The sequence below is a fragment of the Panthera leo genome, chromosome B1 (genome assembly GCF_018350215.1).
Source record: "Panthera leo isolate Ple1 chromosome B1, P.leo_Ple1_pat1.1, whole genome shotgun sequence".
NCBI classification, from domain to species: Eukaryota; Metazoa; Chordata; class Mammalia; order Carnivora; family Felidae; genus Panthera; species Panthera leo.
This window is the reverse complement of record NC_056682.1, coordinates 176,390,459-176,462,547: the sequence shown is the minus strand read 5'-3', so window position 1 is coordinate 176,462,547 and position 72,089 is coordinate 176,390,459.

Below are 72,089 nucleotides of genomic sequence, written 5' to 3'. Positions count from 1 at the left end.
GATTCTCTAGGCCCCTTTTCTCTGTCCCTCTCCTGAGCACTATGTATCTCTTTCTCAAAATAAATAAACTTAAATTTTTTGTAAAAAGCACTGTTACCCCAAATATCCAAAGAATACTTAAAATTCAATGATAAGAAAATAAAATCCCATCAAAAACTGGTACAAAGATTTTAAAAGACACCTTACCAAAGAAGATATATAAATGGCAAACAAGCATAGAAAAGATGGTCTAGGAATGCCTGGGTGGCTCAGTCAGTTAAGTGTCAGATTATTGATCTTAGCTCAAGTCTTGATCTCAGGGTCTTCAGTTCTAGCCTTGCATTGGGTTCCACATGCTGGACATGGAACCTACTTAAAAACAAAAAAATGGTCTTCCTTATATGATCTCAGGGAAATTCAAATTAAAACAATAATGAGATACCACTCCACTCTTATTAAAATGGTCAGAATTCAGAAATGGTGCTAGGGATGTGGGGCAATAGGAACTCTCAATCATTGTTGGTGGAAATGAAAAATGGTACAACTACTTTGGAAGATAGTGACAGCTTCTTACAAAACTAAAAATACTTTAACCAATATGATCTAGCAATTGGACTCCCTGGTATTTACCTAAAGTAGTTGAAAACTTATGGCCACAGAAGTTTATAACAGCTTTACTCTTAGTTGAAAAAACTTTGAAACAATTGAGATGTCCTCCAATAGGTGAATGGATAAATAAACTGTGGTACTTCCAGACAATGAAAGATTATTAGTGCTTAAAAAACACTAAGCTAATAAATAATGAAAAACATGGAGGAAATTTAAATGCATATTGTTAAGTAAAAGATGCCAATACTTAAAGGTTACATAGTATTTGAGTCCAACATTCTGGAAAGGGCAAAACTATGAAAACAATAAAATAGTCAGTGTTAGCCATGGTTGAGGGTGAGCATAGGACGAACAGACAAAGCACAGATGATTTTTAAGGTGATGAAAATACTCTGTATGCTACTATAACTATGGATACATGGGGCTATAAATTTGTCTAAACTAATAGAATGTGCAACACCAAGAGTGAAACCTAATATAAGGTGTGGACTTTGGATAATAATGCCAATGTAGGTTCATCAATTATAACAAATGTATTCTCTGCTGGAGGTTGCTGATAATGGGGAGGCTATACATGTGTTGAGGCAGGGAGTATGTGATATTATAATTTGTAAGAAATATGTATTTAGTCATTCAGGTGACCAAAATATATTTCTTATGTATATTTAGTTTTTGTCCACAGTTCCTGGCTCGCAGTTCCCAAAGCCCTTGGAATTTCACAAGTGTTGGAAAGATAAGGGTGTCTTTTCTTATATTAATAAAGGAGATTTTTGGAACCCATGCAAGGGCAGGAGCTGGTTGCCAGGAGGACTAGCCATGTAATTAGAGGGTTGAAACTTACAGTCCCGCCCCTGGACCTCCAGAGAAGGGAAAGGGGCTAGAAGTTGAATCAGCCAAAAGCCAAGGACAGTCAATCATCACTATGCAGTGCAGCCTCAGTGAAAACCTAAGAAGACTGGGTTCAGAGAACTTCTGGGTGGGTGAACATGTGGAGATGGGTGTTGGGGGCAGGGTAGCAGTGAGTAGAGCACATGGAGGACGCCTTTCCCACAGACCTTGCCTATGCATCTCTTTCATCTGGCTGTCCCTGAGTTACATCCTTTTACATAAAACTGGTGATCTAGTAATTAAAATGTTTCTCAGTTCTGTGAGTTCCTGTAGCAAATTAATTGAACCTGAGGAGGAAGTACTGACAACCTCTGATTTATAGCCAGTTGGTCAGAAGTACAGGTACCAACCTGGATTCGCAACCGGTGTCTGAAACCCCAGGAGGGGGTCACTGAAGCCTCCGATCTATAGCTGGTTGGTCAGAAGCACGAGTACCAGCCTGGGGCTTGCTATTGGCAACTGGCAATGGGGGGGTCGGGGCCAGTCTTATGGAACCAAACCCTTAACCTGTGGAATCTAATACTATGTCTGTGAAGAAAGTGTCAGAATTGAGTTAAATTCCTGGATGTCCAAACAGTGCCCAAGAATTGCTTGGTTTCTCGTGGGCGGGAAACTCCATCCCACAGGTTGGAATTGGGAACCTTAACAGAGGGTAGGTATATGAGAAATCCGTGCACCTTCTGCTCACTATTGCCATGATCCTAGAACTGCTCTAAAAATTGTCTATTAAAAACTGCATTATATAAGTTTTTTGATGATTGTCAAAGAATGGGAACATTTCTGGATAACTGTTCTATTTCACACAGTGCCCCCCCCCCCGCCTCAGGAATTACTATTTTTAGTAATTGATTTCAGCGTTATCTCAAGTTCTTTTCATGGAACATTCAAATATACCTTGAATTTTATTTTTTAATTCATTAGCCACAAATTAATGAATATAACTTTGTATATCTCAATAACATTTTGTTCAGAAAGATAGTTTAAGTAAAATAATAATGGTATGCCATCCTTACTGTATATTTTTGAAACTTTATAGCTGCATCATTATAGATAAAAAGCTCAGAAATAGAGTGGCTGTTCTCAGAAATAGAGTTAAAATTTTAAGGAACAAACTGCCATTTTTTAAAACAATGAATCATCACTGAGATACAATCCTCTGTCAAGTAATTAGTAGTCCCTATTATATCATAGGTCTTATCAACATTTTTCTAAAGAAGAAAAAACTCACAATTGGACTTTGGAAATATCTGTCTTTAGTTCGATATATTTGAACATTAGCAGCCTGGTCTCTGCACATATCATTAGCAACTATCTCAGCAGATACAGTTAATTATCACAATTTCGTTCAGATGATGAATACTAAGTAGAATACTTGCTCTGTTATGAGTTGGGAAACTATGCTTTTGATATGAAAAAGATACCACTAAAAGTACAATGAAGTGGCATCTTTATGCTTTGCTAATGCCTGCCTGAAATTTTGCTCAATATTTTTATCTGTCTAGAGACTATGTTTCTCTCTCTTCCTCTCTCTTCCTCCCTCTCTCTCTCTCTCTCTCTGTTTCAATAATTATGGCCATACTACTAATGATTCCAAAAGACATTAGTGGAATTTTTAAATTGATGCTCTCATTTAAACAAGACAACTTTCAAATTGATCTTCTGTGACATACTGAGCTAGAACATTTTAATGGACCCTTATTGAAGGTTACCTTTCTTCTTTCTTAAATGCACTGCGGTAAAGATATTTTCAACTTGATTATCATTGAAAGTTAAAACAGGGAAATAGGATGACTAGGACATCATGGTGGAATCCATTTAATACCACCTCAGAAAAGAAAGAAAGAATTATTTCTTGTTTAAAATTAAAAAATGGATAAGCAAATTGGAATTATAATGTCAATTGGATGTGCAATCTGATTATCAGTGAAAGTTCTATATACAGAATGAGAGTTTTGGAAGACATTTCTTTCCATCAAGAGGGTTTTTGTAGGTCTGACATGACATACATATGTATATATATGTATATGTATAAGTATACTCTATGTATGTATATATATTATATATGTGTATATATATAGTTGTCATATTTTATCCAACTATATATATATACATATATACACATATATTCATATACATATGTATATATATGTATATATATAGTTGTCATATTTTATTCAACTATATATATATACATATATACATATATTCATATATACATATATATGTATATATGTATATATATGTATATATATAGTTGTCATATTTTATTCAACTATATATATATATATACATATATACATATATTCATATATACATATATATGTATATATGTATATATATGTATATATGAATATATGTATATATTCAATATATATATGAATATATGTATATATTCAACTATATATATACATATATACATATATTCATATATACATATATATGTATATATATATGAATATATACAAAGGGAACACATTTCCACATGGCAGAGTTGTGCATTCAACAAAAAGCAGTAAATATAATTTTCTTATTGTCTCATAGTCCACACACTGAGACCGAAGTACAAAAAAAGAAAAATGCATTGTAGACTAACTTGACCTCTTCTAAAGAAATAAAGGCAAAGCACACATTTTATTAAAATTAAAACTGGAAAATATTAGCAAATATCTTCAGTCCTTTTTTTTTCTCTTTATGAAAGTTACTGAGGGGTGCCTGGGTGGCTCAGTTGGTTAAGCATCTGACTCAGTTTCAGTTCAGTTCATGATCTCACGGTTTATGAGTTCAAGACCACATCGGGCTCTGTGCTGACAGTGTGGAGCCTTCTTGGGATTTTCCTCCTCCCTCTCTCTTTTCCCCTCCCCAGCTTGCAGGCTGAAAAATGCTTTCATTATCACTGACTGGCTAAAATATTAAAGAAAAAAAAAGATATAAAAATATACAGATATCCATCTGAAGCTGACCGAACATGAAATGCAATCTAAATTTTTTTTAATGTTTATTTATTTTTGACAGAGAGAGACAGAGCATGAGCAGGGAGGGGCAGAGAGAGAGGGAAACACAGAATCCCAAGCAGGCTCTAGGCCCTGAGCTATCAGCACAGAGCCTGATGCAGGGCTCAAACTCACAGAGTGGGAGATCATGACATGAGCCGAAGTCGGACACTCAACCGACTGATCCACCCAGGCACCCATGAAATTCAATATAATATAATATAGGGGGGGATGAGGTTAAGTGTTAATATCCACATTAGATTATTATTTTCTATTTATTGTACCTCTAGTTGGATCAGAGTATATAAGGAATTGTTCATAATTTCTTCTCTCTTCCTAGGAAAAAATGTTTCTCTATTTCCACTTCAAATAATTATACATGAAATGTTATTACAACTTTCCAAGTACCATTTTCCAATGTTTGTAAGTGTAATATATCACAAATGATGATAAAGGGGTTCATTTTAGACCCCTAATAAACAATAAAATTATGTTATCTTATGCTCAGATATTGCCCTAGAGTTTTCAAAGCACTCTCACTTACATTACCTCATTTGGTCCTCAAAACAACTCTGTTAAGCTAGCAGAATTGTTTTTAGGACTGTCATGATATAGGAAACAGAACAGCTTCATGAGGTTAATCTATTTTTTTAATCTTTATTTATTTTATTTTTGAGAGACAGAGAGGAAGCATGAGCAGGGGAGGGGCAGAGGCAGAGGGAGACAGAGGATTCCAAGCAGGCTCCATGCTATCAGCGCAGAGCCCAACATGTTATTAAACAGAGAATGGTATACAAATCAGACACTCACTGGAGACAATGGCAATGGAGTTATGAAGAAATGAACAATGCATGACGATAATAAAGGATAAAAGATTATGGGAAGAAAGAATGAAAATGAGAAAAGTGGGTGGAAATAGTTGACGTAACAGTGAGTAAGAGAAGTTGTGGTCCAAAGGAACGCACAAGCCTTCTAGAAAGTAGGGAATCTGGGATAATTGCTTCACATTCTTCTCACACAGATCCCTATGCATTCATCAACTCTGCACTGACAGCCCTGCTCCTCCTACAACTGAGAGGAGGCATCTGGCAGAAATCAAGCTGGCAACAAATAACAGGAGACTGAGGTTTTGTAGTCAGATTGAGAAATCAAGATTTTAATGTTGGGATTCTTTACTGAGGTATAAATAGGATTAAAGAAATCAAAAAGAGAACCAGTAAGAGATGTCAAGGTACTCAAAGACTAACAGCGGCAGAAAACTACCACCTTCTGGCTGAGGTTGTAGAGAAAAGATCATGTTACTGGAGCCCAATGAGCACTGGAGTTTTTGTAAAGGGTCCACTTCGTGGAAATGGTGTTCCTGGAAGAGTGCAGCTCCTTATACAATTGCAGAATTACAGCAGGAAGGGAGTGGGGGAAATTTCTTCACCTCTGTTTCATTTTTGCCCTTGAAACTAGCTACTGTTGTACCCTAGTGGTTGAACCTGACCAGAAGTGAAAAGCGAGAGGGTCCAGTTGATGGAGTTCTTGGGGCTAGCCTTATGGGTTACAGAACAGGGAACATACAGAGCTGGATAGATTAGGTTAGTCCTTTGTAAATTTCTTAACATGGAAAGTGAAGTTTGACATTCTTGGGCTCCCACCTCCAGACAGCTGTCTCTTTCCTTGGACACTGGGCACTCGTTACAGGTATCATAGCCCCATCCCACTCTGTGTGTCTTCACTACGGTCTGTTAACCTAAATGGACTTCCATTATCTAATTAGGTCATTCTTAGTAGAAGACAACAATGAGAATTAACTCTCTAGGGGGCACAGACAACACAAAAGAGGAATTTTTAGGGCAAACACATCTATTACTGGTAGAGTGTGTTGGAGGAGGAAGAAAGTATATTAGAGAAAAATATGATTTCTGTGTTCCTTGCCAATGTACTGCCTCTCTTTGAAGGAGATGACCCACAGCTAAGAACAGAATTAGTACTGCCATTCAAATCCATTTCCTCACTTCTGAATGCTCTGGTATTACACTCACTTTGTACATTCGAAAGTTCTGCTCTTTCTAAGACAGCTTTGGGCTTTCACAAGAAGATGTGTATTGTGAGGGCAGACAAGAAGACTTAATTTCCAGGCCACTACTTAGTACTTTTATTGTTCACTAACATGTCCTTATTTTTATAGCTTCACTATTGATTTTCATAAGTAATGGATATATGTGTCTCTGGCAGCTTTTGACGAAATTGTAGCCTGAATGGTTGTAAGTGTTGGTAGCTCTTGTAACCTGCACTATCCTCCTCGTATGGCTGTATGGATCAAACAAGATAAGGTATGTAATATGTCTCAATAATTATGAAGTAAAATATAATTTTGATGTTTCAACTTATTACTTTTCTCCGAGATGAAATGCATACGTGAAATACCTAAATGGTAACCAAAAATACGACTGTCATATAGTCATAAATATTTTTGGCTCACAAATAAAAAAAGAAAAATATTGTCATGTTCAGGTTCCCTCAAGAAATCATTTTAAAGAGATCATTTCAGGATGAATGCGCGTTAGTCCAGAATCGATGAAGATATTGCTTAATGGTTCTGAAAAGTCACTTTTGATTTATCAATCTATAAATTTTAAAATATTGCTTGTTAGATGCTTTGCTCTTATAAGTTCTGGAATCAGCAAAGCAGAAATCACACATGCAGCATCTGACAAGATTACATGTGAACTGAGTATCTCACATGAAGTAAAGAAGTCCAATAAGGCAGCTGCCATTATGAGACACCTCATAATAATGGAAAACAAAGTTATGAAGACACGGGTCCAATAATACTAAAGATTATATAATATAAAAGTGTACTCCCAACACAGAGAGTTAAAGAGGAGACATAATCATAGCTAGCTTATTGGTATGAAGGAATAGGATGGTGGAAAATTTTCTCATTAAAGATCACATTGCACTAAGCTTAGAGAGAAAATATCAATGTTCATGGCAATGCTGATTATTGGCCAAAAGGGTAAAAAGTATCAGAACTTTGGCAAAAATGGAAGGGGGGATATAAATGAAGTTCTAAAAATTCCTCCTTTTTGTTTTTGTTTTTGGTTGGTAGCTATCAGCAGTTACTCTTAATTAAAATCTATTGGTTACTGGTTATGATTGTCACAAAGGAAATTTTGTTGACCTAAGTAAAGGAGAAAAATTATGAGATCCTATGAAGAAAGTTGCACAAGAAGCCTTAACAGAAACAGACATCCTTAGCTACTCTAAGGAGTCACAAAGAAGGAAAATCCCATATGTAATAAGAGGTTTAGAAATTAAATATTCTGTACAATACTATTTCTTGACTGACTGACAGAATTCAGTGCCAGTTCTCTGTGAAGCTCACGTTCAGTGGTTTCTACGCCTTGGAAAGAGAAAAGATTTATGAAGAACCCCTTTACACAACAACTTAGAAGACAGAAAGAATAGATCCTAAACAGAGAAGAAAACACTAAGAAAAGTGAATCAGGAATTACAACACGCTCAAAATTTTAAAAGAAATTAAACTATGAATGGCTTTGGACTGGAATGTGAAAAAGATAACATGGAAGAAAAACTTCCATAATACTGAATAAATAATATCTGGTAGCTTTTTCCTCATGCGCTGATTCTAAGAGTTTTGGAAAAAAAATGCATCCAGGGACTCTCATAAACTGCTGATATGAATGTAAAACTGTATAACCTTTTGGGAAATATTTATCGGCTTCTTAAAAATTTAAACACAGACCTATTATTTGACCTAACCATTCCACTCCTAGGTTTTTCCAAAAAGAGAAAAGAAATATATGTCCATTTAAAGACTGGCACACAATTGTTAATTGCAGCCTTATTTCTGATAGCCAAAAACTGGAAACAGATCAAATGTGTATGTCAAGATAATAAATAACCAATGTATCCATTGATCATCCAATGGATATCAGAATGATGGCTATCCAAGGGCACCTACATGGCTCAGTTGGTTAAGCATCTATTGGTTTCAGCTCAGGTCATGATCTCAGTTTCATGAATTTGAGCCCCTCAACAGGCTCCACACTGGCAGTGTGAAGCCCGTTTGAGATTCTGTCTCTCCCTCTCTCTCTGCCCCTCCCCACTCATGCTATCTCTGTCTATAAATAAATAAATAAATAAATAAATAAATAAATAAAAATAATGCTTATCCAAATGATACCATGATATGCAAATTACTCAAATGATAATCAACTGTCTATGAATGGGTAAACAGTGTATACCCATAAAATAAAATACTATTAACAACAACAATAAACAAAAGATCCCTTGGCACATGCAAAAAGATGGATGAATTTCAAACTAACGCTACTATGTGAAATAAGCCAGACAAAAAAAAGAATATATACTGTTAATTAATTATATATAAATCTCAAGAAAATTAATACTAATATATAGAGATATAAAATGCATCAGTGGTTTGCTGGAGATAATGGGGTTGGCAGAAATGTGAGAGAGAGATTAGCAGAGGCATGAGCAAGCTTGTGGAGGTGATGGGTATATTCTCATAATTGTAGTATTTATATCTATTGTGTATGCATACGTCAAAGTGCGCACTTTTAACATGGCTTATATATGGGCAATTCATTGACTACCAATTATACCTTAATAATACTGATTAAGATATAATTGCGAGGCTTTTTACTCATGGGGTGATTCTGAGACATTTGGAGAGGCTGCACTATAGTATCCCATACTCTGCAACCAAAGATAAGGCAGCCACAGAAAACTATGTTTACCTTGCTAAACAATCTCATTTAATCTGTGGCCTTGACTGGCTAAAAACATCTTCCACTGAAGCATTTCACATTCATTCATTCGTTCATGTATCCTGTCACTTATTACCTCGCTAACACATATTTATTTATCTATGTCAGGCTCTGTCTCGGAGACTCCAAACTTAGTTGGTCTTACATTCAGCCTGTTATTATTTTCCCATATTCTTCACAAACCTCGTCTTCACAGCCTCTTAATCCCAGTCAATTGCACCATCACTTCACGATTTGCCATAAAATCTACTTTTTCCCCCAGCAAATCTTCATGAGGAGATATAGCATAAGGCAAGAACTGAATATAAGAAGATATCGAAATTCGACTCAGGTTCTCAAGGATGTTAAAGTCACATGGAAAATCAGTGTGCAAAGAAAATGTAGTAATATAATGTCGTGGTACTTACAGGCAATGGGATACACCAGCCTATTTTGTCAGCAGGGGTCCAAGACGTTTTAAAGAAATATAATGTTTAAAGTACAACTTAGGAAATGAATATGAACTCATTTTCCAAACAAAGGGGAAGGGATGGTATCTCAGTAAAACAACATCACGGACAAGAGTATGGGAGTCTAAAGGCCTGATGTATTTAGACAAAGGTGAATACTCTGGTTACTTTCAGGGAGACAATACAGAATGTTGCTTTGGCTCAAGTTCAGCTCAAGATTTTAAAAAGTGATAAAGTGGGAACATCCTCTGAATAGAACGCTTTAGGGAGAGGGCTCTAAATGCACCACAGTTTGAAGACTTAATGAGACCAGAGCTTTTTAGGCTCTCACGGAATATGGGGTGATGTTCATAACATGCATGAAGAATCCATTTCAACCTTCCTATCTCCCTAAGACATTGCATTTCTTCCCAGAGATTCAAGCCAGGGACATTCCGCCATCTTGTGGTAGACAGATAGATGGTGACACCCTGATTCCCCTTCTGGGCCACTCACCTTTCCCTTCAGGGAAGGAACTATTGCCATTTAAAGAGAGGTCAGAAGACAGCCCGCTGCTGCCAGCTCCTTCAGCATCTACCTTGGTTGCAGGAAGTGGTTTCTCCCAAGGCCGCATCCTTCCTGAGGCAGCTCACATTCTCTATCTAAGTAGAGAGAGTTTCAACTATTATGGGTCCCTGCAGGAAAGCTCGGGATGGAATTCTTCTAAACTTCCCACCACTGACTTGACTGAGAATTTGTCAGGACAGTATTTGTATCTTTCTTTGTATTTGTATTTTAGTCCTATCCTCTATACAATCAATTTCCTCCTTCGTTTCACAGGGATTGAACCTTAAGAAACATATTGCACCTCAAACTCCATCTCAGCTTCTGTTTCCAAGAAAACCCAACCTGCGACACGTCTCAGCCTCATTGATTATTTGACATTGGCAAGGATGGCTTTCAGTCAACCACCAAATAAACAGTATAGCCACTACAGCTGCCCGAACTGACACATTCCATTAAAATGTGTCTCCATATCAATTCATTATCTCCATCTTTGGATATATGAGGCTTCCTTGAGTTAACTTCCTCGGATCTATTCCCAAATAAATTGTATCGGTTATATACTTCTATAAATTAGCAAATCTTACGAATATTTTCATGTAAAAATTATTCATGTGGGTCTGGTTTTGCTATCTAATGCTAAAATGGGATTGTAATTGTAGAACTCAAAAAAAAAGATATAGTGAGGTTGGGTCTTGGGAGAAATGGCATCCTCTTATAAGACAACTGCCCTGAGTAATGTTATCAAGCAAGGAAAGTTTGTCTCCTCACCCACAGATAGAGGTGCTATTTCCATTGGGAAGAAAGTCTCAAAGCAAGTTGCATATTCAAGGATTTCAACTTTTATCAAGGACATGAAAATTTTCATATTCCACAATCACAATCCCACTCCTCATTTTTAGATAAATGATAGGAAGGTGGGAATTCAACTTGCATGATTAATTTGTATTCAGCACAATTAAATTTGGGATATAATTTTCATTGCTATCTGCTCAGCCATTTTAAGATATAAGTGATTATTTTTAAGACCATAGTAGTACCTCTCTGATCATCTGATTGGGATTGATCAAAGAGTTTATGGCCCTGAGCTCTTCATTTTCTTTGTGTAAACTGTTGAGGATAATCCCAAGGTGGCCTTCCACTCCTAGTTCTTAATGTCATCATTAATATGATAATGGTCAATTACTACAGTCACTTGATATTCTAAAGCTTGGTGTAAAACAGTTTTATTCAGAGGAATAACAAGTGTTAATTTAAGTAATTTTGATATCACTCCATGCCCCAGATTTTCAGTTTCCAATAAATGTTTTCATCATCCCAACCATTCCAAGGGTCCTCATTTAAGGGTATGGTCCCTGTGACCAAACCTGGTGCCTCTTATAGCATCAGTTAGGGACACAACAAGAAAATAGAAACCATCGTTGGTATTGAATTATAGAAGTTCTTTTTTTTTCATTTTCTATTAAAAAATGGACAACAATGAGAGATAACTGAGTTAGATCTTAATATATTGACAGTACTGTTCAAGTTGCAGTTGAGATGGTATAAAGTAATTCAGTGATCTATTTGTAGTATCCCGGTATATGACGTAAATGACACACTTATAGGAACTACTGAATGATGGAATTGATCATGGTGTACCCACAATTCTGGGAGCAGTATTACATGATTGTATTTATAAAATAGCTATCTGTTTACTGTTCTGATCCACTCAGTCACTGGGTTTTGATGTGGCCTATATGCCACATATACATGGAATTGTAACTTTTAATGATGGCTTGTGTAGTTGGTCCACAACTTCTCCTCTGTGACAAATAGCCTGAGCCTTAGATCAGGAGCTGGATACAAAACAGGCAGGATTAGCTCTGAGCTCACTGGAGGCACTGTTGCTTTTTACAGCCTTACAATTGGCAGTCACATCATTTAGAGTAGAGAATAGAATCCTCATCATGTCTTTACATTATGCATTTAACAAACATTTGTCAGCAAACTTTCCTATGATTAATTTGATTTCACCCCCTAGGGAAAGATTGCCTTAAAAACATTTATGGTATGATTAATTGAATTTTAGAAATTTGATTAATACTTCAACTTCAGAGCTTTTAAAATACATTATTAAAATGAATTTTACTTGAGTTTTAATAATTCCATGACTGTTCCTTTTGAGCCACTGTTACTTGCGTCAGATTGTAAAATTCAGTAAGAAGAGAATTCACATTCAGTAGAACTGGGCGGCTTTGGGTTTTTAGTCTGGCAATGAATAACAAGACTGTGTAGAGATGACAGTGATTTAAGGCTGTGAGAACAGGTCTTTATTTACCTGCTATTGAAATCAGACGCAGTCTCTGGTCTGGATGCAGTAAATATTTTGTAATTTTATTGGAAACTGTAACATCCTTGCACTCACAAAAGCCAGTTTTCTAAACAGTATTACATGACATCTCCACAGTAATGATAAATTAGATTCCACCTCCAAAATATCCAAACTTAACCATTTATAAGGAAAATGGAACTGAAGCAATCTACTTCACAATTCTGGTCTGCTGCCAGAGTAATTCTCTAAGGAATATATCGTTTGCTTGAGAGAAGAAAGAATATAACTCCATATTATTTATTGAGTCCCTACTATGTTTCAAACACTGTGCCACACTGTGGTATGCATTTTAATTGTGCTATCTCATGTGGCCTGACAATAACCCATGAGTTAGATCGTGCTATCCCCACACTGCTCCTGAAGAGATAGGCTCCATAGATATGACAGGGTCCCAAGTTCACACAACTAGTATGTGGCTTTCAACTCAGATCACATTGCTCTCCTGCCAACAAGACAAATCTTAATGAAAACACCAAAACATTTTTCCACGGGAACACAAAATCTATATAAAAATTATGTGTATACACACACATATTCAGTTGTGGTTGCATGCAGCAAGTTATATATCTCCAAAATGAGTGGAAGATTTATGCATGTCCAATGATTAAAAGCACAATGCATGCACACGCATGCGCACACACACACACACACACACACACACACCACATTGTTAATCATCTTAGACAGAAGAGAGAAACTTGTATTTTACTTAAACCTTCCTGTTCTGTTCTAGAATGTGCATGAAAACTGCCAAGATTATCTTTTTAATAAGCAATGTGCTTTGTACTACTTTTCTTTGACTACTGTAACAAAAAGTGACTTATAACAACAGAGAAGTTTTTTCTCTCACAATTCTATAGGCCAGAAATTCAAATCCAGATCGTTGGGCCAAAATCAAGGTATTGGCAAGGCTGCACCAGCTCTAGGAGAGAATGTATTCCTTGTTTCTCCCAGCCTCTAGTGGCTAATGGGCCTAATCTCCGCCTCTGTCTTCACATCATATCTTCTGTTTGTGTGTGTGTGTGTGTGTGTGCGTGTGCACATGCACATGTGTGTTTGTGTATATGTTGGCATAGATGTATTTGTATATCAAATCTCCTCGGCCTCCTACCTGTAAGGATTCATGTAATGATATTTTGAGCCCATCATATAATCCGGGATAATCTGTCTTTTTTAGATCCTGAATTTAATCACATATACAAAGATCCTTTTTCAAATAAGGTGACATTCACATGTTCCAGAGATTAGGACATGATATGTTTGAGGGTCATTATCAGCCTACTACATATATCTTGCTATTTCTGTAGTTATTTTGTTTACTACTTTGCCTTTGGCATGGGGAAAATCCAGTTATCCTTTACATTTTCATTGTTAGCTTCATCTCACTATTTCATAACTTCCTACAATGGGTCTTTGATTAGGAAATCCCCACAATGGCAAAGTATTGTAATTTGTTGGTCAGTGACACAAAGCAGTAGATTGAGATGATAGTGGCAAAGTGATAATTATATCAGTTTCTGCTAAAACAAAAACAGACAATCCTGAAAAATGCTGCACACAATTTCACTCAGATTTAATCGCCCTTAGTCCATAAAGACAAAATGGAGAACTAGTTACATTCACTTTTTCCAAATCCTGCATAAAACAGGTTGTTGTATATTTACAATTTATATTTTCATGAAAATGGTCAATAATTTTCCTTGTCCAGTTTCATTCACATATTCTTTTAGTAACTACACCAATATTTAATGTGAAATATCTAGTTCACATATTTTTTTTATTTTTCTTAAATTTTTTTTCAATATTTATTTATTTTTCAGACAGAGAGAGATAGAGCATGAACGGGGGAGGGTCAGAGACAGAGGGAGACCCAGAATCTGAAACAGGCTCCAGGCTCTGAGCTGTCAGCACAGAGCCCGACAGGGGGCTCGAACTCACAGACCGCGAGATCATGACCTGAGCCGAAGTCGGACGCTTAACCGACTGAGCCACCCAGGTGCTCCTCTAGGTCACATATTTAAAATGGCATTGAATTGACCTCTGGCCACACTGGCCATCATGCAGCATTTGTGTAATCTAAAATTATTCCAAATATAAAGTTTACTGGAAAAAATTCCAAGGAAAAGTAATACCTGTGAAAGACAAAGAGAGACAACAAATATATAACTGATTTCTTTGAAGAAGAAGAGCAATATAAAAAGAAAAAAAAAGGTAGATAAAATTTAAGAAAAATTGACAGATATAAGGGAAATTTGAATCTACAGATTTAAAGAGAACAAGATGTTCCATGAAACATTGACACAAGATAATAAAATATATGTCAAATAGATATTCCACTAAAGATGGATAAAACTTAAAGGCAAAGAAAGAATTCCCATTGGTTATCTAGACAAAAATATCAAGTAACTCTTAAAGACAAAAAATCAGTCTGTCTTCCCATACCTCCTTCATAACAGTGGAATACTGCATATAATTTTTTTTAATAAAAACCAAGCATGACTCCAAAGCTCTATATCCAGGCAAGCTGACACTCAGATCAGTTTTGAACCTGGAAGCCACTTTTAATGTGAAAAATCAACTCAAGGTTTAGATCAGCCCTTCTCAAAGAAACTACCAGAGGACAAGTTTTTGCTAAGAGATTAATGGAGAAACTTGGTAAGAGAACTATTATGGAGCAACATGCCCATTTTATTTGTATGGCTTAAACTAAAACTCATGTGCGCATTATAAATACGGACAAGAATGTGATGTAGGAAGTATGGAGGTGTGGAAATGGCGTACTATACAGAAATTTGAAAAGAATAGGGAAAAGGTGGGTATAACAGTAGTTTTCTTTTTTGTGGACAGAATCAAAATATTTAAAATTAATAGATTAGGTAAGACAGCGTAAGTAATATAAGGTTATAAAGCTGATCAATAACAAAATAATAAAACCAATGAACACCTGGGGAAGAAAAGTAGAGAAGAGCAAAAATCAGTTTCTTCATTGTTCACAGTCAAAATCAGTAGATATTGGAAAAATAAATGATTAAAAAAATTATGTAAAAACATAGTTACAAAGTAACTCCTTGAATAAAAATACAGGGATTTCTTAAAAGAACATACTCCAAAGAGCAAGGCAAACACTAAGTTAAAAAATAAAAAAAAGATAAATTTAGACCAGTACATAGAAAATGATATCGCTTATATAAAATAAATATACATGAAGATGATTATAGCTGCACAGATTGAAAAACCAGACAAAAACCATGTCAAAATGATTGCATCTAAAAGAGATAATTAGCAAGGCCAGAACAAAAAAAGTGGAAGAGAGATTTTTACTTCATTTCCTATCGTATCTTTTAAATATTTTACAAGGAATATATTTTCCCTACTAACATTTAATAAGCCCATAGTAAAAAACAACAAAGTAGCAAAGGATTTGTATGTGGAATGAGTATGTATTGGGGGAAATAGCCCATATACTTTGTCTTGGTTCGAACAATATTCCACAAACAACTCTGGATGCTCACCCTTATTTGGATGATCCTGTAAAATGTAGGTATTGGGTAACTAAACAAATGTCTTAAAATATCTGGAGTTTTGAATGCTCATCAATCTTCTGTTTACTAAAAACTTTTATTGGCCACATTAAAAAAAATATTCTCTTCTCAATCAACCTGTGCTCTAGCATTTTTAAATGGAGAAAAAGAAATAATAAGAGAGGAGCAGGAATCGTGAGGACCTGATGAGACTTCCAGAGGGTAAACAGATGATGGTAATAGAGAAAGCAGAAATGCTACTGCCACCGAGGCCAAAGGGGACAGTGTAGATTAATGAAAGGCATCCATGCTTGAAGCTGCTCTCACTTTCAACTGTTTGCTACTCTCCTAAAGAAACTCTGGTGGACCAACATAGTTATGGGTGATAAATGACATCTGGGAGCATATCAGAAAGAAATACCTAAATGCAGAAGAAATACTAATTTATTGAGAACCGATATTATAGTAAGAGATAGTCAAGTAGATCAGTTTTTACTATGAAGAATTGGGCAGTATTACTTTAAATTTGGAACTACAGATCTTCCTTGACTTACAATGGGGCAATGTCCTGGTAAAGCCATCATACGTTGAAAATATTAAAAGTTGAAAGTGCATTTAATATACCTAACCTACCGCGTATCACAGCTTAGCCCAGCCTACCTCAAACATACGGCACACTTCCATTAGCCTACAGTTGGGTAGAATCATCTAACACAAAGCCAATTTCACAATGAAATTTTCATTAGCTCATGCACTTTATTTAATGCCGTATTGACAGTCAAGCACAAAATGCCTATATGGCTACAGAGTGGTTGTTAGCCTATCAGTTTTTCCCCCTTGTGATCTCCAGGCTGACTGGGAATGGCGGTTCAGCGCCCCACCCGGCATCACAGACAAGTAGCATACCGCACGCAGCTTGTTGCTAGCCCAGGAAAAGTTCAAAATTCAAAATTCAACATATGGTTTCTATTGAATCTATATCACTTTCACACCATCGCAAAGATGAAAAATTTTAAGTCAAACCACTGGAAGTTGGGGACTATCTTAAATGTAATATCCTGACTCAAAATAATGATTATGTGAGATCCTCAAAAATTAAAGTTGCATAGACGTGGTCATCTCTCTAAAAAATTCTATGGAAAAAGCCTGTTGACCTCTTATATGGTAATGTGGTCCAGTAAGATCATTGGACCAAAGCTGAGGCTCCATTTTAGTTCCCTGATTTCCCCCATTGGTTGTACTGAGGTTGTACGGAGCTTCCATTTGGGTTTTCAACTCTGCCTCCACCATCTACAATCTGATATCTGTTTCAGTCACACAGAAGTCACTCTATGTGTTTTGAAGAGAAAATGATTGAATTCCCATAATTGTTTTTTGTATATACAAGCACTAGAAAAAGTGAGGTAATATAGGTTAAGAAACTGGTGCTAGCTAATCTCACTGTAGATTTATTCATGAGAGGAAAATTAGTTATAAGCACCAACAATCAGTTGATAAATCAAGAGCCCAGTTTACTGCTTTTAAATTCTTCCTTTGTGGGGCGCCTGGTTAAGCATTCAACTTCGGCTCAGGTCATGATCTCAGGGTTTATGGGTTTGATCTCTGCCTTGGGCTCTGTGCTCAGGAGACTGGAGCCTGCTTCAGATTCTGTGCCTCCCTCTCTCTCTCTCTGCCCCTCCCCACTTGTGTTCTCTCTCTCTCTCTCTCTCAAAAATAAATAAACATTAAAAAAAATTTAAGTAAAAATAAATTCCTTGGAGTGACTGGGTGGCTCAGTTGGTTAAGCATCTGACTTTAGCTTAGGTCATGATCTCACAGTTCGTGGATTTGAGCCCTGCATCGGGCTCTGTGCTGACAGCTCAGAGCCTGGAGCCTGCTTCGGATTCTGTGTCTTCATCCTTCTACTCCTCCCTTGCTCAACTCTGTCTATCTCTCTCTCAAAAATAAATAAGCATTTAAAAAAATTAAAAGAAATAAAGAAATAAATTCCTCATTTGTATACATGTAGGATGCCACAAGACCAGCACCACAGAAGTTTATGTTCATACTCCTGTCTCAGAGAAATTCTCTGGATGCCTCTAACTGTCTGTTGTTCTTGATATTTAGGAGCATAGTTATACGGTAGCCTTCAACGGCCTCTTATTTTGATTTTTTTTGACTCAAACAAATCCTTTAAATAAATTGATTTTAATTTGATTTCTCCTTAAATTATCTTATCTCAGATCCACCACACAGGATATGCCCTAAAACCTAAGTATCTGATTGTTCTCATCCCAGTATGCTGGTATTTTGTTTTTGCAAGGGAAACCAGACTATAGGCATTTAAAGAAACACAAGATAGTAGTTTCTTTCTTGATAGAATTTATTAATTTTATGTGACTTTATAAAAGAAATACTAAGTGAAGAGACAAAAATTATGTATTCTCTGTACCTTTTTAAAACATAATGCAGTGATTAAAAATAGAAAACCTTAAATTAGTAAATTCTTGACACTGAATTATACATGAAAAATGATTAATTAAATGTAAATTATCATCTGAAAATGGACACTAATTTGTACTAATATCCTTCAAAATGTCTGTGAGTTATACATAATACCTAGATTAATCTTATGATGATCTATCTCTCTGAAATGTTTCCACAAAGCATAAGAAATTAATTATCATAAAATTATTTTATTAGACCATTAAACCAAGGAATAGATCACTAGATCAATAACCAATCCTCACCAAATGAGTACACAAACACAGATTAAGAGGTATCTACCTATCAGTCTCTATTCTGGTAAAATCTTTTGACAAATTTAAAGCTACAGTTTGTCCTCAAAGTATTTTCTTGAAAAAGGAATTGCTATGTACCCATTCTGGCAGATCATGGACGTTATGCAATGCTTGTAGAGTTGGAATAGACATTTAAAAAAAACATTGTCTGTCTTCCATTTTTACACATATGGTGACGGTGTTAATACTCAGAGAGAATGGAAATACTAACTTAAAGTCATAAAGTTTCTTCACTATAGAAGAATTACACAAGTCTCCTGAAATCTGATCCATTTATTTTTTAACACCCAATTTTAGGAAAAGAAAATTTTACTTGTGAAATATGGCTGGAAATAGAGAATGTCCTAACCGTTACCTCCTGTTCCATGTCAATGTATATGAAAAATCTTACTTTAGATAGGTTACGTGTTAAAAATAATGCATGATCTGATAGAGATTTCAAAGGAAATGTGATTTTTATTAATTAATTGAATTACAGTTAAATATTAATCTCCATGTATAAAATAATTATGGCTAGTGATACAATCTTCTACATGAATCGCATTTTTATTTGGAACAAGTTTGGTTATTACAGTGTAGGGTGGAAATATTTGCGACTCTTTGGTCTAAAGATGTGAAGGTAATGTTTGTTACTTTGTACACAGTTTCAGAAATATCAAAGTAAATACAAAGACATGTTTATGTCAAGTTATTCACTAACAGCTCTACCTACCTACACAGAATGCTCACCAAGTACCTCCACTTGAATGCTAGTAAGATTTTAATTATACAAGAGAAAACGAAAGGTATACTTTTAGTTATAGATATGAATTGTTCTTGTACTCTAAGTAATAATGGAGTAGGATATTTTGAAGTCTAAGATATTTTATTGGCAACTGGTGCAGAAAATTTCCTTATAGGGGTAGGAATCAGAACAGAGGTCATTGCAGATAGAGGAGCCAGGGTGAACTGAGAAGAAGTATGGAGGAATGTATTTATTGTATACTAACAATTGAGTAAAAAAAATAATGCTAAAGTGTGATCCTGTTTCTTCAATAATGATACTAATAGACATCATGTTGGTAAGATGCATCAAAATTGTATCAGTGGTTTTCTCTCTTGGAATTTAGGGTAATTAAAACTTGTATCAAGTTTCCTTTAATTATTTTCTAATATTTCTATTAAATAATAATATATTACTTGGCAATGTCATCAAAGGAAAAAACAAAGGACTTGGATAAATTGCAAGATGGTCAAAATTTTCCTTTATTTTTTGTAATATCGAGCAGTACTTTAAAATATCCACAGACTTTGACAGAATATAAAACATGATTAGATTTTCACCAGCAGCTCATGTGGCTGTGAATAACACACAAGGCATAATTGACCTTCAGAGTAAAACTGAATGCCAGAAGAAATGTTCATCAAAGAAGAAATTCTATAAGGAGAAATTTCCTAGACCACTAGACAAAGAAAACTTTCGTTATCAAAATATTCTAGTCTGTTCTTATTCCAGAAGTAGAAATAATTATATCTTGAAATAAAACTGTAACCTTCATTTTCTCTTGTATAATTAAATCTTTATCAACATTGTCATTGCTTTTACATTAAATATTAAATAGGTGTAAAACATAGCCCCTAGCTTTTTATACCATTGATACCATTGTCTCTTCTCTCTCCCTCAACCCCTCTATCATCTATCTATCATCTATCTCTCTTCTAATGTCTCTCTCTTCTCGCTCTATCATCTATCAATCATCTATTCTTTTCTCCCTCTAGAGAAGAGGATTAAAGTGATAAAGAGGGATAAGTTGTGCAAAATAGGCTTTTGTTATGCATATTTACAGCCTCTATTAGACATTATCTCTGTGTGTGTGTTTGTGTGTGTGTGTGTGTGTGTGTGTGTGTGTAAGCATTCACATGTTTGTCTAAAATCCACCAATGTAAACTTTTATCCATTGCCATTGTGAGCAGTAGACCTGAGATGGTGGAACAGATCCAAAGCGGAACATATGGTGCCTGTAGTTGACCTGAATAGTGAGAGGGGTATACTGAGAATGACTGACTTTCTGCTACCAAGTGAGCTTACAGGTGCGGGAAAAGAAGTTACACAAAAAGTTGGTTGATTGTGTCAGTTAATGTTGACTGCATTTGTCAAATTACCACAGGGACTGTCTTATAATAAATAAGGATAAAACAATAAAAAACAGAATAAAAGAGTACAAAAATTTGGAGACTTGCAAGTTTGGAAGGAGTAATTGCTTCTCATCTGCAGCCAGGAAAAAAAAAAATCAAATTGAGAAGAACTTTGAGCAATAAATTCTGATTAGACTCACTCCTGCAGCAAGAATCAAGTCAGGGCACAGCTGTCACATTCCTTCTTAAAAGCTCTGACTTGATTTTGGAGTGTCAGATCAAAGACTCAATTCATGTTTGACTCCCAATAAATTCTCTCTTTGGGACATAGTGACTCAGGAAAAATAGAGTACAAATATGTTTCTCCAAAGAAACTTGATATAGTTATGATACTATCTATTAAAAAAGGAGAGCACATAGATTCAAAAAAGCAAAGATATGTCACAAATCAAAGAGATATGTATAGAAAAGAAATGTGGGTGAGGCTTGTGGCACATGTTGCTGACTGAATTGAATTGATGGAAATTCTGCTATGTTTGGAAAAGACTTGCACTATCAATAAAATCATGACTTAAAGAAATATCTGTGACTGTTCAAGACCAGACTATGCCAGAAATACCAGAACTCTGATTGTTCAAGATCTCCAGTCTTCTAAGGGTGAAAAGCAGATTAGGGAAAAGCTCTTAGGTTTCCCAAGGAGGGTATATTTTCTATTTCTCCTTTCACCTGAAACTTACTAGAAAAAAGGAGAAGAGATAATTATTCAGGAGAATGGAGCTTAGAAGCACAGGGTACAATTGACTGAACATCCCCTCACAGTAACTGTGCAGGTAGATTTCAAAATTGACATGCAAACATGCAATTTTTCCTTTTTCTGAATGCAGGTGTTTGCTGAAATTATCCAGTTCCCTGGATGTACTGTATAATTAGTCTATTCAGTTCATAAATGTCTGTATCAAGAATAAACACATAGGGTTTTTGGTTGGTTTTTTTTTGGTGTTTTTAAAAGATTTTTAAAGTTTATCTATTCTGAGAGATAAAGAGAGAATGGAGGAGAGTTAGAGAGAGAGAGGGAGAGAGAAAGAATCCCAAACAGACTTTGCATTATCAACACAGAGCCTGACAAGGGCTTAAAATCATGACTGTGAGATCATGACCTGAGTCAGAATCAAGAGTCGAGTTCTTAACCAACTAAGCCACCTAGGAGTCCCCAACTTGGGATTTTTATTAAAGGGTCTGATATAAATAATATCTTGATATAGATATCAACAATCAATATATAGATCTTGAATGTAAAACTGGATGCCAGGAGCAGATGGCAATTCAATGATAGCTCTCTTGGAAGGAGATAAGTGCCTTTTGTGTATACAGTGAAAGATGAACCAAATATTTGGTGACCAGAAGGTGGAGTGTTGAAAAAAGGATTTTGTTCACAAATCAATAGTCCCAAATCTGTTAATAGGTGGCATTATACTTCTGGGCCCAGTTGTAGTTGAGTGAAACCAAGTGACAAGTTCTTCCTAATAAGTTGTGAGCAGAAAAATGTCAGGCGTCAAAACCAGAAGACATCATTTAATTGCTAGATCAAGACTTTTCAGATTTCCCTTTCCTTTTGGCATAGTGACAAGCATTTGACATAATTGTATCAATTTGAGTCTGTAAGTACCTAAATTAAGCAGAGCACACTTCATGACAGTCCCTGATTGCTCCTTAATGTGTGAGAACTAAGCTTTGTGGGTTTGGAGTCTGTGAGTGTGTTTTTTAATGCACCTTCACTATTTCTACTGATAGGTTTATAATGGCATTATTTCCTACTTTACACACAAAAAGAACAAAGGCGACAGAGGGAAATGTGATTTGCCTAAGATCATTCAGTCATGCAGGGGCTACACATAGAGAATCGCTAGTTGCTATTTGAACTCCTAACTGCTTCTAGATGTTTTTTTGTTTTTGTTTTTGTTTTTGCTTTTAACTTCATTTTGAGAGATGTTGAATGATCTTCAATACTTAAGGGCAACAATCTGGGTGTCATACATCTATTATTCATTCTGAAGGCCCTTGTCCTGCTACAATCACATTATTGTAAAAACCGCCATTGACCACAATTCTTTTATGGATGAATAGACTTCTAATCCAAGCAAGGGAAATCATTCTTGTTTACCCTTATCCTATTGTAGTCTAGAGGTACACTCTGGAGACATTCAGTGCCTCACCACAATTTTATTTCTTACCAACTGGAATGGTTAATAAGTCATTCTTCAGAGGCAAGAGCAATGTAGACCTGTTTGCAATTTCACTTCCCTCTTGTTGAGACAACTTGACTTCAATGAGACAGGTGGAGGACACTGTGACGAGAATACCAAGTGTGACAAATGGAGGGAGAACGCTAGTGAGGCTGAAGCCTTGTCTCAGTTCTTCTTGAGGCCCAGGTATACTCTTTCTTGTAACTTGAAATTATCTTTAGCTTCTGTACATTAGTGAAATTCCTTCTCTAAGATAGTTATGGTTTTGATTAGGTCAGTAATCCCAAAGAATTACAACATTGTGCCTACAAAAGCCAAGGCAAAACACCTGGATGGTTCCGTTGGTTGAACAACAGACTCTTGATTTCAGCTCCGGTCAATATACCATGGTCGTGGGATTGAGCCCTGTGTGGGGCTCTGCACTGAAGGTGGAACCTGCTTGAGATTCTCTCTCTCCCAATGGGAACCCTCTTGCACTGTTGATGGGAATGCAAACTGGTGCAGCCGCTCTGGAAAACAGTGTGGAGGCTCCTCAAAAAATTAAAAATAGAACTGCCCTATGACCCAGCAGCAGCACTGCTAAGAATTTACCCAAGGGGTACAGGAGTGCTGATGCATAGGGGCACTTGTACCCCAATGTTTATAACAGCACTTTCAACGAGAGCCAAATTATGGAAAGAGTCTAAATGTTCATCAACTGATGAATGGATAAAGAAGATGTGGTTTATATATACAATGGAATACTACATAGCAATGAGAAAGAATGAAATCTGGCCATTTGCAGCAACATGGATGGAACTGGAGGGTGTTATGCTAAATGAAATAAGTAAATCAGAGAAAGACAGATATCATATGTTTTCACTCATATATGGATCTTGAGAAACCTAACAGAAGACCATGGGGGAAGGGAAGGGGAAAAATAGTTACAAACAGAGAGAGAAGGAGGCAAACCATAAGAGACCCTTAAATACAGAGAACAACCTAAGGGTTTCTAGGGGAGTGGGGGGAGAGGGAAAAATGGGTGATGGGCATTGAAGAGGGCACTTGTTGGGATGAGCACTGGGCATTCTGTGTAAGCAATGAGCCACACAAATCTACCCCCCCCAAAAAAAAACAAGAGCACACGTCACACACTGTATATTAGCCAATTTGATAATAAATTATATTTTAAAAAATTTTAACAGAAAAAGAAAAACAAAATTTCTCTGCCTCTGCCCCTGCCCCTGCTTGTTTTCTCTATCTAAAAAGTAAATAAATAAAATTTTTAAAAAGCCAATGCTATTACATTTCCAAAATTTTCTGTGTTTTCTATATATTTTTTATTTAACTGTTAAGTGTATAGCACTTAGTCAGCAAAATTCATGTTTTGTTATTTCCTATTAAATTTAGAATAGAGTACTAAGTGGCCACTCAGAGAAGCTACTGAAATGCTGACCTTTAAAGAGTCACATGACAAAAATAGGGGAGAATGGACAAGTTTATGAAATCATGAGTCTTTTCCGATTATGGCCAGGTCAAAAGGTTAGATCCCTACATTTTTTTTTATTGGACTATTTTATTAAAAGTGCACTATCAAATAGGGCTTTTGAAATACATATTTTCATTTATGTGCCAAATCATTTAATGTGCCATTTATAAAATTGTCATTGTCAACAGGGTGGAACAGGTTAAAAGGAAGAAGGAAAACTAACTGTATTTGTAGTTGTATTACAACTTGAGGACGCACCATTTTTTTTTAGAGAGAGCATAAAACATCACAAATTCCTTGCAGATTTCAGCTAAGATAGTATGAATAAAATAATAACTTCCAGTTTATGAGGAGTTTACTACTTAAAAATAAAAAAAAAATTCAATACTCTGAACCTGGAAAATTTGAATTCAATTGATTTCTTTTCTCCCTCACTCTCCTGTATGGTAAAATAAAACCATCCAAGAAACACTCTGACCCAAGCAGAAAAATCTTTATTTCATTTCCAGAAAGGAAAAGGGTATTATACTTCAGATATAATTGTACCTGAACTATGTTCAAACTAAGTTTTAGCTACTTTGATTTTGGAAAAGATTTTGCAAATTTCTTGTGTGTCTGAGTGTGTGCTTGTGTGTGTGTGTAAAAATGGGAATAAGTCTATTTTTGAAATAAATGTTGTGTGCCTTTTAGTTTGAAAGTTTAAACCCAGAAGAGATGTTACGTTAATTAAGCCTAAATTTATTTGACTAGTAAAATCTCTCTGGTTACAAATTTATCTATTAATATTCTTACCTTGGTTTATATTACTATCTTTTACTATCCTGTGATGGTCAGTCTTTGGAAATGTATATAAGGTATTATATATTATATATACATTATTGTTCTTATCCTTCACTGAAGAATCTCTATTAATTTTGAGATGTCTCATTCTTGATTGCATAATTACCATCATGTACTATATAATAGCTAACACATTAAATAAAACACATGAAATAAAACTTAATATTGACAGAGATTATGCTAAAAATCATATTGTAGGGGGTAATTTCTAAAACAATTATAAATGACATACTCAAGGACTATACTGAAATGGTCAGATAATCAGATATGCTAACAGTGAATAAAGTATTCTCTGAAAGAAAGACAATAAACTCAGATGTTGCATATCCTGGAAATCTGCACTCGACATTTGAGGTCGTAAAGACCGAGACATTGTATGAAGACAGTCAGATCTCAAGGAAGATAAACATGAATAAGTGAATAAAGTTTGCAAATTACATAAAGAATTTCAAAACTTAACCCAACTGTCCTTTTCTAGCAAATAATCACTGGCTAGAGGTGAGTTCACACCTCTCTTAAAGGGACATGTTATTACCCATAATGGGCACAGTGTGAGCTTCAACAAATCATTAACTACTTGTGGAATACCTTCTTTTCTCCATCTATAAATTCTCTTATCAAACCAGGCTTGTAATGAATCAAGGAGCTAATTATTAGCAGCTGCATTGCAGCTGTGATGTTACTGGTTTTGGAGGAACAAAGAGAGCAAGGACTTCTCAAGGATCCAGAAATAGAACTTTTTATCAGTTTGGCACTGAACAAGAGAGGGGCAATCAGCTCAGGATTGCTTTTATAATACTGACTGTGCAGCTTGCATTATGTGCATTTATAGATCTCAGACTACTTAGACCACGGTTGGTAATTTAGAGCATATTCTTCAACACAAAAATAGGGGAAATAAAGATAAGAGAAGTTAAGTAAATTTCCCATTATCATACAGTTAATCATTGCAGACTCCAAACTTGAACGAGCACTTTCTGAATCTGAGATCAGGAGTCATTGTCATAGATCTTGTTATCTTTGAGAGCCTTTAACATATTGATCTGCCAACCCAATCCTTTCATTCAGTATTTATTTATTCAGTGAATAATATTTGAATATCACTGTGTGTCTCTCAATTCTGCTTTATCTTTTTCAATTTACTTCAGAGCATATAGTTAAGCTATAATCAAGGAAATATGTATTTTGCTAGATTTTTCTAATTTATCAAAATCCCTGGGATGTATGCAAATGTTTGTATACAATTTATTTATATGTAGACATATATGTAATTATGAATATATAAGATACAGGTAAGTAGAGAGGTTGATAGATAGTATTAGCCTTATCATGATTGGTAATACTCTAGTCATATATTTTATGTGTCATTTATTCATTCAATATGAATGTCTAGTATGTTCCTACATCTGTGATAATTCTACAAGCATTTTATTATTGTTATTATTATGCATGCTATCTACAATTTGTAATAAAATGGCTCTTTCTTTAAGGCCTTCATAGTTTATTGATGCAATTTACCACACACACACACACACACACACACACACACACACAGAACAGTAAATGCTAGAGATGTGTACCAAGTGTGAGAATACTAAGCTGTCGAAATAAGGTGTACATAGAAAAAAATACATACTGGTCAAAAGAGATATTAAACATCACATTCTAATAGTATATTTTTTCTTATTTAATAGCCTTTTTAGAACTCATGACAGTATAGCCATTTTACTAATTAGATCAATAGGATCACATCGATTTCAGAGCTACAATAGCTAGGGGAGAAATGAAAGTGTATAAGCCAGTAGGAATTATCCATTTAAAACAGAAACTTTAAAAGGATAGCATGATTCATACACTCTTAATCTCCTCTCCCAAAATAAAGCGATGATTAGACCATTTGGGAGCGTTTGAACATGGGGGTGGAGGGGGTGGGGGAGAGACTAGACAGTTGGAGTCTGCTCACTGCACCGCTATGTAGCAGCAGGGATGCTCCCAGGCTGCTCATGGGGATAATTATCACCTCTGAGGGAGCAGTATTTCCGGAAATGATGTTCATCATCAGATAAAAGGGGAGGGCCCTTCACACACATCCTATTTCAAGCTATAAAGTACTTTTGTTTTCAGAAGAAGCGGTTATGAATTAAGGCCCACTGCTGTTCAAATAATTAGGATTTGTGGTGTTTAAGAATTACCTCCATTAAAGAAGTAAAATGGTATTAATAGTGCGGCAGCAAGCTGTGAAATATAGAAACATTACTTCCGAAGACAGCTGTTCCACTGCTGTTAAAATATGCAAACTTCCCTGGGAAAAAAATTGCTTTTTTCTAGTCAATCAGTGCCTGGCTAGCAAACAGCAATATATGAGAGAAATAATAGCCCCTTAGAATTGAGAGTTCTTTTGAGCTATTGACACAATTATGGCACAATCTGAATCACTAAAGGAGCAAAGAATCATTTTGGGATCAAGGAATCAAAGAGTGGAAATAAAGTGATCAACACACAAAGGTGTATTAAGAGAATGAAAAGAAAATAGCAATTCACAAGGTAAGTTCACCTGGGACCCAAAGGCTTCTGACTTACTGGATAAACAGCAAGTTTTAATGTGATTCATATAGGGATAATACTTGCATAAATGAAAGTAAGTTTTGCTTATTCAGCCATCAGTAACATTAATTGGGCTCCACATGTCAGGTTTTGAGCTTACAAAATTAATGTGAAGATATGGGAATCCCTTAAATTGAGAATTATGCTTTGGCATAAGTTGTGATGATGACAAATTGAGGCAACATTGGGGGAGAAATACCTACAGATTCTAACAACTTCTTTTTGCCTATCTTCCACCTTTCAAGATGCTTAATAAAATCAATACATAATTTCCGAAGAATGTTTTCTACGGCTATAGTGCTTCGTCAAGGGAATCAGAATATCAGCCGTATTATAAGATTTGAAGATTTTTATGTTACATTTCAAATCACATATAAAGATAAAATAGTATGTTTTCTTGCAAAAGGACTTCAGTGAAAGAGAGTGTAAGTTTTGCATTGTTAGTGATCAGCAAATCCCAATCTATATAAACCCCTTAGAATAAAATTCTTAAAAAAAGACTTTAAAAATATGTGTGGATAATGAAAACAGGAAAAAAGGGAGGCTGAGAGGAAATTATATAAAGAAAGAGAATGAGGGCACAGGCAGCTTAGATAAAGGCAAAGAAAATAAGAGCACAATAGAAGTTTAACACATTGAGCAAAGGGCTGTGTAAGAAAAGTCTGGATAGATCATGCTAGGCTCTGAGGAGGACATGAAGAGGCAGTAAGTAATATATATTTTGAGGAGAGCCCAGCGTCTATTTCGTGCTCTAGATGATGAACTTGGTGTTAGAGCACCGAGTATAGAAACCTCTTCCATAATTTTAAACTAACTAATGGCAGAGAGGCTGAACTTTATGTCTGAGGACACGAATGGGCTGGCATCCCTAAAATGCCAAACCTGTTCTATTTTCCTTAGGCAATTCTGTGTCCGTTTCTGCATCTGAAAATTAGAAATTTGAAGCAGATGACCAAGGAAGTGGTATGTTTGTAGGTGGATACTTTCTATTGCCATCAGAAAGTGATTTCTGACACAAAGGATAATAATTCTTTTTCCCTAAACAAGGTCTAATTTATTAATATTACTGACTTGGTGCATCTACAAATATAGTTCATACATAACTGAGTAAAATAAGCCAATCTACATGACTAGGAATATTTCCAGACACAGTAACCTTCAGCGAATATGACTTAAGTAACAGACGAGATTGAATATTTGCAGTGCTATTTGTAAAGAACTAAATGTTTATAAAGTAAATATACATTCCAAGTATCTTAAGAGAAAAAGAGGAGTATATTCTCAGTAAGACTTCGCTGGAAGGTGATATGGTATATCACCTCTAAACTACATTTTGGCATTTGAACATTCCTAAAGTACTTTTTCTGTTGATTCTAAAATTATATTTTACGTAGAATTTTGGAAAAATGCCAAAAAATTAGATTTGCCATTATTTATTCTGTTTTCTTTAGTTCCACGCCACATTACATGTGAGCGTTTACTATTTTATTTCCCATTTTATTACCCTCTTTCAGACCATAGCTACTTAAACTTTCATTTCCATAGTCCTTATAATATATTACTTAAATTGAACCCGTTTCTATGACCTGATTCTTTTGCCTCATGAAACCACTTCTTTTTTATCTATTTATTATTTTGATTTTTTAGAAATCGTTATAACTGGGACAGAAGAATCTTTGATTATAGATGTTAAGAGTCTGATCAAAAAATATTGGACCTTAAATGATTAAGTCAACATTCTTTTATGTATATCAAACTTTTGTGAATCTGATTTTGTTAATTCTACTACCTGAGCCATTTGGTAAAAAGAAAAATGTAAATAATTTCTGGACCCATAAAACCCTATATTTACAATATCAACTATACCTCTAAATTAGGTATAGAAACCTAACCAGCCTGATTGTCTTATTTTAAATATTGGAATATATTCATTTTATTTCTTTGAATGTTAATTTCTCAGATAATTTGTTTTAAGTTTTGAGTCTTTTTATTTAAATGTGCACACTGAACACACATGCAGACCTTCAATTGGACTGGTCCCCATCACTTGGCTTGTACTTGGTGCTATAACCTGTACTTTGCTAATTGAGCCAGTCTAATCTGATTGGTTAGATTAGAAAGTCTGTGCCTTTCAGGTTGCTGAAGACCATGATGATTTTCCACTTGAAGAAATTAGATTGTAAATAGGATTTCTAAAGGCATAATTCACATGGAGGGATATATTTTCTTTCTTTTATTTCTTAAAGTAACACGTGAAGTATATGGTCAGTAAGTATTTACTTAGAATAGTTTACTGCTCTTGAATATGTGAATGTGTTTATTGACATTGTTTGTATGCCAAGCTTCTTAATGGGTGAAAATAAGTCTGAGGCAGTCTTCTTCTTCTTTGTTTTTTTTTTTAAATCTTACTCTTTTTAGACCTATGTGCTGAAGCATGAGCTTAATTAAGAACGTATAATATAGAGTCTCAATTTATATTACACCTGCCAACTTTGGTCTGCAAATCAGGATATTGGATTTATTTTTGCTCTTGTTTCTCTGATGTTCTTTACTTGGTCACAAAGTTTAGATAGATCCACTCCCTCTTCATTCTCAACATGATGCACAGTACGTTGTTATATGTGGGAAAAAAATATCTTCTCAGCCATGACTTTCTACTTGCATTAGGAGAAAATATTCCTTGTTCCTGACCTTATGACCTCTTGGAAGATTGTTAAATTCCACAAAACTACAAAAATTAGTTCTAAAACACACACATTAGTCAGTTCACTTGAGGATACCCATGTTGACTCATGTATATGTTACTAAATAATCCCCTAAACATTCTTAGTAGAAGTTACCCTCTCTGTGTCTGAATGAAATCTCTTAAGCTCAAGAAAAATCATTCAAGAACTTGCAAAAGTACAAAGAGAAATAAGGAGTAATTAGAAAATAAACCGATTTCTTCCCCTAACATTTTTTAAACATCCTTGTGAATTTTTAACCAACATTTTATCTAAAGTCACAGTGTGTAAAAGCACAGTGTTTGTTTTCAGTCAGAAGCATTGGAAATAATTTTTTTTCTTAAAATAATTTTTTCTTAAAAATCGAAATCCAACATGGAAACTCTATCTGATGATATTTAAGACTTTTTAAGCCCTTTGTTTTTCTTTGTGCTTTACTCTCAAGAAGCATTAATAATTACAGAGTATTTTCATTTTAACTTTATAATTTCACTGCTTGTGCTTCTTACTATTGATTTTATTCACACTCACATGCAACAGCAACCTTACTTCAAAAATATATGAAATTCAAAATCCCAGCCTTAGTTTTTGAATCTATTTTAAAGACTTCTTAATTTCTGTTACTATTTTAAAAGATCAGATTAACTTAAAATTTTTATTTCATAAAATATCTACAGTCCTTATATTTGGCATCATAAAATTGCAGAAAAAATAGTTAAATAATTTAATATGTGAAAAAGGTCAATAAAATATTGATGAAACGAATTGCAATAACTTCAAAGTTTAAAAAGTAATTCCAGGAAATGATATGTTACTAAGAATTCCTTAAACTTGTTAATTGAAAAATCTATGATTGGTGTAGTTACTTCCTTTAGCTGCTGACTGAATCCTTCTATACCAAACATAGACTCATGAAGCATACATTTTAATTTTTAACTGATCTCTATGATTTTAAACTCTTCAAATAAAAAGGTATGTTTATAATCTCTCTTTCACCATTTAAACAGGATACTGCAGAGTTCTTCATGTAAGATTCTTAGCAAAATATTAGTATCTTACTAAACAACTATATTATTTGTTTACAAAGTAGTATTTTCATTAATTTACCTTCCTAAAATTTCTGCAAGTTTTGTCATTAATATTGTAATATACAATGTAAAGTCCTTGCTACTCATCTCCTTTCAAACCTACATGTCCCTAAAATTATCAACATGTTCTTTTCCTTTTGCTTTCTGATTATAAACTGGTCAGTCATTTTCTGAGCTCATAATTTCCTGTTACTACAAAGACATCCAACTTCATTCAGCATACCAAATTATCACTGTTTTCTGAACTCTACTTTTAGCTGGAAGTTCATTTGTTCAAGTGACTGCAAGCTCAAATTTCACTAAATATATTTTGTTATTCTCTAAAATGGTAACCATTTTGTCAGTCTCTGATAAATTTCCGTCTGGTCACCCCTGCCCATGTTGCTAGTATCTCATATTTTAGATCACACCTGTAGGTTATGGCAGGCAGCACACCAATTCTAGTACAAAATTTTATAACAGTGAGGTTAATGTAAGTTATGCTGCATTGACTCTCAACCCAAGTCACTGTGGCTAAAACAACAATATTTCATTTCCTGCTCCCTATATAACCAACATTAGCAAAGGGGCTCTGTTCATCTTAAAGAATCAAGGCTGACGTAGATATCATGTGTCAGTGATGCTTCCGTAATTATCATAGAAAAGAGAAAAGAGTGCGGTTAATGGTAAACAAATCCTGAAAGTTTCTATCTAGAAGTGCAAAATGTCACTCCTGCTACTGTTTTATTAACTAAAACCACAGAAAACATTGTCACACCTAACTACAAAGGACAGGTAAGCACAATTCAGCTCTGAGCCCATTAAGAAGGGAGAACTGGAATGTTTAAGAACATCTTTAGTGTTCATCACGGAAAATAATAAATAAATAATAATAATAATATCTTCGGAGGAGGGTCAGGGAAGTTTTCTATGAAGAAGTCATAATTAAATGAATATTTGAAAAGTATGCTAATTAAGATAAGAAAAAAGTGGGGAAAGAAAGTATTTTACAGAGGAAAACTATTGACAAAACTCTGTGGGAAGGAATATGCTGCTTTGGAACAAAAGAAACCAAGTGTGGCTATGAGGCAAAAAGAGAAATGTCCAAATGGAAGTCATGTTAAGGGTTTTTGTCTTAAGAAGAAAAGGAGGTTATTGAAGTGCAACGGTAATGACAAAAAGAATGAAATATTTAGGAATAAACTTAACCAAGGATAGAAAAGACTTGTATGCTGAAAATAACAAAATACTGCTGAAGAAAAGTAAAGAAGACACAAGAAAATAGAAAGACATCCATGTTCATGGATTGGAGAACTTAATATTGGTAAGATGCCAATATTACCCAAACTGATCTACAAATTCCACACAATCTTTATCACAATCCCAAAGGCATTTTTACAGAATAGAAAATTTTATTCTAAAATTTACATGGAACCTAAGGGATGCTGAATAGCCAAAACAATCTTGAAAAATAACAACAAAATTATATGTCTCACCCTTCCTGATTTCAAAATTTATTACAAAGTCATGGTGATCCAAATGGTACTGGCATTAAGCCAGACATATAGACCAGTAGAATAGAATAAAGAGCTCAGAAATAAACTCTTAAAATGGTCAAGGGGTTTTTGACAAGGGTATGAGACCATTCAATGGAGAAAGGATTGTCTTTTCAACAAATGGTGCTGGGAAAACCGGATATCCACATACACGAAAATGAAATTATACACCTATTGTACACCAGATAGAAAAATTAACTCAAAATGGATCAAAAACCTAATTGTCAGAGCTAAACCTATAAAACTCTTAAAAACAGAGGCAACAACTCAATTTAAAACTGAGCACAGGTCTTGAGTAGAGATTTATCTAAAGAAGATATGCAAATGGCCAATAAACACATGGAGAGATACTTAACATCAAAATCACTAAGGGGGGCGCCTGGGTGGCTCAGTTGGTTGAGCGTCCGTCTTCGGCTCAGGTCGTGATCTCGCCGTCTGTGAGTTCGAGCCCCGCATCAGGCTCTGTGCTGACAGCTCAGAGCCTGGAGCCTCCTTCTGATTCTGTGTCTCCCTCTCTCTCTGCCCCTCCCTGACTCATGCTCTCTCTCTGTCTCAGAAATAAATAAACATTAAAAAAAAATTTAAAAAAAAAAAAAAAAAAAAAAAAATCACTAAGGAAATACAAAACTAAGCCAAAATGAGATATTACTTCATGCCCATTAGAATAGTTATTAGAAAAAAAAAAAGTCAGAAAATAATAAGTATTGACACAGATGTGGAAAAATTGGAAATCTTGTACATTGCTGATATGAAATGTAGCAGTTACTGTGGAATACTATGTGGCAATTCTACAAAAAATGCAAACATAGAAATATCATATGATCCAGCAATTCCACTTCCAGGTATATACCCAAAATAATTGAAAGCAGGAACACAAACAAATATTTGTATACTCTTGATCATAGTAAGAGTATTCAAAATAGCCAAGATGTAGAAGCAACCCAAGTGTCTATTGATGGATGAATGAGTAAACAAAATATGGCATATGTACAATGGAATATTATTCAGCTTAAAAAGGAAGAAGATTTTGATACTACAACACAAACGAATCTTGAAGATATAGGTGATAGGAATAAAGCCAGACACTAAAGCACAGATATTTTGTGATTCTATGTAGGTGAGTTAAGTAGAGTCTGTACATTCATAAAGACAAAATGTGGAATGGTGGCTCCTGGAAGCTTTGGGGAGGAGAATGAAGAATTAGAATTTATTTTAATAACTTCTTTTTTTATTATTATTATTTATTTTGAGAGATAGAGAACAAGCAGGGGAGGGGCAGAGAGAGAGGGAGACAGAATCCCAAGCAGGCTCTGTGCTGACAGCGCAATGCGGGGCTTGAATTAACGAACCACAAGACCTGAGGCAAAATCAAGAGTGGGACGCTTAACTGACTGAGCCACTCAGGTGCCCTGAGGAATTGAAATTTAATGAGTACAGAGTTTCAGCTGGGAAAGATAGAAAAGTTGTGGAGATGGATGGTGGTGATAGTTGTGCAATAATGTGAATGTAATGTCACAAAACTGTATGTTTAAAAATGGTCAAAAGGATAAATTTTATGCTATGTATATGTAACCATAATTATTATTTAAAAATGAGAGCAGCATATCTTACTTTCCTACTTCTAAATAATTATTGACACTATGTTTTTAAAAACATTTTCTATGAAAATTATATTTCTTTTGTTTAATTACTTTATTGATGTATGATTGACGTACAAAAAGCTATACATATTTACTATATACAACTTGATGAGTTTGGATATAAGTGGACATCATTGAGGCCACCACCACACGTTATGCCATAAACACATCCATCACCTCTAAAAGTTTTCACCTGCCCCCTTTATCTGTTATCATTATTATTATCTGTGTGTGTGTGTGTGTGTGTGTGTGTGTGTGTGTGAAAGAGAGAGCACGGTAATGAGAGAGAGAAGTAGAGGAAGAGAGAGAGAGGAGGACACTCAACATAAGATCTACTGTCGGCAAATGTTTATATAAAATACAGCATTATTAACTACTGGCATTATGCTCTACAGTAGGTCTTTAGGGTCTATTCATCTCACATAACTGAAACCTTGTGCCCTTTGACTCCTATCTTCTTGTTTTCCCTCTCTCAGCCCCTGGAAACCACTAGGGGCTGGGAAATTCACTGCTCTTATGAATTTGACTATTTTAATTTCTTTCTCTGCCCTCAGAATTTATATATCAAAATATATGTCCAATTTTGATATTTTTATTTATTTTTAGTCATGATTTGTCTTCATTATTTTGTAAGTTCTGTCTCTGGAAGACAATTCTGAAAATACTCAGGCAAAATGATACATGTGTGCCTCCCACACGCAATCATGCACGAACACACACACACACACACACACACGTGCACGTGCACAGTAAGTTAGGAAATTGAAGCCAACAAAATTGTTTTGGTTGACTAATTTTTATATATAAGTACATATTTTGATGAATACTTAGCATATTGATTTTACAGAATCCTCAACTATTTGATGCAAAGTATAATTTTAAAAAATGTTTGTGCCTCTGAAATCACTTTTTTATGACAGAAGAGAAGTGTACATACCTTCAGATCAAATGGCACTAAAATATTACATATTTTATGAATTAAGGTCACCGCTATTGCTGGCTATTTGATTTCTCCATTGAGCCCTATAAAATGTCAGTTTATGAAATAAAATGGAGTTACTACAAATGGACAAAGACAATCTAGCAATCAGAAGACACAAGGTTTGGGGCCATTGCATACATTCATCAGGAGAATAGCTCTGAATATTTTTCAAACAATTATTTATATTTAGGAAAAGACAGAAATGTTATTTAGTATACCATGATAACACACCAGAGAATTTATAATTAGTTTTAGGAACGTTCCACAAGAAATTATGTATTTTTTTAAAGATTATAATTTAAAATTTTTACCTTTTCTAATTAGGAAAATTTGCTCATTCCAGAAATAGGCATGTACATATGATACCAAGGAAGTCATATGTTTTTCTATTTTATGGTGCAAGTTTTAGTTTAATGCTTAGGGTAAAATTTCAAAGTTAAACACATAAACAAGTAAAAGAAAAAGTTTCACTTCAGTAAGGCAGGAAACAAATCTATTAAACTTTGTAACAGTATTGTGTGAGTATATTAAAAAGTTGAGACACATTTGTAAATTTGGCCTACCCTCTCATCTGATTCTTGCATGTCTCTGGTATAAGCACATTACATTAAAACAAAGTAACATTGAAATAAACAAGGAAAAATATTGTTGCAGTTTTGTATTTGATTTCTATTTCTGCCATAACAAATTAACTAACTTAGTGGCTTAAAGTAACACAAATCAATTATTATCTTACAGTTCTGTTAGAAGTCTGACTTGTGGGTTAAAACTATTGTGTCAGTAGCGTTGAATTCCTTTATGGAGGCTCTTTGAGATCCATTTAAATGCCTTGTCTAGGTCAATAGGCTTCCCACATTCCTAGGTTAGTGGCCTTCTTGCTCCATCATGAAGCCAGCTATGTTGAATCTGTGAATTTAGTCAGGAAAGGTCTTCCTGTTTTAAGGAGTCATGTGATTAGTTTGGGTTTATCTAGATAATCCAGGATAATTTTCCCATCTCAAGGACTTTAACCACAGCACACTCGCAAAGAGACTTTTGCCATGTAAGGTAAGATATCCCCTGATTTCATGGATAAGAGTGTGGGCATCATAAGGAGCCATTATTTTGCCAACCTCAAGTTGTTTCTTAATTATATTTTTATGAAAAAAATAATAATATCTTGAGAATGGTAATTTTGTCCTAATTAACTAGAATTATATGTAATATGTGTTATTTATTATATTTGTTTCCCCTTCCATCTTCTACTTCAGTGACTCTTTTTTTAAATTTTTTTTAACGTTTATTCATTTTTGAGAGACAGAGACAGAGTGCAAGTGGGGGAGGGGCAGAGAGAGAGGGAGACAGAATCTGAAGCAGGCTCCAGGCTCTGAGCTATCAGCACAGAGCCCTATGCGGGGCTCCAACCCACAGACCGGGAGATCATGGCCCAAGCTGAAGGTGTCTGCTTAACTGATTGAGCCACCCAGGTGCCCCTACTTCAATGATTCTTAAGCAATAGCAAGTTAATAATACGCACACATATTCCTATGTTTAAAACACTTGTAAAAAAAGAGTAGAAGTCCATCTTACTGCAAAAGAAGATTCCTTGGTATATCTGTATCAGTGGTTAATATTCTATTTTTTATATAAAAATGTTAGTCGTCTTTATACTACCTTACATGTCAGTCTACGTTCTGTAGTACACCCCCCCCACACACACACACACATACCCAGCTTTTCTATACGTGATGAAGCAACCACCAGGACATTACATATGGATACAAATCAATCTATGGCATCAACACCTCTGTATGATAGAAATTAACTTGCATAGAATATTGTAAGATGAAAAATACTATAGAAAGGAAAGAACATGACAAGGATAAAAGAAATCAGGAGTCAATGGCCAGGAAAAGGAAATAGGTTTTCAATAGGTGGTCAGGACAAGATGTATTAAAATGTAAATGATTCAGCAAAGTCTTAGAGGGAAAGGAATTAACCTGGAAGATAGGAAGGGGAGGGAAATATCAACAGTAGGATGATGAATTTTGGGAGCAAAGAGTGCTTGCCTTTTCAGTAAAACCAATCAGTTGGAACATCCAGGTATCATTGATCAATAACAATATGTTATTTAAATCAGAACTGTTTAAGGTATAAATTTTAAAAGCTGCCTATGTAGACTGCTTCCTATAAATCAGGAAAGCTGGATTAAACATTCCTTAAAAAGAGAAAATTATGGTGCATGGCTGACTCAGTAGGTAGAGCATGCAACTTGAGATCTTGGGGTTGTAAATTTGAGCCCCACGTTGTGGGTGGAGTTTACTTAAAAAAAAGACAGTAGTAGATCTTTTAGAGTCATAAATTTGTGATTTAGTTCGTCTCTAATAAATATAGACCTTTTACTTTTCTGTTTCGGAATGTTGGATTTTTAAGATCTTTCATATCTAAAATGTTATAATACACCTTTTTCTCAGCTGCTCAGAATCTACTCAAGATATGTCGCTACCGACCGGCGCGACAAACACCGAGGTCAGGGTCCTGAGAGTAGGGGGATGCAAGAAAAAAGAGAGAGAAGAGAAAGTTTGGGAACAGGAGGGTCCCCTGGGCTGATGGCCCAAGTGACGGCTTTATTGTTGCTGTACACAATCTTTTATATCCAGACTCTTATGGGTCAGGTCATGCTAAGAATAAACAGGTTTCACATAATCGCTGCCAACCAAAACATATAGTTCTGTGTTTCTTGTGCATTTTCTAGACGTGTCACAGCAAGACCTTGTTGATAAGATTGCTAGCAAAACACAATTCCCATGTTTGTTTCTATCTGACTCGGGGTAGAAAAAGGGAGGTAGCATTACTGCCAACACCTGCAGACCACAGGCTTCAGGAATTAACTTTCTCAGCCTTGACAAGGCTTTCGTATGCCCTTGAAAGTGAGGGAATGGGAGGGGGAAACACCGTGTTGGCTAAGTCAACAGGGAACGTTGCTCGACCCAGTCTCAGACTGGCACCGGGGCCCGGCCCCCCACAAAGATATATCCTGTACACTTAAGAGAAGTCATTAATAGCTCATGGTCAATGAGGAATAAGTTTTCATTTTTTTTTAATGGAGTTCCCTCAAATTGAGCACAATGCTTTCTTATCAGAGCGGAGAAATATAGGACAATTTCTTTTTGGGAAGAGAAGTGAATATAAATTCAATATATGTTTATTAAATATCTACTACATATAAAATATCATCAATCCATTACATATAATATAAACAAAAAGCAGTCCATCAAACATCCTGTTTTTACAGACATATTATAAAGATATTATGTTGATAGTTTTCATTTACATTTCTGGTGGCTGACATGCTTTTTCAATAAAGGTTGCTCAAATGTATTCATGATACACTTCAGTGATTGTAATGACATTTAGCAATTTTATTGTTTTCTCACCACCCCCACCTTAGGCAAGTTGTGGCAGGTTGAAGTCTAATGATATATAAAGACAAATCTAGGATCAGTTGTCTCTTGAGGACCCTTTCCAATCAAGTACAGTAATAATAATTACTTTGGTCTTAATTACAATGTTCTTTCCAGCCTACATAATTCATAGACAAATGAAGTGTTAAAATTTCTAGAACACTTACGTGCAAAGATTTTACTTGGCCCCCATAAATTGCAAAAGCTGTGTCATTAGATGTTATTGCCAAAGTCACCTCCTCATGCAAAATATGAATGAAAATAAAAGGCAAATTTGTTTTCATTGCATGAATGTATCTCTGGCATTTCTCTAAGGTCTCCAGATGCCATTACTAATAAAGAGATGTTAAAGAATAATGAGATCAAGGCCCTCATATTTTGAATGATGAATAAAATTTATGTCTCAGAGATCACACAGGGCCAAAATTGTGTAAATACACACAAATCATTGCACAAACCATGTTTGTAATCCCTATTCTCATGCATGACCTGTGCACATAAATTTCAATCTTTTACTGGTATGAAGAAATCAATATTTGACAAGACTCTTTCCATGACAACTAAATCTTCTTATTTATTTTTCCCTGAATTGGAATGTATTATTAAAGTTTTAAGTGCTAAGTCCTTGAAAGATTTCTTTTATTTCTACAGATTTCTGAAAGGTTTTTGGCAAGCACACTAGTTTTAGTTGATTTCTAAACACAGCATTAATGCTGTTGCTGACTTAGAAAATATTTCCTTAGATACATTTTAGAAAATAATTTTACAGTTAGGTAATCTAATTGGCAAAAATAATATGGTAATATTTTACATTTATGATGAAACAGTGTAGCTGTAAACAATTTTAAGAATAAATACTCTTGGGGTGCCTGGGTGACTCAGTTGGTTTAAGCGGCCGACTTCAGCTCAGGTCATGATCTCACGGTCCTTGAGTTCGAGCCCCGCGTAGGGCTCTGTGCTGACAGTTCAGAGCCTGGAGCCTGTTTCAGATTCTTTGTCTCCCTCTCTCTGACCCTCCCCCGTTCATGCTCTGTTTCTCTCTGTCTCGGAAACAAATAAACATTAAAAAAAGAGAGAATAAATACTCTCAATTTTAAAGGATAAATACTCTCAATTTTAAAGGATAAATACAATCTTTGGAGCACTCCCTAAAGTGTCTTGCATAGCGTGTCTAATAAGCAGCTTTATCTGGAAACACCAATCCTCTTTACATGCATCTGCCTATATACAGAAGAACTCACACACATGTGAAGGCAAATTATTGTGTTTTAATAATCTTAGGTGAACAGAAGGAAAAAAGTAATCAGATAACTCACTTTTTCCTATTATGTATATATCTGGGTGTGAGAACAAAGATGAACAAAGATGAACAAAGATGTTCAAGGATGAACATTTACTTCCTTCCAGATATGTATAGAAGCAGTCATATAAAAACAAATTTCAGTAGCTGTGCATTCCTTCCTTGTATTTTGTGAATGTTACTGTTTTTCCTTGAGCAAAAACCACATACATGAATGTCTCATCACTGATCACACAGAATTGAATAGATTACACAAACCAGGAAATCGCAATGCCTGCACTGTGACAACAGTAAAGATCCTTCTCTTGGTTACAGAGTATCAGTAATATATGAGATTTATGCCACAGTGCTACTGATTTAAGTTTAATATCATTTATGCATTTACAAAATTATAACATCTTTCTGGTCACTCTCCTTGGTGCTAATGCAGTAGATCTACAGATAATTGGAAAAAAAATTTAGTAGAATTATTCATATAATATATTGCTTCATTAAAAAAGAAATAAGAAAATGATAAATAGCATGAATTTTATCGAGGTATTTGAACATGTTTAAAAAGAAGAATAGAAAATGCCAACAGCACATAATAACATTTCAAAGTTTGAATTACATACTTACACATATTCTTATGTCAATATATTTTGAAACAATCCCTCTTATCTCCCTGTCCAAAACACTGTTCCTTATGTCACAGAATCCACAGGATTTTCTAATTCTTTAGACTATTTTGATTTAGGGAAGTTGGGTAGGATGTTGGATACAAAAGCCAAAGTTCAGATTATGTAATTTGAATTGGTTTTACTTTAATGATTATATTGTCATCTATATTTGGCACAAGGACAACATGTTTGGCAAAAACACAAGTAGCCATGAAAGCAGAGATATTTTGCATAAACATAAAAAGATTCCTTATTAAAATTTGAGCTTAAACCTCAGCAAAGATATTTTCATCAAGTATCATTTCATTTCTTATTATCCTAAATTAAAAAAAAATAAATGATTTTATTTTATTTTTGAGAGAGACAGAGACAGGTACAAGAGGGGAAGGGGCAAAGAGAGAGGGAGACACAGAATCTGAAGCAGGCTTCAGGCCCTGAGCTGTCGGTACAGATCCTGACACGGGGCTCAAACTCACAGAGTGAAAGATCATGACCTGAGCCAAAGTCAGACACTTAACTGACTGAGCCACCCAGGTACCCCAACCCTAAACTTTTTTTTAAAGCAACCAAATAAGCTACCGACTTTGGCTCAGGTCATGATCTCATGGTTCGTGGGTTTGAACCCCACATCTGGCTCTGTGCTGACTGACAACTCAGGGCCTGGAGCCTGCTTCTGATTCTGTGTCTCTCTTTCTCTGCCCCTGCTCACATTCTGTCTGTCTCTCTCTCTCCCAAAAATAAACATTACAATTTTTTTTTAATTAAGTAAACACTTTGTATAACATTTCTTTTATTATAAGACAGTTTGAAGATATGGTGTATAGATTCTCGTGGAATCCTAAAATTTAGTCACCTTACAGGTTGATAAATCTCTACCTTATTTTTTAAATTTAAATCAGTCACTCATTTTTAAAAAATAAACTATACATAATCATACAAGTTAAAACAATAAAAATACATATAATCATTCAGAAGAAAATTGACATCATTTGTAGTTCTACCAATTGTTAACTAATAACAATGTTATTGAGGAAAAATATGATGATTCCATAGTATTTAATACACACAATCATTAAAATGTTATAAATTTTCTTTAAATACTCCTCAGTTCTTGTAACTATTGATAGATATGAACACCTGACAAAAAACTAAAGAAAGAATCCTTATTTATAAAATTGGAAAACTGTGAAATTTGTATAAATGCAATTGATGACATTTTAATTTATATAATATATATGAAAAGATAAATTTTCATTTTTCATGAATTTTGCATATCTATGTTCATATACTGTATATTCTATTTTAAAAATGTTAAGTTGGAATATTATTAAGCATTAACTATGTAGATTATATTAAAAACCAACTGGTGAAAACCTGAAGTTAATACAGTAGGTCTCCTTTATCTTTCTTCAGAGAGAAAAGGTGTAATATTTTGCTATAAATTTTATCTTATTGAGTTCTTAAAATTTCTTCTCGTGCTTGTACTGTATACTCCATTAGGGAAATATAAATGGAATTAACAACAAAAAATGTGTCAAAATACTTTAAGCTACATATATTGAATAACATTTGTTTATACATTGGTGGGTTGTTGTTGATTTTGTCTTTCCTCTTAAAATGAAATAACAACCCTAACCAGTTATGACCAATATCACTGACTATTCTAAAATACTTTTATAGGCTCATTAGATACATAATCATTAAAGTATTTTCATTATATCCTTCATTTATTCATTCACACAGCATTTATCAAATGTTTATCATAAGCAAAGTAGGGTTAAAGAAGAATAAAATCATAATATGTACATAATTTTAACTATTTTTTTTTATTTTAAACATGGATGAGATATGCACTATGTTTATAAATATTTAATACAACTAATTAAGACAATCAACTATGTCTTTCAATATCTGTCTGCTACTAGAAATTGCTAAATTTATTCAGATTTGACTTTGAGGGACAGTATATATTATGAAAATATATGAAGGAAAACAGTAAAGACTTGGTGCTCAGTGATCATTATGATACCTGAATTATTGTTGCTGTCTTGCCCACTCTTTTAAGTCAGATGGGGTTCAATATCATATGGACGGATGCCTAAAAGTGACTGATAACGATGTATATATAGCAATATCCTACCATGGACATAGAACACATATTTATTAAAGGCTTACCATGCTGCAAGAGCTTTATAGAATTCATTCCTTTTCCTCTCACTCTTTATATTTGCACTATGACATATATTATTAGAAGTCTGTACAAATAAGAAATGTGAGATTTCATGAATATCTGTAACTTGTTCAGAATCTCACAGGAAAGAAAAGAATTGGAACTTAAGCTAAAAATTAACTCCTTGCTTTTTTCACCCTACTCAGCTACTTTTGAGTAGCTGCTTTGTTCAACAATTCCATACATATTAAAATGAATACAGACTCAAATATCCTAGAGTCTATTTATAAAATCTCTGTGTAGATATCTGTTAATGCCCCATCACTATCCTACCCATTACCCACTTCTGTATTATTTAATTACTCAATTTTATTGCTTAAGCTACGTTATTTATGATATTAATAAGAATACATGCACCCACATGTGCACACATATCACAAAAAAAAACCACTAATATAGCTAATCTATTACTCATTTTTTTCTAATCTAAAACATTTTTGTGCATTTGTTTCAGTAAAAATATATTTCAGTTTATTCACAGTCTTTGATTTTTATTATTTAGGTGGCAGTTACAGCTTGAAAGCATGCTTGGTTTATATAAACACTGGTAAAATTAGTGTTCCCAGTGAAATGTCTAACAGATAATGGAATAGAGTCGAAGCTCTGGTTATAAAATTTAAGCCTACAAATGGAGGCCAAACCAACAGCTACATCCATTTTGTCTGATTTGCTTTTGCCTCTATAATTAGGCTCCATACTGTGCTGTGTGTTCACTCACACAAAAATAAGTATAGATTCAGTGAAGTGGAACTTCCTTTTTCAGGTATGGTCTCACTAAGGTATTTTCTTGCTCCATGTCAATAAATATATATTTTGTTTATAATAGTAACAGAGGCATATCAAGGGAGGAAATAAGTTACTAGAATTTAATTTTGGCAATTTAACTATCAGGAGTATCATCTTCAGTAAAAGCTGGATGTTTCTTTTCTTCTTCTCTTCTTTACATGCGAGTATAAGCTGGTGGGCAGGAAATTCTGGTGCGTTGTGTATAGGGACATAGGTGCAAATTAATTAACAGCCAAGAAGTCTCCTGAAGATTCAAATATCTAAATGTAGAAATTATTGATTTAACCTAAATTAGGATCTAAGCTTCCACAAAGGATAACCTCAAAACAAAACTAATAAAAATACGGTTAGTAAAATTGTTTCATGGGCACCTGGGTGACTCAGTCAGTTGAGTATCTGACTTCAACTCAGGTCATGATTCCAGGATTTGTGAGTTTGAGCCCCACATCAGGCTCACAGCTGTCAGCATGGAGCCTGTTTGGGATCCTCTGTATCCCTCTCTCTCTGCTGCTCCTCAGCTCACCTGCTCTCTCAAAAATAAAAATAAATAAATAAATAAACATTAATATAAATAAATAAATAAATAAATAAATAAATAAATAAATAAATAAATAAATAAATGAATAAATAATTCCACCTCCAACCAAGTTGACATGCTCGTTAGCTGCATGGCTGGTTCATATTTCAACATATCTCTTTAATTGACATACACTTAATGTAACTAACTATGCAGTTGTCTAAATTGGCCTTCAAGTAGATTGGGAACACCTAAGCAATCAGTGAGCTTTGGTCAACTAAATTAATGGGAGTCTGGAGTTGTAGTTTACCCTATACCCTTACATTAATAATTCCAGTTAATATTGAAGTAACTCTGTGATGTAATATACACCTGAGTAGTTATTAGTGGATTTTAAAAATTTTACTCCTAATGTATCAAAATTCACTGTGAATTTTTATATTTTAAATGTAATTAAAGTAATTTGTATTTGATTTTAAAACTTCATATGGGAGCTTAATTATGCCTTAGCATCTATAGAGTTCCATTTGTTTTTTCTTAAGTAAGTCTAAATGAATTCACCTATTGAGTTCATTATAATTAAACATTATACAAATGACAAGAGCAATGTGACTTTTTCTGGAGGTGACTTCAATGTACAAAGGACAATATAATTATACACTAGTTTTATCTTTCTAGGTATTGCTAAATTTTTTTCTGTGTTAATTTTGAAAGATTATTGAAGACAAAGTTCGAACTAGTACACATTATGAGAAAACAAGAAAAGGTACTTTTGGAATATTCCTAGTTAAAATATTGCCAAAATTATTCATGCTTGAATTTAAGTTTATCCCTTCTTTTCTTCACATAAGAAGAGCTGTATAGGAGCTTTTCTCTTTATGTTTTAAATCATTTAATTTATATAAAATAATAAAATTTAAGATATTTTTGAAAACTAATTTTACTTTCTTAATTCCTTTTTCACTGTTTTATGTTTGTCAAAGCCAAATGATTCACACTACTGAAACATTCTAGTTTCAAGATAAAAGGTTACATATTACATAACAAATCAAGAAACCAACATAGAGACAAATGATGTTTACTATCTTAAATTACAGTTTTTTATTCTATGCCATAAATAATTCTGGAAAACAAAATAATTATATGCATTATAAAATAAATAATTATAATTGATTCAATAATCAACAATAGCAATATTAATATTTATTTATATTCATAGTATCTTTATTTAGCTGCATAGCATCATTGTGATGAGTTCTTTGCATGATTTACTCCGTTTATTCCTTTACCACAGATTTATGAAAAGTATGATAATAACTAAGGTTTATATATAAAAAAAAACTAACATGAACAGTGATTAACAGTCCAAAAATAAACTGATTAAGTGGCTGAGCCAATATTCTAGCATAGCCTTTTGGACTCCAAAGCCAAATCTCAATCTCAGAAATGTATTGATATGCAATTCCTACATCTATTGAATGAGAAACTTGAAATAGTCTTTTAGATCTCATTCCTATCTCAAAACCAACATTTAAAAGTATTTATATTTTATTTATTTCATTAGTTATTGGGAATTTTGCTATGTACATAAAGTATAAGAAAATCATCAAGGCAGAGTGATTATTTTTGGTGATCTCATAATATTTTTTTAAGGTATGAAAAATAGAGTAAGCATAGGGTTACTTTTGAAGAAAGCTATTCTTTAGAGCTGATTCTACCATCTCTGTAGTAGAAATTATACCAGTAGATAAGAAAACAAAATGAATTTTAAAATATATAATTTCATACATTCTGTAAAGTCTATCCATCGATTTTTAAGGATCTGTGGACGGTGGAAAAAAACCTTAGATGATTTGTGTGCATTGATGACACAGAAGATATATGTGAGAGTATTCACAAACACTTTGTTCATGAGAGTCTCTTCATTAGAATGTAAGCTACGTGAGGAAAGAGGTTTTTAGATATTTTCATTGCTTTATCTCACTTAACTAGAAGAAAGCCTTGTACAATTAGTTGTTAATACATATTTTTGAATGACTAAATAATAAATAGCCAAAAGTCTAAACAACCCAAATGCTTGTTGATACGGTGGTGATAAACAGCATATGTGAGTAAAAATGATAAACTACAACTCAACTTAGAAAGTAGATGATAATAAGATAAATAAAACATAACCAAAAAAAAGGTTAAATTTCAGAAAATGACAAATAGTACTATAACATTTTACAAACCTTAAAAATAAAAAAAATAAATGTAATTTAGGACTCCATGTTGTCAGCACAGTAAAAAATAAATTAATAAACATGTTTAAAAAGTCTCACCTTAATGTTTCCTTCTCTCATCATATGTACTTATGCAGTCAGTTTTTAATTTGAAATTGAACCTCCCAGCAGGATAGAATTTATCTTTTTTAAGTTCAATAAAGTGAAAGTCTTTGCTAATGCAATAAGACAAAAAAATAAAATAAAAGTATATGCAAGGTATACAGATTAGTAAGAAAGACATAAAACCATCTTCGTTCACAAATAACATGAATGCCTGTGTAGAATATTTGAAAGAACTGACAAAAAACTAGAACTAGTAAGCAATTAGAGCAAGGTTGCAAGATGCAAGGTTAATATACAAAAGCCAAATGTTTTTCTATGTGCTAACAATGAACAAGTGGATTTGAAATGTAAAAACACAATACCATTCACATTAGCAGCCCCCAAAATGAAATACTTAGGTATAAATCTAACAAAACATATACAAGATCTACACAAGGAAAACTAGAAAACTCCGTTGAACAAAATCAAAAACTAAGTAAACGGAGAGACAGTCTATGTTCATGGATAGGAAGATTCAATAATGTTCAGATGTCAATTATTACATATATATTAGAATGGCCAAAATCCAGAGCACTGACAAGACCAAATTCTGGTGAGGATGTGGATTAATAAAAACTCACTTACATTACTTATGGAAATGTAAAATGGTACAAGCAGTTTGGTGGATAATTTGACACTTTCTTACAGAATTAAATATACTCTTACCATAGTATCTAACAACCATATTCTTTGGTATTTACCCAAATAAATTGAGAACTTATTCCTACACAAAAAATTGTACATGAATGTTTATAGCAGCTCCATAATTACCAAAACTTGGAGCCAACCAAGTTGTTTCTCAGTAGGTATGGATAAAGAAACTGTGGTACATCCAAACAATGAAATATTATTCATCATTGAAAAGGGATGAAATATTAAAAAGACATGGAAGACTTTTTTTTTCAACATATGAAGTTTATTGTCAAATTGTTTTCCATACAACACTCAGTGCTCATCCCAAAAGGTGCCCTCCTCAATACCCATCACCCACCCTCCCTTCCCTCCCACCCCCCATCAACCCTCAGTTTGTTCTCAGTTTTTAAGAGTCTCTTATGCTTTGGCTCTCTTCCACTCTAACCTCTTTTTTTTTTTTTTTTCTTCCCCTCCCCCATGGGTTTCTGTTAAGTTTCTCAGGATCCACATAAGAGTGAAACCATATGGTATCTGTCTTTCTCTGTATGGCTTATTTCACTTAGCATCACACTCTCCAGTTCCATCCACATTGCTACAAAGGGCCATATTTCATTCTTTCTCATTGCCACATAGTACTCCATTGTGTATATAAACCACAATTTCTTTATCCATTCATCAGTTGATGGACATTTAGGCTCTTTCCATAATTTGGCTATTGTTGAGAGTGCTGCTATAAACATTGGGGTACAAGTGCCCCTATGCATCAGTACTCCTGTATCCCTTGGGTAAATTCCTAGCAGTGCTATTGCTGGGTCATAGGGTAGGTCTATTTTTAATTTTTTGAGGAACCTCCACACTGTTTTCCAGAGTGGCTGCACCAGTTTGCATTCCCACCAACAGTGCAAGAGGGTTCCCGTTTCTCCACATCCTCACCAGCATCTATAGTCTCCTGATTTGTTCATTTTGGCCACTCTGACTGGCGTGAGGTGGTATCTGAGTGTGGTTTTGATTTGTATTTCCCTGATGAGGAGCAACGTTGAGCATCTTTTCATGTGGCTGTTGGCCATCTGGATGTCGTCTTTAGAGAAGTGTCTATTCATGTTTTCTGCCCATTTCTTCACTGGATTATTTGTTTTTCAGGTGTGGAGTTTGGTGCGTTCTTTATAGATTTTGGAAGACATGGAAGACTTTAAAGTACATATTACTAAGTGAAAAGCAATCTGAAAAAACTACCTGGTATATGATTCTGAATATATGACATTTGGAAAGGACAAAACTATGGAAGCAATAAACAGATCAGTGGTTGCCAGAAGTGGGAGGGTGTGGGGGGGGGAAATGCACAGACACAGCACAGAGGATTTTTTTAGGTCAGTGAAAATATCCTATATACTATTACAATTATGGATATATGTTATTATACATTTGCCCAAACCCATAGAATGCACAATGCCAAGAGTGAACCTTTAGGTAACCTATAGACTGTGGGTGATTAGAAGGTGTCAATATAGGTTTACTTTTATTAAAAAAAAAAAGTACCACTTTGGTCAGTGATGTTGATAATGGGGGAAGCTGTGCATGTGTAAGAAAAAGAAATATATGTGAAACCTCTATGCCTCCCTCTCAATTTTGTTGCAAACCTAAAACTGTTTTAAAAAACCAAAGTTTAAAAAATCCAATAAAATCACATTGTATTATAAACTAGTTGTGAAATACACTAGTTCCTAACAATCACATTCTAGCCACATAGTTCTAAGTCCTATTAGAACCGTTGCCCTAATTAGCAGTACATTTTTGGAGAGGGGAGGTTCTTCACAAAATCATAATGAAATGTATAGATAACTGCATCTATCTATAAACACAATTTCAAAAATAATTAGTATCGTAATATATTTAAATTATAAAATCAAACCAATTTATAATAAATTATTTATATTAGTTATTGCACATGACTAAAAAGATGTAATGATCATGAAGTAGTCATGTGTTTTCATCTAAAAAGGAGAGTATAGTGGTGGAAACTAGAATAAAATGTAAGTTTAGAATAAATAATTTCAATGAGATATTTTTGTATATAGTAAGAAAGAAGGAGTAATTAAAGGAAAAGAGAAATAGGGAAATCATGTCAAGACAAATTACGTGCAAAGGAAATATAGAAAATGAGAAAATACGCTATTCTGGGAAATAGCCCTTATTATAAATGTAGTGATTATGATAGAGAACAGAGCTGACAAATTATCACAGAGCACATATCACCTATCTTGAAATCTCACCTTATCTGAGAGAGATTTAGCCTCAGGTCCTTAAAAAGAATTTGGATAGCAGATCTTCCAACAGGCAAAAGTGAGCAGAAAATGGTTGCAAAAATCAACTAGGAATCATGAGGATGTAAAAGGTGGTAAATGTCTGGATTTCCTCAGACATTTATATATATATATATATATATATATATATATATATATATATATATATTTCAAAAGATATATAAATTCAACTTGTAATTTTAACGATACACATTCCTATCAGTGTACTATATATTTTTAAAAATCTATGGAATAAAAACAATAAAAACTTCTTTAAAAGATTTAAAAATAAAATTTAGGGTAATATCTGAACTTTGTAATGCTCAACACATTTAGTATTTACACAGGTTAGTATTTAATCAAGTGCTCTTTATTCAGACAGTGCCTTATCTGTAAATTCTTCAATCTGTTATTCCAGGCCAATGATAATAATTTTGCGTAAGCCTTGGCATGTTGGTATTATTTGACTCATCATTAATTACATCTTTTTAACTTAGAGAAAAATTCTATCTGAAAGATAATAAATCAGAAAATAGAATTGGAAACATTTTTTAAATATCCATAGTTCTCTTTTTTTAGTGGTGTCTTTCTATGGTTTTGGTGTCAGGGTAATATTGGCTTCATAGAGTGAATTTGGGCATTTTCCTTTCTTTTCTGCTTTGGAATAGTTTGAGAAGAATAGATATTAATTTTTATTTAAATATTAGGTAAAATTCACTTGTGAAGCCATCTGGTTCTGGACTTTGCTTTGTTGGGAGTTTTTGATTAGTGATTCCGTTTATTTGAAGGTTATTGGTCTGTACAAGTTTCTATTTCTTCCTGTTTCATTTTTGGTAGTTTATATGTTTCTAGGAATTTATCCGTTTCTTCCAAGTTGTCCATTTGTTGACAATAGTTTTTCATAATATTCTAATTATTTGTATTTCTCTAGTGTTGGTTGTGATCTCTCATCTCTCATTTGTGATTTTATTTGGGTCCTTTCTCTTTCCTTTTTGGTAAGTCTGGCTAGAAGTTTATCAATTTTACTGATTTTTTTCAAAGAACAAGCTCCTGGTTTCATTTGTCTATTGTTTTTCTTAGTTTCATTTTTATTTATTACTGCTCTAATCCTCATTATTTCCTTCCTTATGGTGGCTTTAGATTTCATTTGTTCTTTTTCTAGCTCCTTTTTCTTACTCTTAGGTGTAAAATTAAGTTGTTTATTTGATATTTTTCTTACTACTTGAGGTAGGCCTATATTGCTATAAACTTCCCTGTTAGGACTCCTTTTGCTACATCCCAAAAGTTTTGGGTCATTGTGTTTTCATTTTCATTTGTTTCCATGTGTTTATTTTTTCTTTGACTTTCTGGTTGACCCACTCATTTTTTACTAGCATATTTTTAACATCCATGTATTTGTAATATTTGCAACTGTTTTTCTTGTGGTTGACTTCTTGTTTCACAGTGTTGTGATCAGAAAAGGTGAATGCTATGAATTCAGTCTTTTTGTATTTGTTGAGGTCTGTTTTGTAACCTAATATGTGATCTTTTCTGGAGACTGTTCCATGTGCACTTGAGAAAAATGTGTATTCCGCTCTTTTAGGATGGAATGTTCTGAATATTTCTATAAAGCTCATCTGGTCCAGTGTATCATTCAAAGCCATTGTTTCCTTGTTTATTTTCTGTTTAGATGATCTGTCCATTGTTGTAAATGGGGTGTTAAATTAGCCTACTTTTATTGTACTATTATAAACTAGTTCCTTCATTGTTGTTATTGTTTTATATATTTGGGTGCCTCCCCATTGGGTGCAATATTTTTTTTAATGTCTTTTTATTTTTGAGAGAGAGAGAGACAGAGTGCAAGCAGGGGAAGAGCAGAGATAGAGGGAGACACAGAATCCGAAGCAGGCTCCAGACTCCGAGCTGTCAACACAGAGTCGGATGCGGGGCTTGAACTCACCAACTGTGAGATCGTGACCTGAACCAAAGTCGGATGCTTAAACAATTGAGCCACCCAGGCTCCCCTGCGTGCAATACTCTTATTGGGTTGTCTCCTTTATGATTATTTGGTGCCCTTTTTTCCTTGTTACAGTCTTCATTTTATAGTCTAGTTTGTCCAATATAAGTATAGCTATTCCAGCTTTCTTTTGACATCCATTTGCATAATTATCTCTCCATCTCCTCACTTTTAATCTGCAGGTGTATTTATGTCTAAAATGAGTCTCTTGTAGGCAAAATATAGATGGGTCTTGTTTTGTTTTATACATTTGCACATCCTGTATTTTTATTGGATTGTTTAAACCATTTATATTCAAAGTAATTATTGATAGATATGTATTTATTGACATTTTATCATTTATTTCATTGCTGTTCTGGAGATTTTCTCTGAACCTTTCTAATCTTTGTCATTTTTAGTCTCTGTTTTCCACTCAAAGAGTCGCCTTTAATATTTCTTGCAGATCTGGCTTAGTGGTCACGAACTCCTTTAGTTTTTGTTTGTCTTGGAAACCCTTTATCTCTCATTTTATTCTGAATGATAGCCTTGCTGACTAGACTATTCTTGGCTACAGACTTTTCCCATTCAGCATTTTGAATATATATACCCTTCTGGTTTGCCAAATTTCTGTTAAGAAGTCTCCAGTTAGCCTTATGGGTTTTCTCTTGCAAGTTAAGTACTTCTTTGGTCTTGCTACTTATAAGATTTTTTTTCTTTATCACTATATTTTGCAAATTTAATTATAATTCTTCACATATTTCAGTAGATTTTTATAGACATTTTAAACATAACATAATCAAAAATGATTCTTGACACCCACCCCACTCAAATACCTATTCTAGGCTTTCTTATCTTGGTAAATGGAACTATATCTACTCAGTTAGAGAAGCCACAAACTTGTCAGTCAGCTTTAACTTCTTATCATGAACACTCAGAAAAGAAAATCTTATGTTTTTTTCCTCCAAAGTATATGTTGATTTTTTATTCTTTCTTTCATCACTATTATTATCTTATTTAACTCTAGAACAATTCAGGAGCTGGCCATATCTGTAAAGTCATTAGGGACCTAATGATCTGGTATATAAGGGGACATCCTTTCCAAAGTTAAAGACAAATGTTTCCATCTTTCAATTCCTTTTTTTTTAAATTTTTTTAAGTTTATTTTGAGAGAGACAGAGACAGGGTGAGTGGGGAAGGGGCAGGGAGAGAGGGAGAGAGAGAATCCCAAGCAGGCTCCACACTGTCAGCACAGAGCCTGATGCAGGGTTTGAACTCATAAAATCATGAGATCATGACCTGAGCCGAAACCAAGAGTCAGATGCTTAACCAACTGAGCCACCCAGGTGACCCCCATCTTTCAATTCCTAACCAAAGAAAGAAGCATACTGCCTGGAGGACCATTTTGAATTCTGAAAGCAGTATATTCCACAAGGAGGAATTCTCTACTAAGAAACAGATGATGTGAAAGGCAGCCAACTTTGCGAGGACCCTGAGGAAGAAAAGACCCTATCACATGCCTAGACTGTGTTAGAAGTAGTCCTCATGCTTGGACCATATGATCCAGCAGACCCTCAGCTGCGGGAGAGGATGCCATGTCAGTTTATATTAAGCTCCAGTGGGAAAATCACAGGAGTTGATCACTAATAACTGAAAACTCTCTCTCATTGTTTGCATCTTGAAACTCCCATCTGTGTCAACAATCTATTAAGTTGGCATAAAATCTAGATACTTAACAAATATTTGTTAAAAAAAATGGATGCATCAATGAATGAATAACACTGGTTTGATGATTTTGTGATTTGTCAACATAGCTAAGCAAAACTACATTATCTGAATTCTCTTTCTTGTATGTTTCCAGTTCAGGTGGACCACAAGACATTCTTGGGAAGAGCAGAATGAGTGAAGCAGCCCTTTTACAGTTGTCATATAGTGCTCCTGATTAGCTGACATGCTTTGCTCCAGGAGGCAGCGTCTGGAACTGCAGGTGTTCTGCTTGCCCTGGATTCTTTCTCAGTTTTTTGGATTTCTGGGCTGGATGTGGATGGGTATCAAATTGAAAAAGGTCATGTTCTTCTGCAGAATATTTTTCACCAAGGTTAGAAACACCAAAGACAGACACAAATTTCCATCTATCTTCTTAGGCTCCCAGGTAGTGCTTGCAGATTTCCAACAAGCTACTAATCCCATCTTCCATATATACGCACATGCACACACACACACACACACACACACACACACACACATACACACTCACATACATACATATATAATGTATATCCATTTGATTCTACTTTTCTGGTTGAGCCCCAAAGGATACAATCAAAACATCAACATTAGAAATGTTTCAAATATATGGAACTTCTTGCACAATGTTAATAGGGTAATTAGAAAAATTTTTAACAATATAAACATATTACACTATTCTTTTCCACTCAGAGTACAAGTCTTCATAGTAACTTACCACCTATGATCTAATCCCCTCTACCTCTCTTACCTCACCTTCCCCACTCTTCCATACTCCAGGTCACTCCTAGTCATAAGGACCTCCTTCATCTTCTTCAAATATAGCACACACTCCTGGCTCAGAGCCTTTGCATCTGATGTTCCTTACTTCTAGAACACAGTTCTCCCAGATACCTATCCTATCCTCAGGGATCCCTCTCTCCTCCCCTTATGAAGCAGCTCAAATGTCATCTATCTGGGAAGAATTCTCTGACCATCTGTATGAAATAGCAACTCTACCATCATTTTTTTCCATAGCATTTATATCCATTTTAAAAATTATATGTTTTTTTTTTTTTTGTCTAACTAGAATGAAAACTCCATGAAAATGTGGATATTGTGTTTTGATTTTTGTTTTATCTTCAGTGGCTATAGCAGGATCTAGTATATAGTAAATGTTTAGTGATTCTTTTATTGAACAAATGAATGAATAACAATATGAATAAGAAATAAAAATGAAGATATTTGCTTTGAGGCTACAATTTTGCCACTACAACTTTGATTTAAAATATCAAAGTCTTTATATAATATATATAAATATAAAATTTAAAAGTCTCAAAATTTACCCACAAGGATGTAATTACGGCACAATTTGTAATAGTAAAAATGAAAAAAAAAACAATAAATATTCATCGATGAAGTATGGTGCATCTGATCAGCCTATGATGAAATTTAAGTGGTTTTAATGACACAGCAACATTTTCTTGCTATCTTTTTTAGTGAAGAAAACAATTTATATCAAAATGTGTAAGGGTATTAAGAATGTGAAGTAAATTTTTTTTGTTCATTTTGTACAATTCTCTACTGGTTATGCTCTCATATTGCTTTTACAGCGGAATTCTTCATATAGGTTTACTTAAAACACACAACTCCAGACACACTCACACACACACCCCAACTTTATATCTATTGGCATAACATGAATGCCCGTAATAGTAGTGCTGAAGATAGTTATGAGATGAGCTCCCTGAGAGCAAGACAATGTTTTATTCTCTGCCCTACCTCCAGCACTCAGAATTCCAGCATTTTGGCACAGACTTGGTATTTAACAAATGTTTGTTGATTGAATTATTGAAAGATGAGTCCCACATATTCTGTAATATCACAGAAAGTTTCTTCTTATATTTATACTTTGCTTTTACTCTCATTTTCATTAAAATACACACACACACACACACACACACACACACACACAAACCACAGACACAATGGTCGTTCTGTTCTCTAGATAAGAAAATCACTAGCTGTGGAGAAGTCCCAGGAGATGAAATGCAGTGACTACAAATACAGCAAAGCTCCCAGGGGAACTTTTGACTCAATTTTCCAAGAGTGGCAGAGAAAAAAGAACTGAGGTCTGTCAAGTTCCAGAAACGAACCATCCTAGCCAGTCCCTGGAGAAACGCTGTGGAGAAGGGACATTACTTTTGTAGTTTTTGAAGCCCACCTCCCCCAAAGTACTACCGCTGGCACTGCCCATTTAACTGCTCCGTGACCTGCTTTGAAGGAAGAAATTCAGGAAAGGTGAACACCAGCTTGAAGTCTCCAAATGCAGCATTCGTGTGGACCTGATCAAAAAAGAAAGATCGTCTCAGGTTTGAGGGACTTTCGCTGAGTTACCGAGACTAGAGGAGTCTAAAAGGACAGTGGCTTTAAATAGCAGAAGTCAGTTTCTTTCTGTTATCTTTGCAGGAAAATTCATTTCAAGACTGTGCAAAATATTTCACACCTTATAGGTCCTTAAAGGGTTTTACAATCAGATTTTATTTTTTGAGGGCCCTACACTCTTGTACCAGGCTTCTGTTTTCTTCTGGGTCTACACTGTAACCATTTTGATAGAATAAAATGATGAAATTATTTGCGGTCACATCATCAGAGAAATTACAGAAATTTGCTATATTTATAACTATATAATATGTACTTACTATCTTATAAACTGAATTAAAACTATATAAAAACCTTTTAAAAAATCAAATATTAAGTAATATATTACTTTTTTCTATTTTTTTAATAGGAATTATCAATGATCTTATATTTCTTTAACAGAATTAATATTTCCTCTGGGTAAATAAAGAACATAATGACTAAATCTTCTAAAATTTACTACGTTTTCTATGAACAATTACAAACATTTGCAAATTTTTGAAATTAAAATGGCAGACATGATTTACTTGCAATATATCTTAAAAATCTAAGTATTTTAAAGAATTATATTGGCTATCCAATATTTTGAGAGAACATGTACTATTTCACTATTACTGACTAACATTAGAAAAATTATGGTCTGTTATTTTATTATAATTTCAATGTGATTTTATATTAAAATCAAATTACATGTAATGGAAATATTTTTAAATGTTTATTATCATTATCATATATTTATGTTTTATTGTATTGTATTGAGTTACTGACGTCCATAGCCAATACATGTTTTCATCGGAAAAACTATTAATGATGAAATTGTTTCATTTGTCAGTATGACCTCTTTTTGAGTCCCTTTTTGTGCCATTCCATGCCGTTTCCATTTCATTTCTTTATGATAATTTTTTTTCTGTTGCCAATAAAGATTATGAATTTGAATAAGTTAAAGGCAATATGAATAATCCAAGCTACAGCATTTTTTCTAATGATGTCAATTTTCCTACATCTTGAGTTATAATCTCATTATGGGCATTCAAATTCCAAATCACATACTCATATCTAATTGATAATAAAATAAAATATAATTTTAAATAGGGTTATAAGCAGTGTACAGTCATTTAATATCAATAAAGACAATTTATAAAATTGATATTTAAAAGTAATAATTAATTAAAGGTCAATCAAAAGTGAGGCAACACATTTTAGAATTTATACACAAAATCTATCACTATTTTATAGGATATACTTATTCTAAAACTGAGGAAACTAGAGGCTTATCAAAATATCTGATGTTTGGTTTAAAATTATCAATAACAGTCTAAATATTTGTGTTAATCCACTTCTTTATTAAAAACAAAACAAAACAAAACAAAACAGAATTAACCCAAATTTCAAAATTTGGTAGTAAATTTAATTATAATATAAATTTCACACACTTTCTATTCCCTCAAAAAATTATTGATAGTCCTGAAATGTACCATTTATAGGCAAACTTTAGGTGAGGTTGAATGGATCTCTGTGAGAATAAAGCCAAACAAAATGATTTATGAGTGATGGAAACGTGGTTATGTTTTATAATTTCATTGCCATTCAGCAGGTACATTTGGGCTGAAGTCAAGTTGCTTTGGGTAAAGAAATATATACATCCTAAAGATGATGCCTCTCTGGTCTGATGGCTTCCTAACACTCCTCATTTTATCACTTGGCCCTTTATCATTAGCATCAGTCTCTCAAACCAGGATGAGGCTTGGAAACATCTCACACTCATCTTTCTAACAATCCTCTCTTATAGTGAGAACATACGGATTGCACGCGCTCAATAAAACAATTTAAATCAGTGCTAGTCAAAATGAGTTAAGGGTGTTGGGGAAAGTTCCTGGGAAACAGACTACCTCCAAAGGGAACACAGATAATAATAAAATGTGTGTAGTTACAAGAAACAGGACTAGCTTATATTTCCTGTCAAGATGGTAAAGTAGCATTGCTCCTGCTTTCTTTTCCAAAATCCTCTCTTGGCCAGAAAAAAATAACAAACTCTGAGAAATCATTAGGGAGATTGAGAACAGACGTTAACTCTTGCCAGCCAGAGTTAGGGGGTGGCGATGGCAATGCCACTAGAAGCAAGGCATTATTCTGTTCATGCTTTCCTAATGATCATGTGAGAATCATTCCTGACCTTTTGACAGAGAAGTCAGGGAGAACCAGACCACAGATTTCAGTGGGATTCGGGATACTGCAAGAGCTCTTACACAAGGAGAAATTGATGAAATATTTTGGACTTGGCAACTTGGCAATGACTAATAAAAACTAGTCCACCTCCATTTTGTCAATTTCCTAAGGTAGGCAGATTAGGAACTGGAAAGGATGTCACTTTCCAGCATGGACTTGTAATTTAAGAGTTTACAGGTAATACATCCTTCTGGCCTGTACATAGTAACAGGGACCAAACTTACCCCTCACCCTTTCTCCATAAACAACAACCAGAAAAATATATATAATATATAAAAACGTGATTTTCAGACATTTCAGAACAGGTGTGATTTCTGAAAACAGAAACAAACAAGTACCAGTTTATGATGTGGAGAGAGTCTCAGGACTGTAGCACAGGGAGATGAAACCAAATAAAGCCCGAAGCCTCCTTAAGTAGATAGTAGTGAAGGAAGGAGACAGAAGTGAAGGAAGTTCAAAAAAACTTCAAAGGTCAGAATCCTGGAGAGGACAGAGCTGCAGAAAGAAAGGGCTCTGGAGACCTTTGGAGGGTTTCCTTCAAGTCTTGGGTTGAGTACTTATTTTATTTAATTTTATTAACGATTACCAAAGCCAGGGAAAGAACCAACAGAAAGGGGCAGTGAGTTGACCTTAAAGTTCACCCAAGGCCTCGAATAGTTTGGGGTTCCACCAGCCAGAGTGGAAAAAGACACCAAGGAAAATTAAAATATATGTCCACATAGAGACTTACACTTCAATGTTCAAAGCAGCTTTTTTTCTAATATTCCCAAATGGGAAATAACCCAATATCCATCAATGGGTGCATAGATAAAAAATTGTTATATCCATAAAATGAAATGCTAATCAGCTATAAAAATGAACAAAATATCAATATACATTACCACATGGACGAAACTTAAAGTCATTATCCTGAGTGAAAGCAACCAGACATACTGTAAGATTTCATTAATATGAAGCTCTGGAAAGTGCAAACTAATCTATACTGATAGAAAACAATCATCAGTTGTGTTAACCTAACTATGTTGATATGTTTAAATTGTATATATACATTAATATTCAGTTATGTTATATTCATTTTAAATATATGCAGCTCATTTTATATTACTTATTGTATTTATACTTTTATTAATTATGCCTAAAATTATACTTGAAACAGCTGCCAAATATAATAGATGCAAAAGAGAAAGGCTATGTTTTACTTTACGTCTACTTATAAATTTCTGATGAGAAAGGTTAAGATTATTTTGTTAATATAGTTGCTACCACACTGGTAATACGCATTTGTCAATTTCTATTCACAGACGTTTTTACAATTTATCATACTTTGATGACGTTCCAGAATCAATCAGGATAGTAGGCATGATGACCCACAAAATAGAAAATACATCATTTAACCTGCTAGTAATGAGATTTCACAAGCACATTTAATTTGCAAACATGGATTTTAGGGAGATAAAAAGGATATTTCTTTCTAATGGTTTCGTGAAAAATTATTTTTTCTAAATATCTGTCACATCCTTGCCTTGAATATTTTGTATAAAATAAAATATACAATTGCTGTTTTATCTTCCACTAAGCAAATGTACTGGCAACTTTTCTGTTAATATTATTCTAACTTTGCAAAGATAATGCTTTCTAACCTAGATGATTTTTCTGCTGACAGATATGCAATTCCAGTTAAACAAATTTTGCCTGATTAATATTTTATGTCTAATAAAAATGTAGCGACTTGATACATTATAAGTAAATAAAAGTGCAAAATATGATTTTACTTGAATTTAATTTATCTTCACAGAATTTTTTTAAGGAAGTCATTGTACGTGGTAAACATTGCTATCAATATTCTGAATTATAATGATTATAATTATGATAGTGCTGATGGGACAAAACTTCTAGAAAGGGTTTCCTAATGTACTAAGTTACATAAAAGGATACATAGGACTAATTAAACTATTCATATTTTAATAAGATTTGGCCAAAATGAGTAAAAAGTAAAAGAAAGTTAACAGAAATTTTGAAACATTAGTAGCAGAATTGGATCATTTCATGTCTACTAGGAGAAGCAAAATCTTTACTGTCTTATTTCTCTTTTCAAGCAATTCGAACTGTTTCCAAATCAGCATTTAAAAATCAAACAATTAGCCTTTCCATAAAACAGCATCAAAAAGGACACAAACGAAGGATTGAAGTGTAACCAATTTGAGAGAAAACAAGTTGTTTTCTTCACTGTGGTCTGAATTTATTAATAAACACAAAATTCATATTTTTAGCTGCAACTTCATTTACAATATTTGATTATATGTCAGGTTTTTTTTCTTCCTAATTTGTATCTTACCTATATAAATGATTTAGGTCAATAACGCATCTCTCAAATGACCCAGAGCCAGACAAACTCATGTGGGAATGTACACGAGTCCGTTCTTCTTAAGGGGCTTCCGTTCCCAGAGATTTCATCCGTTTTTCCCTCCCTGTAGAATTACAGCGCGATTCTGCATTCGACAGCTCCATCTTGTGACATGCAGTTATTTAAAGTCATTTTTTTTTTCTGAGCTGGATAATTATATTTCTGCTCTTTGAGGACACGGAACGATGACAAGGTGGGCTAAATGTAAATACTTGGACAAATACTCTGAACAAGTGTTAATAACAGCCAGATGGGAGCTGCAACTAACATGCAATGCATGTGCGGCTCTTTTCAATCAAGCTCACTGCTAAGCGGCTTCTCAGGGAGACCCTGGCATAACCTTGACTGTATCTCCTTCTCTCCCAGTTCATGTGTGACAAGCACCATCAACAGTGCATTACACTGGCCAGCTGCTTTGGTAAGCAGCTGCAGACAGCACAAATTCTTTCTCTGTGTATTCATTCTTTTAAAACAAAATTGGTCTAGACAGTGGATCTTTATAATCAGCATTGTCTATCTTTTGTGTTTTTAATTTTTTTTGTACATGACATGATGGTTAACATGAGAAATTAATATTGTTTAGATATTTTTGGGTTTTGCTAGTGTGTTTACCAAGTTAAAATAAAATTAAAAGGTGTATACAATTTAGAAAACATCCTGAAAATCCTTGAGACAGGGCCACTTCAGAGAAGAGCAGAAAGCACAGATTTTTGTCAGTGGAGCATGAAGATGACTAAGAAAATGACCTGAATCCAGCATCTTAAGCAACCCAAATGCAGTAACAATAGAAAGTGCAATAGGCAAATTGTATGCTCTTCCCGTAATATTTCAATTTTCTTTTAATTGCATATTATAGCATTTGTGTTCCTTAAAAAGTCATTCACTGACAATTATACATCTATAGAATGAACTTTTTATAAAAATAATATATTATTAACAGTTAAAATATGAACGTTGCTACCAAAATTCAAATAAATTTTATACGATTTAAAGCACATTCTGAATACTATTTTTTTAATATAAAGCAATTATTATATCATAGAGCTAATATCAACTGGTAGGAGAAAAACAAGTCATTCCAATAACATTTAATTGCATTTGTCAAGTAGGTAGTGCTATTATTTAAATGTGCTTGTATGTCTTATAAGGGAAGACGTCTAATGGTTTTGTTTAATTCCTGAAAGGATAATGGATTAACCCAGATAAGAAATATTACTTGTTATATTTTTCTGTACTTCAAAGTCTGAGGTGTATTAAAAGATAACTCTTGGCATATAAATATTTCATGTAATCATCTATTTACCTTTTCATTCCATAATTAACGAATTACAAAATAATCACAGAACACCGTGTGTGGGGGTGCATGTTGTTGTGGTAGGTATGGATGTAGGATACGTGTGTGGATGTGTGTTTATGTGTGAGTGTATGATTCTTGTGAGAAGACAATAAATTCTTTATTTTCTCTGATAAATTGTTGCCTTAACAAACAATTTATTGTAAATTACTACCTGTAACTTTAGCACAAACTATTGAATGAATACTCCTAAATTTCCTTCAAATTTTCAATGTTTCATGGTATCATTCCCATTGTTTGGAAATTACTTCCAATAAATACTGCTTGTACTGTAATTAGTTTTCTCTACATAAGGTTTTTATGTTGTGTAAAATACTAACGAAAATTTAGAAATATATGTCCCATTCTATGTAAGCAGTGCCTAGTAAGAGTATTAAGGCAATGACATACTTCAGTGATTTATTTCTGATTTAAAATTTGTCCCTCATCTATATGCAAAAGCAATTGAAGCAACTCACATTAAATTATAGTGCTAGATGATCCCATTAAATAGTAAAACAGAACAGATACCATTTCTCCAAAGAAATACTAGTAATCAAGAATTACCAATAAATGAAATGCTGTTTTACTTTGTGAGAAAGAAAGGTTTAATCTGCTTCTATAGGAATTGATGCATTAATTTTGTGAGCATATATATTTCTCACTTTTGTCTTAAATTCGCTATGCATTTCTAGGAAACTTACAATGATAACCATAACAAAAAAAATTTACATTAAAATTTTGAAGTGTGGAGAAAATGGCATTAAACTAGTAAAAACTTTTATATCTGGCCAAGGCAGCTGTACAGATGAAAGAAACAGATTCTTGCACAAGTGGACAAAGTAGATCTGACTCTGTTCTCTGCAATTTGACAAGAGCTCAGGAAAGCAGTACCCCCTATTCCATTTAAATATACACCTCCAAAATAACCCCACCCTTTTTCACATCATGACGGACCCTTACTAATATTTTACAGCGATGTAATGTTGATAATACCCATTGGATTTGATTTTCACCTTCAGATTTCACAGCGAAATAACACAACTTTAAGAAAGTAAAGAACAAACAATCCTGTTTTTCTGATACTTTGGTTTCTAAACTTATTCTTGTTTCTAAATCTAAGAAAGCGAAGCAAGCCAATTATGTAATTTATTCCCAGAAAACCTCACATTGGAACGCACACATGTAGGTCACGTAATTCTCGGTAGCGCATGCTGAGCGTGTTCCTTAGACCTACCATCCTCAAGTTCTTTCGGGGCTAGAACTCCTCCCAACCTTACCTTATTGCGCAGAACAATGAATAATACTTCGCTTCTTCTTATAACACTGTTATCATTCTGAAATAATTCAGGTTTCTCATCTTGCACCTATCGTTTTAAAGGTTACCCATTTTACAGAGATATGACCTGGGAATAATTGTACAGTCTGTTACACACTTAAACGAGTTAGAGTAACTCCACAGTGCACATAACTGAAGTCATCAAACATGTCACAATTCCTTCTCTGTCTCTTTTTCTTAATTATTATTTTTCAAATAACATGTTTTAGTGCCTCCTATGTTAGAAACATTGTAAGAAACAATCAAAACAAATATTTAATACACACTCTGTGTTCAGGGATTCATAATCTATTGGGAAAGAAAGATATACATACATGCACAACAATACAGGGACTTGGAGATTTTTTAAATTATAATGTGATTAAATACTAGGCTCAGAAAATAAGCGAAGTTCTGGGTAAAGATAATCAGAAAGACTCTTTTAATTCTATAGAGATCTCATTTGAAGTTAGGTCCTTTATGTCTTTTTAAGGATTTAAGGGAATTCACCTCCTGCTGATGCAAAACATTCTCAAATGTAAACAGATTGAATTATAGATTTGTTGATTACTAATTTGTTTATTAATAAAGAGCCTTTTTTCCAGTTCTCCTTTAACTTAAGGTGCAGTATTACCATAGAATTCATACTGACTCCTCTCTCTATCCATTCAGGTATGTTAGAAATACCCCAGGTAAACAGGAGGCTGTTTAATAATCTATCTGTAATCAACAAAAACTCACAAATGCACACACACATTTATTATTAGCCTTGAAAATTCAATGTATTCAATGGTTGGAAACAGATTTCCTGTAGAATATGATTTAAAAAAATAAAGTTTATATTTGGTAGCAAAGAATCACTTTCTAGTGATACTTTTATTTATATAGCCAGAGCATTTTGAACTAAATTCTTAGTTTAAAAAAATATGGCTTGTGTATTACTTTAGAGGCTGTAGGACTTAATTACCCTTTTCAGTTTTCACTAGAAAATGTCTCTATGTGGGTTGTAAAAATTTCAGCTGAACAACTGCTGAATCATTTTCCTCTTTAAGTGGTGAGCCTTTTAGTTTTCTCTTGTATAGAACACAGCATTTTCTTCAGAGGTTGAGTAAAATTTTTATTCCATGTAGACATTTTAGGCTACTACTGCTTTAAAAAAATAAGAATAGAATAATAAACTAAAATTGCTTTGTTGTTTTATTGTATCAGCCATATCTCTTTGGTTTTCTTTATAAATATCTTAAAATACTTTAAATTGATGTTCTAAAAAAAAGCCCATGTCTTTTAAAATACACATTTAAGTGTTATTAAAATATAGCCCTTGTTGTTTTTCAAAACATAGGTATAACAATCTGATTTAATGGAATAATTTACTTAGAGTAACTTAATTTTATTTTTAATATTTTTAAAGTAACTTAATTTTAAAAATATGTGTAACATAAAGGGACACAGATTGCTCAACACATTTTGGAAATTTGCCTTAAAAATATCTACTATACAGATTAAATATAACACCAAGATTATGTTAAATTTTTTTTTATGTTTATTTATTTTGAGAGAGAGAGAGAGAGAAAGAGATCATAAGCAGGGGAGGGACAGAGAGAGAGAGGGACACAGAATCCAAAGCAGGCTACAGACTTCCAAGCTGGTAGCACAGAGTCGGACATGGGGCTCAAAGTCACAAACTGTAAGATCAAGACCTGAGCTGAAATCAGATGCTTAACCGACCGAGCCACCCAGGTGCCCCAAGATAACATTTAAAAAATATTTACTACATTACAAAAATAATTTGCAACATAAGCTTAGCTTTGACAAAAAAAAGGATCTGGATCTAATATGAAAACCTATTATTTGATTTGAAATATGAAACTGTGAACAAATTTTTTTGTTTTGTTTTGTTTTGGAATTATGGATTTTTTTTTCTCCACTGGAGAACTTTATATGACCACCTAGCAAGTTACTTTCATTTCTTCTTTGCCTTTTCTTTCTTTCTTTCTCTTTCTTTCTTTCTCTTTTTCTTTCTTCTTTCTTTCTTTCTTTCTTTCTTTCTTTCTTTCTTTCTTTCTTTCTTTCTTTCTATTTTAGCAAGAGAGTGAGCATGAGCAGGGGAGAGGAGCAGAGGTAGAAAGAGAGAGACAGAGAGAGAGGGAGAATCTTAAGCAGGCTCCACACTCAGTGCAGAGCCCAACGTGGGGCTCAATCCCATGACCCCTGGATCATGACTTGAGCCAAAATCAAGAGTTGGACACCCAAGTGCCCCTCTTCTTCACCTTTTCACATGGCCTAAAATACAGTAGCTATTCAGTGTCTCTTGATTACACGAAAAAAAAAAAAGAATGAATTTAAATACATAAATACATACTTTAACAAACTTAATCTTTGAGAAGTTTCAGGTTTATAGAAGAATTGAGCAGAAAGTATAGTAAGTTCCCCCAAATTCCCTTCTATTGCCTCACCCCTAATGTCCCCTATTATTACGATCTTGCTTCAATGTAGTACATTTGTTTGAATTCATGAGCCAATACTGAAATATTAGCGAAAGTCCATAGTTTACATTAGGGTTTACTCTTTGTGTTGTACGTGCTATGTGTCTTGAAAAATATATAATCGCAAGTGTCTACCATTGCAGTATTATACAGAATAGTTTCGCTGCCATATAAAATCTCCTGTGTTCCACTTATTTATATTTTCCTCCCTCCTCTTAAGCCCCTGACTGCCACTTCCAGAGTTTCATATAGTTGAAATCCTAGAGTAGTTAGACTTTTTCAGATCATCTTCTTTCTCTTAGCGAAATGCATTTACGTTTCCTCTATGTTTTGTTGTTGTTGTTTTATGGCTTCATAGCTCATTTTATTTTTTTGGTAAATAACATTCCATTGGATGCATGTATCAGAGTTTATCCATTCACCTATTGAGAGACAACTTGCTTGCTTCTAGTTTCCAGCAATTACAAATAAGGCTGTTATAATGATTCTCGTGCAGGTTTGTGTAGATGTAAGTTTTCAACTCATTTGGGAAGATACTGAGGGACATGACTGCTCGATCATAAGGTAAGAGCATGTTTTGTTGCTGAAGAAACTTCCAACTGGCTTTCATAGTGGATGCACTATTTTGCATTTCCACTATTTGCATTTAAGAGACTCTGTGGCTCCAAAATCGTTTAGAAAAGTCATAGGTAAAAGAAAAAAAAAAGTAATTTTGATGTTTATTAAGGAAATGGGAATTTTAAAAAAGGTTTTGTTGTATAGCTGAAATTTTTCCTTCACATCACTTAAAAAATGGGACTTGCTTCTGATTCTTTCCAATTCACTTCTGTCTTCTTTACTGATAGATATTAACATACTGGACACAAACAGACACAGAATAATCTACATTGTTTATACATTTATATTATTACATTTTTAACTATAAAGATATTTTTATGAAATCTTGGTCATGTCCAGAATTCTATCTCTCTTTTCTATATTATATCAACTTTTCTGTATAGAAGAAAAAAATCAATAGCAATTTTACCTAAACAATAAATGTCCCTACACCCCCCACAAAAAAAAGATAGCTATGATTCTCACATGTCTTAATTGTACATTAGTTTCTAGTTTTCTTTTTTGTTAATATTAAGGAATCCAGAGATTCAGGTTTTTTTGTTTTGTTTTGTTTTTAATTTTCAGCTATTTGTAAGCTGACAAATGAAATGAGTTTTTTTTTTAATATTTCATTCATACTTTGAGAGAGTGTGCTCTTATTTTTTGAACTCGATCATTTTGTTACAACCGAAATAAAAATGTGTGGCAAAAGTCCTCCCGCTCAATTTTTTGGAAGTCATGGAGATATATATGTATATATGTGTGTACATACACATATTTCTAAAGTGCACTTGTAGAGGAAGTCACAAATTCTGGCATTGTAATAACAGATATTTTCTTTTAAATTTTTGAAGAAGATACACCAAATGTCCTAAACTTGCTAAACTAAGCTTTTTCACCAAAGAGTAAATAACACTTCACTGGAGTCCCTATGAAGACACAGACACATAATTATATTGCCAGAAAGAATTTGTCTTCGAATTGCAAAATATTCTGCATTTTCACAATTTGATGTTGCCATGCGGTTCAAACTTTCACATAGAGCTGCATTACTGGCTTTATCTGAACGTCCAATTAGAGATAATGTCACTCTGAGTGATAGGCTGAGTGTGGAGAAAGGCAAATAAAAGAAATTGTAGAAGACATACAAAAAAAATAATAAACTCTTAAAAAGCAGATCCTCAATTACCAAAAGAACTTGAGTTTTGAACTTCAAGCAAAGAGCATATCATTTGGAATTCCTAGTATAAAACATGACATACTATTTTAGTCAGCTCAAGCTATCATACAGAATACCATAGACAGCGGGATTTAAACAAAACGATTTTTTTTTTCTTACAGTCCTGGAGGTTGGAATGTCCAAGATCAAGGGGCTGGCAAGCTGGGTTTCATTCTGAAGCCTCTTCTCTTGATTTTGTAAGCAGTCTCCATCTCACTGTTTGCTCACCTGAACTTTTCTTAGTGTGCTCCTGTAGAAAGAGCTTTCTGGTGTGTGTTCTTATAAACCCACTAATCCTGTCAGGTCAGGGCCCCACCCTTGGGACCTAATTTAACCTTAGTCACCTGCAAAATATCCTATCTCCAAATATTGTTACATTGGGTGATGCAACTTCAACATATGAATTTGGGGAGACACAATTTAATCCGTAGAACATATTAAATGCTAAATTAGGGTAAAGCATGAGGAAGTTGTGATTTGTTCGTCCAGGGTCTACACAGATGGCTGTCTACATAACTTAGAGCCCACTTGTTAGAGCATATAGACCCCAGCGGTCCCCATGGAAGACAAAGTGAACTTATAAAGATGTTCTCTCCTTCTGAGCTCCTTTGGTTTAACAGTTGTCCTCAATAACAACTCCCATCTTAGTGAAGCTGGACCATGGGAATCATCCCTGGTACAGTGAAATACAGAAAAACTGATGTAGTAGCAGTTTTCTAGAAGTTAATCTCCCTCTTATGCTGCATCTCCCTCTATAAAGAGATACAAGAAAGAATTTTAAATGACATTTGCTCTATTTTTTTTTTAATTTTTTTTAACGTTTTTTTTTTATTTATTTTTGAGACAGAGAGAGACAGAGCATGAACAGGGGAGGGGCAGAGAGAGAGAGGGAGATACAGAATCAGAAGCAGGCTCCAGGCTCTGAGCCATCAGCCCAGAGCCCGACGCGGGGCTCGAACTCACGGACCGTGAGATCGTGACCTGAGCCGAAGTCGGATGCTTAACCGACTGAGCCACCCAGGCGCCCCAACATTTGCTCTAGTTTTGAAGCTGCCACATGGTTTACCGAGCTGCCAGTAAACTATGATCCAGACAAGCTAAACTTCCAAGATGTGCTTTCAGTAATGCCTCAAACAAAGGAACCCAGGTGTGGTTTCCAAGTGAAGGACAGTCTGCATTTTGAGCAAGGTTCCCACATCTACTCCAGAGAAGAAAGAAATCCTACCCAAAACTAGAACAATGCCAATAGATATTTTCTTTATCAAGAGCAAAACATTTTACTTGTATTTTAATTAATTTATTTTGTAGGCTCTTACTTGCTATGTATGAAAAAGTCGAGTAACTGAGATGTGGTGTATATAATTTTACAGCTGTGGCAATATCTTTCTCCCTTTCCAGTGAGCTATTACTCTTCTGAGTTTAGTGTGTAGAAAAATAATTCTGATAATACCGCTTAGCATTTTTCTTTAACTGAAATTAATTGACTTCTAAAAGACTAAGGTATGGTATACACGTAGTCTGAAAAGTTTAAATGATTACTAATTACATAATGAATCATTTTCAACATGTCAAATTTTACTATATACATATTACAGCACATTTACTTAGTATCTAATAAGTAGCAGAACTATGCCATATACTTTTATATGCATTATTCCATCTAATCCATTCAAAAGCATATTTAACAGATATTGCCTCCCATAATTTAGTTTACATAAGACATCAATGTTTTTTTATTATATTAAATTATTAGATATTTTTTCAGCATATGTATATATTTTCAAAGTGGGATACATATTTATATATGCAAAGAATATGTATAATTAGAATATGTATATATTCCACTTAGAAAAATCAGAAACAATTAAAATATTAGAAAGCCACCTATAATCTATTATCTCATTATTATTAACATTTACTCATATATAGATCAGTCTGATCCGCTTGTTTAATAGAGCTGTTGCTTACATGCAGCTTAAAATTATACAGCCCAGTGAGTGGAGCATCTGACTTCGGCTCAGGTCATGACCTCATGGTTCGTGGGCTCGAGCCCCGCATCAGGCTTTGTGCTGACAGCTCGGAGCCTGGAGCCTGCTTCAGATTCTGTGTCTCCCTCTCCCTCTGTCCCTACCTTGCTTGTGCTCTGTCTCTCTCTGTCAAAAATGAATAAATGTTAAAAAGAATTTTAAAAAGTGTACAGCCCTATCCAGTCTGGTATTTATCCAACTTTTCAACTTAACACTTAGGAATATATTTCCACACCATTATTATAATGGACATTATCATTTTAATGCACTTTTTATTTGTATTTTTAATATTTATTTATTTTGGGGAGAGCACAAATGAGAGAGGGGCAGAGGCAGGAGACAGAGGACCCAAAGAGGGCTCTGCACTGACAGGCTGATAGCAGCAAGCCTGATGTAGGGCTCAAACTCATGAACCATGAGATCATGATCTGAGCCAAAGTCGGAACCGAGCCATTTCAACCTACCGAGCCATTTCTTTTTTAGATGCTAAGTAGCTATTCAAGGATGTACCACAGTTTATATAACCAACGCTCATTGGGAGAATTCAGATTCTTTCAATTTGCCATCATAAAAAATCTCTATGATAATTGCATTATTCTATTCCTGTGGTCAATTTGGAAATGGTATTAATAAACCAAGGAAGCATCACATTTGAATTATAATGCGTATATTCTAATTGTTCTTCAAAATGGCCACCCGTTTTTGTTTTTGTTTTTTTCCATCAGGAGTCACGAACACTTGTTGATATGATATCCCACTGACCACCACACTAACACAGAATTCCCTTGATCTTAGAAGGAATTTGCAAAATGAAGCATAATGGATCTCACATCATAGTGGAATATATATAGTCACTGCTGGCTACCACATCCTGGTCAACATCTCTTTAATTCTGCAATGCAGAGAAACCCAGAAAGCTAAATATATTAGGCCATGTCTTCATAAAACAAAGGAAATGCTAAACCCCATCGATGCTCTGGGATATATTAAGCAATGTAGAAACAAACAGGAAAAATGTTATTCTACTTCTTCATGTATCTTTTTTTGAAGTCAAGGTAATTAAAATGATATTAGTATTAGTACATAATTTAGGAGCAAATTTTCCACTTGTATGTAGAAATGTGTGACGATGTTGAAATGTGTGAATCCACTGAATTGGGTTCAGGGTTTTCTAACCAGAAAACTGATTTTTTTCTTTTCCTGGGCTCTTGTGAAAACTGTGTAGGGTCATTCTTCTTCTATGCTTCCATAGTACCCCTGTGCGCTGAAACTGTCCCTTCCCATGGCAGTCCCACTGAGTGCAATGTAGCTTCAGGGAAAATGTTAGTAGTATTTTTCCTGAGTGTCTCTAATGCCCAGTGCTGGAAAATGATCAATAAATGACAAATGATTGTGCATTCTCTCCTTGCTTTACTTTTCCCCACATAACTCATTATGTCTGATATTTTTATAGTTTTCTTCATGATTGCTCTAGCCACTGTACTCCATTCTGGATCATAAACTCTGTAAGGATATGAATTTTTGTTCATTTTTCACTACTCTAACAAGACTTAGAATAATGCCAAGCACATAGACATGCAATGGATATTTTAAAACTAATTGCAAGAAAATTAAAAAAAATAAATTGAATGATTAAATAAATGTGTGTGATCTGGCATTTTAAAAGAATATAAAGAAATATAACACTATGCAGATTTTTTTTAATTCAATTTATTTATTTATTCAAGTTTATTTATTTATTTTGAGAGAGAGAGAGATAAGGAATGGGGGGGGGGGGGTATGTGCTCGCAGGAGGGACAGAGGGAAAGAGAAAAAGAGAAACCCAAGCAGGCTCTGCGCCCAACATGGGACTCCATCTCACAAATCATGAGATCATGACCTGAGCCAAAAAATCAAGAGTCAGATGCTTAACCAACTGAGCCACCCAGATGCACTACAATTCAATTTATTT